General features: G+C 42.3%; 1 protein-coding gene across 1 annotated transcript; it reads right to left on the bottom strand.

Moving 5' to 3' along the window:
* Positions 1-27,283: 27,283 nt before the first annotated feature.
* On the bottom strand, positions 27,284-65,772 carry FNDC1 (fibronectin type III domain containing 1). Its single transcript, XM_033512772.1, has 19 exons — positions 65,554-65,772; positions 65,078-65,176; positions 63,122-63,236; positions 61,838-62,025; positions 61,087-61,194; positions 58,702-58,890; positions 55,551-57,917; positions 53,697-53,812; positions 51,854-51,965; positions 50,539-50,919; positions 45,792-45,857; positions 43,756-43,917; positions 41,539-41,769; positions 41,079-41,187; positions 34,788-34,867; positions 33,100-33,129; positions 31,261-31,422; positions 30,458-30,580; positions 27,284-29,014 (listed from the first exon to the last, which is right to left on the bottom strand). Exons 1-19 carry the CDS (start codon positions 65,753-65,755, stop codon positions 28,899-28,901), a joined length of 4,956 nt encoding a protein of 1,651 aa, XP_033368663.1. The 5' UTR covers positions 65,756-65,772; the 3' UTR covers positions 27,284-28,898.
* Between the last annotated feature and the right edge of the window lie 6,317 nt (positions 65,773-72,089).

Below are 72,089 nucleotides of genomic sequence, written 5' to 3'. Positions count from 1 at the left end.
ATCTCAAAGGCTCCAGAGCAACCTCCTTGCTCTTAAACTGTGGGAGCTTATAATGCAAAAGTCAAACCCTACAGGGATATTTTCGTTACACTGTTATTGTACAGAAGGCCCAGAAGGAAAAATAAAAATTAGGCACCTGCACAAACCTAGTTTAGCCTGGTAGACAGGCTGGAAGTCTCGGAAGATCTGTGTCAAGCAGTGCATTTGCAATCATTACGGTGCAGTTCAGTGTACCTGAGCAAAGAAACCATCAACAGGTCTCAGCACTGAGACTGCCAGGGCCTGATTGAACAAAGAAATTTGCAGAGTTCCTTAAAATGTTGTCTTGCCCAGTAAATTACAGCACTAGGCCATTGGGATGGAAGCAGAAAGCCGCATGTCCCAAAATGCAACCAGCAACATGACTGTTGCCCTAAAAACTAAAGCCTTCTGATAATGTTTCCATAGTTTTAGTTACTTTCCTATGAAAGTTCTATAAACATGGGTTGTTTATCACATTCCTTCTAAGAAACATCTTTTGATGGACATTTCACATGAACAGTGTGCTTGGGAAGGTGGTAACTTAATTATCCAATCAATGGTCATTGTCAAGGATCTATAAGTACTGGAGTCAGAGAATAAAGGTTACTTCTTTCCTGTTCTAACTCTGAAAGGTGTTCATTGTGAATCATTTTGTGTCCTTTAGCAACACGTGACCAGTAGCACACCAGCCCACCATAAAAGCTGTGGGTGCTCTGTGGCCTCTGATGGCAGAGGAGACCCCTGTGTTCAGCTCTGCCTACCATGCTGTGCCTCAGCACTGCCCCAGCTGCTTTCCTGATGTCTTTTGATGCAAGGCAACCCCAAACCTGACACAGACCTGCTTCTCACTTTGCCAACCCAGAGCAGAGTTTGGCAGTTGACCCTGCATACGAAATTACCTTTTCTGTTCTGATAACCTGCTTCAAGAAGAATTAAATTCTTCTTTTCTGTGAGGAATTCTCTCTTCTAAAAATCATCTCAGGGCAAGTAAACCCCATGAGGGAATGGGCCTGATATAGAAGCACACTGATATCAACACATAGTCATACATGCCCTTGTAGCTGGCAGCTTTTCTCTAAGACCGTATCCAGAACATCATAAGTTTTGTGAAAGTTGGCTCCATTTTGCTGAGACATCTTTCTTTTCTGTCATGAAGTGGCAGAGTTTGAGGCTCTGACACAGCAGAGCACTTAATCACTTCTCTGACTTGAAGTACCTCTGCAAAGGCTTCACTGAGCTGAAACTCTGTTCTGCACTTGGAAAGGCTCCTGGCCTTCCTTGGGCTGCTGCTTAACAGCACAAGTCCTCTCTGCTGTGGAACTGTGCCTGTGTAATTCAGTCAGATTGAAAAATGGAAGCAATTTAAAAATCCCCTCAGCCTGACATCTCCTGTTTGGCTGGCCTGGCTGTGCAGATGGGGCCATGGGCCGCGGTATGGCCAGGGCCCAGCGCCCACTGCATGCCCTGGGCTGGGGCTGTGCTGCGAGGGCAGTGCCCCAGGCACGGAGGGAGATGGCCTCTGGGACCACTAGGAAAGAGTGTAGGGGAAACTTGGCATTATGGGAGGCAGGGGCAGGGAAAGCCATATGGAGCTCTGCAGGAGGGTGAGGTGGTGCCTGGAGCCAATGAGAAGTAGAAGAAAGTCACAGCTGAGACCCTGTGGGAGAAGAGAGAGTGAGAGGGAGAGGGAGGTCGGTCTGACAGGCAATATAAAGACCTCTTCTTTTCCTATCCAATTACTGGCTGCTTCTACAGTCCAAAATGAACAACCGTAGTCCATAACAATTACAGGCCTCATTAAAGCCAGGGAAGAATGAGCTGTCAGACCGAAGAGCTGTCAAGCCCTTTCGTCTAAGGGAAAGAGTCAGGGGCCCAGGCTGGTGCAAACCACACCACAGACAGCCTCAGCTAACAGGCAGAGATTTTCTCTGGAAACAGGCCTGGAGTGTGTATTGGAAAGGCAAAGCCAGGGGGATTTGTGCCCAATGTGGGTGGCAGCTTGAGTTTGACAAGCTGCCGTGCTAGCAAGTTTGGGAACGGCTGAGTTGGAAGCGCTTCTACTACTCCTGCCTCTTTGGGAAATGGGGTATACTTCCATACTTCCCTATGGGGTCCGTGATGGGGTCATGTTGGATATCCTCCATTTGTATAACTGGTTCTTGCCCTAAGAGAAACTGTCCTCCAAGTGACTTCCTTCAGTCACATCAACTGGACAGTGTCTCTGGCTGGGCCGTGCAATGCAATGCCCTTCAGATATGTTCATTCATTCATTCATTCATTCAGATGTGTTTCAGCCTACAAGAATATAGATGGTACTTACCTTTGGGGTGTGGAGAGGAAGGCAGGACTGCTCACATATGCTATGCCAAGGCTGCCATGTACAAATGCATGGTTCTGCATGCTGGTATGAACACAGTTGCTTCAGAACTCAGCCCCACGGCCTGTGCCTGCCAGATAAGAAGTTAAACAGCGTGTACTCAACACAGTATCTCTGATCACCGTGCAAAGGTCTCCTTGCAACCAGATTGCAAGTCACCAGTTTCATCTCCTCCATCTTCCCAGCATTTGGCCTGTTTATATTTCCTCTTTTCTGGGAGATGGAATGAGATTTGAAGATTATTTAATGCTAAAAAAATCTATGCAGCAGTATGTTACTTAACAGAGAAGTTTTATATGGAAAATGTGTTGTTTTTTCCATTATGTTAACTTCTCACAGCTCTGCCTGCCAGTGGTAGCTCCTCGCTTTCAAGCTACTGATGAGCCTCAGCATCTGTTCTTCTGGGCATCCAGACCATTTGCAGAGTCTTAAAAGCAGAAGCCGTGACATGCTCTTTTTAGAAATGCCTGGGTGTCTTCCAGGGTTGGAATCAATCAGTGAAACAGGCCCTCAATGTATTGCTGATATAATATTGCAAGAAGAGTAGGTTGACAGCTTGTCCACTTACTCTAAGGGTACTAGTTGAAAAAATAGTTCTGAGTAGTGCTGACAGCCTAGATGCTCTCAGACCTGCATATGAACAAGGCCTTCTGACTCAGAAGACAAATCAAACTTAGGCAAAACTGCAAACAAAATCTCTGCATAAAACTTTGATGGCATTTCCTAGCTGATAAAACTAGAACCTTACATTTTATGTCTGGAAAGGAAAGTTTTCTTCTTTCTGTGTGGGAATAAAGCCAAAGTTTTGTGACAAAGATTGTTACTCCTTCACTGTCCAGCCAAGTTTTACCCATGGAGGTTTTTGACAATACTACTTCTAGTAATTTAGTAATTTTTAGTAATATTACTTTTAGTAAATCTCACACAGAAAGAGCACACCTTATCCATTGCTTTAATATCCAGGCAAGCAGTAGAGTCCACAATGAGAGATTGTCTTTTGCTAATCTTCTCCAAATGAGGGCTCAGAATTTCTCCTGGACAGCAGAATTTTACTAAGCAATGCACAGAGCTCTTTGCTGTTGTCATTGCTGAGGTGTTGTTGGACATGTCATTTTTTCATTCTACTTCCAAGTCTGGAAAAGAGACAGTATGATGCCTAAATGTGAGTGAGAAGCAGCTTTCAGTGACTGCAAAGTTTTCACTTCTTTACTTGTAATAGTTTTGACTGCTCATCCTGAGCCATAGTCACTTTAGGGGTACAAGAAACTGGAAACTAGTGTGACAGGAGTGGAGATGTAGCACCAAAATTTATCAGTCTGCTTCCCATCCCTGTCCAGATCCTTCTTGAGAGAGTCAAAGAAAGAGAGAGGGCAAGGCAACATGAGTCTGTAAATCTCATCACTGCTGGTGCAGTGTCAGTGTGCACGTGGTGTAAGCCAGCCAAGCCCTACCTCAATGTGCCTCAAAATGGACAGGAATAAGTCAAAGCACTTCTCAGTGCATGTATTTCTTGGCCTAGATGCAAGTCCATTAATCAGGCTCCTTTTTGATCTTTTTTCGCCCCTTTTCATCAAGCTGGTCTTCCAAAGACATTTTGTCTCTTTCCATTTTCCCCCTTTTAAGCATGCTAACAACAGTGCTAAGATGGATGTGTTTACAGCCTAGGGATGGGCAGGTATCTCAAATTCCTTTGTGCTGCAGACAATTGCATGACTTTACCCACCAGTCACATGGCAGAAGGCCAAGGGGCTGCCAGGCAGCAATGTCCAGCAGTGTGCAGGAGTGGCTGTTCCCAGTTCACTGGCACCTGAAGAGATGAAATGCAGCAAGGGATAGAGAGGCAGCATACCTCTGGCAAGAGGAAAACCAGAGGGAGCAGGTTGGGGATGGACTGTGCCTGTGTGTGACTCCATCCCCTCAGTTCATCCATCTGGGGAGACTGAGCAGGCTGAGATGCACGTGGGTGAATTTGCACCACACCTGGCTAACCACAGTCTGGCACATGTGTGCACTCACAGTGTGTGTCACACCCTGCCCCAGGGCAGTTTAATGTGGAGTTAAGTCTTGCTCCTGTCTCTGCAGGACAGCCCTATCAACTATTTCTGATGTCTGAGGCAAAGAGAGGGTAACAAGCCCCATTCTGAGCAGAGCACTGTGGGGCCAGCTTGGTGAGCATCAGTATCACAGCCTTGCTTTTCCGGGGTTTGACGTTTAAATGCGGCAGCAGGGTAACTCCAGTTGTTTTACAGACTGTTTTGTTGCAACTATGGAGAAAGGTGAAATGCCCATCTTCATTTTAACTTCATAAATTCTCTGCTGTTAAATGGGCTAAGGACATTGACAGTACCTGATCTTGGCTTCTGCTTCCTGAGGCATATGATGAATTTCGGGCTTTACCTGCTGAAGGTCTGAAATTTGCTGTAAGGTGTTGGACAGTACGCTGTGGCTACCAGCACTCGGTGTTTGGGGTCTGCCACCCATCCCAGCACACACAGCCCAGCCCTGGTCACCAGCCAGTCCCAGAGACAGGACCCAGAGGCCCAGCTGTTTCCTCACCCAACACTTGTCCCAGATATACAGCAGAGGTGGGTTTTAGTGTTTCAGAGTCCTTCAGAGATTTAGCAAGGCAAATCAAGTTGACTACTGCCATCCCAGTTTGGGAAAATTAAGACAATTTTATAAAGGGCATAATTTTTCTCCCACATCTTTCTTTAGAAATGTCCTCTAAAACAATTTCACCTTTCAAGTAGTTTAGGAATGCTCAGATTTCATCTCTGTTTTCAGACTCTTTTGCCACACTGAGGGAATATGGTGAAGGGTGGTTTGCAATGAGCCAAACTCAGACAGCTGAGGTGGGGATTTTTGCTGCCTTAGACTTCCCCATCCCAAATTTCCCTGTGGAAATTTCCCTATTTCCAAGCAAATCTTCTCTATGATGCATAATCTTGAGACAGGTGGTTTTTTTGCTTGACTTTTTCCTGGTGATTTTGTGATTAGATATGTGGACTGGTTGTGTGTTTCACCACAGTATTTAGTAGTTCATTTAGTGTGAACTTCCACCTCAGGAGCACACTACTCAGGAGCTGGTCCCATAACTGACTTTCTGGATATTTTTCTCTTTTTCTCTTCCTGAAGCAGAGTTGGAACTCTTGCAGTGCCCATTTCTTAGACAGTCCCAGGCCAAATGCACATTTTAATGGAGGTCACACAAATGCAGAAGGTAAACCATATCATATTATCAAGTGGCTCAATGTGTACTCTTTCCAACACTAGTTCTAATGCTGAATGTGGTGTGTGAAAATATGAAACAACCACAGAGAACAGAAACCAAAGCTCCCTGCAGATGTATGCTAGTAAAGGGGACAAAACTGAGATGCAACTTTGAACACCTTTCTCTCTCAGCTTCTGTTGCAACACTTAACTTCTGTTACCGTACTTTAAATAATAGGAGAAACGCCTGTGATTTCACCTGATAAACTTCATCCTTTGTCCTGAGGATTTAAAGTGGTCACAGCTTGCATGGTAGAAGGATGTTCTAACAGGTATTATGAAAGAGATCTTTCCTACTCTGTTGTTTCCCTACAGGAAAGCTGTTGCAAATGGGTAATAAAGGAAAACTGAAACTTTGCACAAATAGGTGGAAAGGAAGGGAAAGGGGTGCCTGGAGTCAAAGAGCTACAGGGCTACATGGCTTTTCATAGATCTTTCCTCCACTTTAAACTATCACCTCCACCACCCCTGAGGGCAGCTAAAACCGTTTATAAGCCATTTTAGTACTAGGGAACACAGAACTCTCACACAGAAGAGGTCAAATCCCAGCACGAAAATCCTTGATAGCACACTGTGATTAAAGTAAGCATCTATATTAAAATGTGCATAATTCCAAATTGTTGTACATGTCAACAAATTATAGACACCCTGCTGATAATGTCTCTCCAATGCCCCCGTAACAAATTGTAATTTGTAATTCAAAAGAACACTGTCATTTCCAATCTGATCTCCTCCAAGTTTTCTTTTCATATCCAGAGCATAAAATGAGAATAATTTAAATCTGGGAGAGATGAGGGTCTTTTCTTTTCTTTTTTTTTTTTGTGTGCTTTATCATCTTTGCTTTAGATACCCAAATCATAGCTGCTTTCCAAATTGAGCTTTTTGCATCATTAAAATAAGTGGGACCCATAACACAGTGAGCTAAACAATGCTGTTTCTATTGGGAATGCCACAAAAAAATGAGAGGTGATGATCAGTATTTTAAGGTTCAGATGTGCTAGGCAAAACAACAATCCCAGCAGCAAAGAACTTCACTGCTGAGTTTGCATCCTGTAATTACAACCTTCCCAGGGACCTTTGCACAGAAAAGTCTGGTGTCCACACCTCAGCCTCTGCTTTTGGGGAAGGGGCTGATGGGACTGAAGTGGAGTATGTTTGCACCAGAGCTCATGGGGAAGGGGGAGACAGCCACCTTCACCTCAGCTGAGCCAGGCATCTCCAAAGCAATTGATGGCAACCTTTTCTGCAGTGGCTGCCCTGTTTCTGGTATTCAGGTCACCTTGCTCAAGGTAATCTTTTGTATCTCTGTACTTACTCTGTTATAGAATCATTATTCAATCACAGCATGCCCAAAGTTGGAAGGGACCCACAAGGAACACTAATTGAGTCCAGCTCCTGGCCTGCACAGGACAACCCCAGGAATCACACCATGTTCCTGACAGCTTCTTGAAAAGCTTCTTGAGCTCTGTCAGGTTTGGTGCTATAACCATATCCCCAGGGAGCCTATTCAGTGCCAAAGCACCTTCTGGGTGAAGAACCTTTTCCTAACCCTGACAGAGTTTCGTATCATTCCCTCAGGTCTTACAGCTGGTGGCTGGAGAGAAGGAGACCTACCCCCTCTTCCCCTTGTGAGGAAGCTGTAGACTGGTATGAGTTTTCCCCTTAATCTTCTCTTCTCTAGGCTGAATAAACCAAGGTCTATGTAGTTATTCTCATGGAAATCTAATTTCCTGACTTAGTAGAACAAAAATGGAAGCCAGAATTAAACTTTTGTGAAATTTACTCCCTCCTGAATTAGCTTTGCAAATGCTCATCTGAATCTGCAATTACACTCCATGACCCCTCCAAGGAAAAGAAACCAAACCAGAAAAACTATCCTTTGAAATTTCTTCCTCCTTCAAGGGTTTGGCAGGGCTAGGTCTTGCTTGTGAAATGTACCAGTCTCCCAGTGCAGGACCACTCATTTGTTACCACCTTCTCCTCTAGGACTGTGAAAGGTTTAAAAAGATCAGGGAAGTCCATCAATATAACTTTTTCTCCCCATCATTAACTTCCTCTTCTCTTTTCATGTGAAAAGTTAGCTAAACAAAGGACAGTGAATGATTTGTGTGCCTTTCCACATTATTGTGGAAAATATAATCAGATCAGAAGCTATTCAGGGTGGATTAATACCAAGCAAAAACTAAGGTTTACTGTGGAGAGCATCCAATAGAAATTTCCTTCTTCTCACCACAATTTTATATGGGATTAAAATCATATTCATCAGCACTTTTGCATATATTTTTCACTGACATTGCAACTGATGTTTTCTCTTACTATTTTAAACAGCTTAATCAATTACCAAGCACAGTAAGTTCCCAGTAATTCCATCTGTGTTATAAGAAGGAAGGTGTTTTACTAAGGTTTGGACATTTCTGTTTACCACAGACATATGTTCAACACAGCCCTTCCAAGAGTTTTGGAGCCACAGTCGTTCATTTTCTTCTTCCTTGGAAGGATGCCTGGTCATAACTGAGGTTCTTTTGCTTGTTGTAGCATTGTTGCATGTGAGAACGAACACTTCTTGTATAGATTTTTGAAAAATTAAAGTTTGGAAAGGAATGGGAGGAGAGTGAGGTGGCGAGCAGGAGCAGGGTATCCACTGCAAGGAAAGGGAGAAAGCTCAGCTGCTTTTTTAATGCAAAAATGTTCTGGTCCTTCCCCTGTAGAGCTTGTTTCTAAGCATCTGAAGTCATCTCTCTGGAACTGTTGCTTCTCAGTGGCCACATGGATAAAATGTGAAAGCAAGTGACATTATTTCCACTTACCAGCAGCAGCAGCAAATGCCTGGTTTCACTTCAGCTGTTCAGAGGGAGAAGTGGGAGCCAGTTTTGCCCTCCACTTCTGTGCACCAGACTGCCTGGTAAGGCAGACAGTTACACTGGGCATCTGAAGGTGTCACACCGTGCTCCTGTCTTCTAGCCTGTGTGAGATGATACAGTTGGGTCAGGCTTCAGGACAACTTCACTTTGAGACTGTGAAGCTTCTGGCTTCCCTCCACATTCTCCTGGATGTTGAAATATTTATGGGGAAAACAATCTTATGAGTTGAAAGAAAGAGATAATAAGCTACAAAACTGCTGATTGCTATAAGTACTCATCCTCCTTTGCTGGACTTGAGTTTCTCCTGCTTACTTGCAGAGATAAGCTTTCTGGAATGGAAATTACTGTAGTCCAGTATTTCACTTGTTTGATGAAATGGAAATAAACACCTCACAGCCAGTAGCTCTTTCCAAGATTCATTCTGTCATTATTGTCCTTTCCAGTTCAGAAAGGTGAAGTATTGTGACATAAACTGGGTGAGATTTTCCTTAAATCTCCAATCTATGCTTGCTTTCCAAGTCACAATACTTTCCAAATTTTACTGTTATCCCCTATTTTTTACCTTTTATATTCCCTTTTCATCTTCTTTTTTTCTTTCCCTTTTCCATTTCTCTTTTTTCCTTTTCTTTTTCTTTTTTTTCACAATAGCAGTAAAATATTCCTTTGATTGATAGCAGAACTCAGACTCCATCAAGTTTCAAGCCACAAATTCCCTGTGGCAGCCAAAACCACTAAGTAAGGGAGCCCAACTTGGAAGGATTTAGGGGAGAGCAGTTCTGGGAACTCAGATTTGGGATGCCTGGAAGATGCTGGGAATGCGATGCAACTCAGTTTAGGGCTTTCAAGATGTCATGAATTGTACTTCAGCGGAGGCAAGCTGGAGAGCCATTGATTCTGGTAGGCAGGTGGATAAAAACAATGAAATTGTTCTACGTATCTTTCTGAGATGCAATCCTAAAGCTAAGAAATCCCATTCTAGGATCAGTTCAGAAAGTCTTTCATATCATTAAAACCCTTCAGGTGGGTACTTTTCCCTAAGAACCAAGAATATTTCCCTGGCAGCTTTACATGGTTCTGCTGGCTGCCAGACCATTCTGCCCCAATTTTCTCTGAAATTCTACAGTGGCAGCCAGTGTGAACAGAGAAACTCCCATCCCTACAGTGAGTGAACGTGTGGGTTGTGTCTGAAAAGAACAGGATGTAACACCTGTCTTTTAAGAGGGGTTGATGTGGTCAGAAGCAAACTGGAACAAAATGGGGCTGTTGAAGACTGTGTCTCCAGCTGTCCTTGCTGACACAGCTGCTGGAAGGAAGACAAAACCTTACAGCTTTAAGGCAAAACCTCACTCACACATACCTTCTGCATGGAGTGGGAGGCCACATGGGTGGTGGGTAACGGTCCTTTTGAATCTGGCCTGTGTGGGAGCAGCCCACACCAGCCTGGCCACCAAAGCCATGCCATGGGCAAACCCCTGTCTCTGCCTTCCCCACATCTTGACAGGGAGCTGCCACTGCACAGAGTCCTCACACCCCTGTACGGCTCAGTGCGAAAAGACAAGTTGGGGGATAGTTAGAACATTTGGATTCTCTGGCATCCCAAGGATTTCCTTTCTAAAATTTGAAATGGCATTCCCTTTTGAAAGATTTGTTATTTGAAAAGAAAAAAAAACATTTGGAAACATTTTTAAAAGGTCAAAATCAAAATAAAGATTTGGAAAATAGAGAACCCAGTCACTCAGTGTGAAATGTTCATTTCCTTTGGAATTGTTATGTATAATTTTTCTTTTTTCCCAGGACTTCTACATTTCTTATTTTCTAGCCAGAAAAGAATGTCAGATCCTGACAATCCTTATGGGGCTGGAGGAGCCTCTTCCACCCAGCCCTTGTGTGCACACATCATTCATATCAGGGACGAGCCCTTCAACCATAAACCACTTGAGCAATTTGCTTCCAAAAGGAAACCACCACCAGAGTAGAAAAATATGCTGAGAACAAAAGTTATTGTTTAATGTCTTAAAGAAAATCAGTGTTGAAAACAGTTTCCACTGTATTCCATTTTCCACAGGTTTGTCATTCAAGAGCAAAGATTCTACTCTCTCTTCCACAGGCTTGATCTAAAGCTTATCTTTCTCTCAGTTACATGTCACCTGAATTCCATCAATTCTACACTCCCTCTCTGCTTTCTTGGGGCCACAGAGCAGGGACACATTTGTTATCCACTTTGCAAAGCACAGCAGGCTACTGCTCCCTGATGCAGGCACTATACCAGTACAGATAATAAACAAAGGGGAACATGCCAAACCATACAAGAGCTAGAACTTTGAAGTTTTCTCTCTCTGTTTTTCTCATTGCAATTTTTATGGAGTTATTTAGAACCTAATATATTTCACCCTTGCTGCTCACTAAATATCCTTGACTCAGCAGAGAGGTAGAGCTGCTGAACACGCTTAAAGTGAGGAGAAATTGATTGCCAAACAGATGCAGAACATTATTACTAATTTCTTGGTTTTCATCATTTCTCTCCAGTCAAGAAAAAAAATCAAATCGCTTAAGCCTGAAACTGGTAAAAAACCTTATGGCATTTGGATTCTGAAATAAAAGAGAAAGTCTGTGTCTGCAATCATGCAGCAATTTGTCCTTTAGCCTAAATGCCTTTGTTGTCCTTGGCATTAATTTTAAGACATCTCTATTTCAAAAGTGATCCTCTGACAAGTGGGGATTGGTGATGCCCTCTCTCTGACCCTGTGGACTCAACAGTCTGGGATATCTCTTGGTTTCACTGACCAGGCTATTGGCAAATACAGGCTTAATTACCCTGCCTTTATTCTCACTTTGCATCTGATACACCGCACGTGATAAAGCCACGACAAATATTTTGGTCCTACCATAGTGCAGGTTTCACAGTGATGCTCCCTGAGTGTTAGGGGTGCTGCCAGAAAGAATTTTGGCTTTGCAGACCCCATGCATTCACCTTCACTCCCTTGCCTTAATATAGGTGCCTAAGGATGGGCAGCCTGTGGGGCTGGGGGGTAAAACACCAGACCTACAGGTGACCCACAGCTTCCCATGATCATGTCTAGGGACCACACAAGATAAACTACTGCACCTTAGGGAGAGGCCTGTGTTTGTGTCTGAGTCCTACCTCTAGGAAAAAGCAGTCACCAAAACTCAGGCATTTGCCTAGAGCTACATCCCTCCCCCACTTCAGAGTGAGATGAGTCTTTCCATAAAACCTGTCAATTTTTTTCTTTGACTGCACATGAAACCCACCCAGCTGTGCTGCAGGTGCTGGAGACCCTCTGTCCAGGAATATGCTGTGACCACCACCACCACCACACAGGTGAACATGGAGGGGTTCTTCATGTCTGTGTGGCAAAATTCTTTGGAAGTATTGACTCCCTTCCAAAGAAATGTTTTAGCCATTTAAGGTGTGGAGAACAGACCAAAATGATTTTGTTTGTTCTAAAATAAATATCAGATTGACAAATTTCTTTAACACCGACTAGCATGCATTTCTTTCCCATTTTAGTTTTGAAGTCTGCTAAAAACTTTGTGCCTGTACTTTCATTCCTCACAGTGAGGTTAAAGGCAAGCAGAGCTGCAGGCTGAAACCTCATCCAGCCAAAAAATGGTGAAAAGTCTCCTATGAACATCAGTAAGGGCAAGATTTTACCTCTAATTTTTGTGGTCAAAATATTTCCATGGTCTCTAATTCTCCAGTGTATGATTGTTAGCTGGACTAGATCAGGCACCACAATGAAAATTCAGACAAGTTTATCTGAGATCTTAAAGTGGGGCAGAAATACCCTCAAAGATCACATGCTTGCACAGGGATGCTACAAGGAGATTTTAAAGCAGTAGAGGAATAAAAGGCTGCAGGAGACTTTCAGGAGTAGAAGTGGCTCTGGAGGAGGTCAGAGGAGGGCAAGGTGAAGACATTTCTCTGAACTGCATGAGACTGCAGTTTGAAACTCGGTGAAAGTTCAGGGCTGTGCTGCCTTTATCCAAACCAGATTTCCCAGATTCACTCTCTGTGTGCAGGATTATTTTTCAGTTATTATTTCCTAGCTTTCCTGCTTCTGTATGTAATTTGCTCTGAGGAATGCTCAGCCATCTTCAAAACTCTGTTCTTACTGACCAAGGTGGATTTTTGAGGTGGCCATGACTTTGTCTGCACCACCATGCACACCACCATGTAGCACAGTTGGAATAGGTATGGGAGTGGGTCAGTGCTAAGGACCCACCTCACATCACTCAGCTCTCCTGGCTCAGATGCCCATGAATATGTGGCACATCCTACAATGACTCCCAGGGACCCTTCTCAGCCTCATTTCACCTGCCAGTCTGAGTTCCCTGAGTCTGCAGTACAAATCTTTGCAGGTTGTGCCTGGGGAAGGCAGATTCCTCAAAAACACACTCTGCTGCAGCTGGGTGTTGGTGCCAGCACAGCCCCAGGTTTCTGTAATGCAGGGGCAGCAGAGTAACTTCCCTCTTTGCCCCCATTACAGCAGGCATTTCCACAGTGCTCCTAGGCACAGCCACACTGCTCAGGAAGTGTCAGTGGCACCAGAATTGAAATGAGCCTGCAGGGCTGGACATGGCTGCTATTAGGATGCTAACTATATTCAGCTCCAACTATTTTTTCCACAAGCCACAGCAAACCATGCAAAACATCTGTGAGTACAAAAATTAGGAAGTGGTTAACAATTAGTTAAACATTAAGCTGTCATTGTGAAGAAAGGGAGAGAACTCCTTTCCGGAAACCTCTCGCAGCTCAGTGCTAACAAGCTGAGCTAAAACAGCAACAGCTCAGCTTGCACTCAGGTGCTGAGAGATACCTGGTGGGATGTGAGTAACACCTGCCAGGATGCTTGCAGTTCATCCAGCCTGTAAAAACATAAATCACCTAATCTCTGGACTGAGCTCGAAGGGAGTCAGTAGTTCAGGCTCGTTTTAATTGTGATTTATATGACTATTCCTGCTCAGAGGATCAGGCACCGAAGAGGGAACGCACTGCAGCCTTGTCCTTTCTGTGATGACTGACCCATCTCTACCCCTACAGGGATGACAGATGCAGTTAGTTCAGTGGAAGATGGAGCTGTCATGCAAGGGCACAGAACTGTCAGCTCTTAGGGACAAGTTTGCCATCTTTGAGGGCAATTCTTGCAGTGCTTGGTGTTCTGCTTGCCCTCTAACTTCTGAAATCAAAGTAGCAGAAGTGTATCAGAGGTATTCTATTTTCTTGAGCCCAGCTTTTGCAATCTCATGGGAAGAATTGTGAGAGCAAAATGCTCCAGTTCAAGAATGTAAATGAAGAGAACTCTAAATTTGTTGTTTAAAAAAATGTTTAATTTACACAACTATCTTTGGGGTGAGAAGTAGACTAACACTTAGTGATTTTGTGTGAGTTGCAACATTTAAATAGCACACTCTAAGGCTAAGGTCTAGCTAAGCTCTTCTCTCTTTCCAATCTCTCCTCTAAATTAAGTCAGTACTTCATATGTGCTTGTGGTCTCCTTGTCCAGGAATGGATTCTCATCCCTGAAAAGAGTTCAGAATCTTTATCTGGAATAACCTGAAACATTTTCCAGGATCCATAAAGATATAGCTCCTTCATTTAAGTTGGAAATTTGTTAAATACAAATGTTTAATGTTCTGATCCTGCAAATGCCCATAAGTAAATAAATCATAGAATCACTGGAAATGCTGAGTTGGAAGGGACCCATCAGGATCACCGAGTCCAACTCCTGGCCCTGTACAGGAGGGCACACCATGTGCCTGAGAGCATTGTCCGAACACTTCTTGAACTCTGTCAGGCTTGGTGCTGTCACCACTGCCCTGGGGAGCCTGTTCCAGTGCCCAGCCACCCTCTGAGTGAGAAGCTTCTTCCTGATACCTGTACTAAACCTCCTCTGGCTCAGCTTCATGCTGTTTCCTCAAGTCCTCTCACTGGTCACAAGAGTGAAGAGATCGGTACCTGCCCTTCTGCTTCCCCTCCTGAGGATGTTGAAGACCACAATGGGGTCTGTCCTCAGTCTCCTCCAAGCTGAACAAACCAAGTGACCTCAGCCCCTCCTCATAAGGCTTCCTCCTTCTTTCCCTTCTTAAAAACTGGGACAATGTTCACCAACTTCCAGTCAGCTGGAACCTCTCCAGATTCCCAAGACCACTCAGAAATCACCTGTGGAAATTGCTCTTGTGTGTAAGTGTTTCAGATGATTTATCTACCTAAAAGGATATTTTCAGCAATGGTCAGCAAAATGCTGGTTGTATTTGCATAAACCTTGTGGATTGACAATGCTTGGCTGCAAATACAAGCAATAAGAAAGTGGAAAGAATTGTAACATTTCTGCTATTAGTCAGACCCCTGAAGAGCAAAGAGAATCATGAAGAAGAAAAAAACACTGGAAAATAAATTAACCAAACTTTGCTGAAATTGCAGTCTGTAGTTGCAGATGGAAAGAATATGATGCATTACCAGAAATGGCCAACCTTTCCAGGTTCATTGCCATCAACCCTTCAGCAGATTTGTAACTTCAGTCTTCTTGTTTTCTGAAATGCAGCAGATCATAGCTCCAGGCTTCTGATCAGAGTAATGCCACTGTCCTGCTGGCTGGTGGCATCAGTCCTCCTAGGCCCCCAGGATCCTGTAGGCAGCTGACCTTAAGCCCATGCAAGTGTTCCCAAGCAGCACCATGACCATAAGTGCAAAGGTGAAGAATTTCTGAATCTCTCTTAATTTCTGTATCAATTCCTTGTCTTGCAATGCTGGATACAGCTCCTCTATAAGCAGGAACTCAGTACAATCATGCAGCTCAGTATATGACACACTTGCAAGGGAGCATGGGGGCCTCACAAGACAGAGCTTTGAGGGAAACACAGCGGGGTGGTGCAGGTCTCTTAAGTCCCAGAAAACTCATTGCTAGTGTTTTGTGCACCAGTCACATGGATGTGTAGGAAAAATGGGTGAGCAGTTAAAGATTCAGGCTGACAGCGCCATAGACCTTGGTCTTGTGCTAGACAGGGAGGAGGTGCCTGCCCAGAAAGGTTTTGGTGTAGGGCTAGGACATGAATTTAGCTGTGTGAATCAGATAAACAGCAGTTTCCTCTACATTCATCCCTCAAAGTTTTAGTAGCTAGCAGTTTACAGATTCATTGGGTTTTGTGGTTCAAGGTATTTTGGCTCTTTTTTTTAAAATTGGTTTCTGCAACCTCCTGTTTCTCTTCTCCTTAGCTCATGATGAGAGACAAAGCCCAAGTACTGAGGCTGAAAGCTGTTTACTCTGATCCAAATTCTGCTCTCAGGCCTGCCAGAATAAAATTAATGACTAATTTAAGCATGAGCAAAATCAGGACTGTTCTCCTGTCCTTTCTGTCCAAAGGCAGCTGAGAAGGCCAGCAGCTCCCTGGGCTGTGTGAGCAGAAGCACAGCCAGCAGATCAAGGGAAGTGTCTGCTTTTTCCACTCAGCACTGAGCAGACCATGTGCAGAATACCACATGGAATTCTGAAATTCCCAATACTAGCAATGCATCAATAAGCTGGAGAAATTTCAGCGGAAGGCCACCAGAATGGTCAAGACTAAAGCACTTGCCTTGTGAGTAGAAGCTGAGGGAGCTGGGTTTGCTCAGCCTGCAGAAGAGAGTTTCAGTGAGACCTGAGAGCAGCCCCCCATACCTTCTGGCCTAATTTGTGAAGGAAGGTGTGGCTGACCAGGTTGGCTGGGGAGCAGCTGTGATCAGTGACATCAGTCTCATGGTGCCCAGCCATCTGACTTCCCTCCATCCTCATGACATTCCATCCCTGGACATCATTAAGGGACCCAGCCTGCCAGAGTGCTTGGGTCTACTTGGCTCTCAGCAAGGAACACCTTCCTCACCCCTGTTCTGGAGGAAACATCACATTTCAAAAGTGTTCAAATAGATCAGCATTCCCTTGACAGGAGATGCTAAATTCTGAACAAGTCTTTGTAAACACTGGATTTGTAGTGAGACTTAATAGAGATGGGAACACTGGGGCTCTTTTGGTGATTGCTGCACTCCACAAATTTTTAAGGGGCTTGTTATAGTACCTCGAAGTGCCAAACAGGGTATTTAACATGGATCTGCATTTCAATAGCATTCTAGTTTCAACATTGTATTTATAAAATGGCAACTGAGCTACAGTTGTAAAAACTACTTATTACAGCAAACTTACCTGTGACTTGCAGGAGGCAAGGGAGGCCTGGACCTGGAATAGGATGTCTCAGTCACAGAAGAAAGTGATTTGGCTTGAAAAGCACAGCATTAGAGCTGCCCCATACCACCACTCTGTGCTGTACTGGCAGTACAGAGCAGACACAAACTCATCCTGGCCAGCCATGGTCTGGCTGTAACATAGATACCCACCTTAGAATGTTCTAGTTCTCTTAGGGCTTTGCACTTTCCATTCCTGGCCCTTTCTCCTACTTCATATATTTGGGAGGACTATTTAAAATATGGGTGAGGGAGTAGTGTTCTGGCAGTGGCATTAGCAGGAGCTGTGTACTTTGGAATGCCTTCTCGGCACAGGCTAAACAGTGCAACCACTGAAACCCCAAACCATGCTGATGACTTTTCATTTCTTGAGGGATTTTTATCCCTGTCCCCAACATCTTGGAAATGGTAAGGAATGTAAAATTATTTTTCAGTGTAAAATATTAAGGACTTTTGTAATGTTCTTTAGGAAAAATTTCCGATGCTTCAGTGCTTTGAAACGTTTATTAGTGGGGGACGGGGTGGAAAGAGCAAATATCAGCATATGAATAATGTATGGATTACAAAAAGGGGAAATATAAATTGGATTAAATACTTTTTCTTATCTCTAGATCACTGCACTTTTGTGCTCTTTCCAGCTCAGCAGGACTTTTAGCTAGCTCAGATGTTGCCTCAGAGACCCATAAAAGTTCTACAGCCCAGAAAAAGCCCCATAAAATAAGTAAAACCTCCCAGTGTGAAGTTCTGCCTCCCTCCCACTCAGCAATTAACTCTTCTTCCTCCCACTTTCATAGAAGTTGGTTTTTCACACACTGGATGCCAAGTTTTCTGTTATTTCTTTTTCACACCAACCTCAAGAGAAAGACAGCTGAATTTTAACCATCCTGTCCTTGGACTGTGCTGTGTTCTTCTCATCTCCAAATCTTTCCTGGGACAGCTGCAGTCTGCTATGGGCCTGTCCCAATTTTATTGGCCATTGAAAGACACTCAAATCTTGCTTTCAACTGTTTCACCAGGGGGAATATGTCTTAACCATACCTAAATATCTTCCTCTTTTTTACTACCATCTGTGCTACCAGCTTAGAGATACACTCTGGCCACAGGAAGCAAAGTTCTGGTGAAGGTCTTGGCATTTGGCAGCTCTTTTGCCTTGTGTCAGGCACATAGAGATGTTATGGTAAAACAAAGTCCATTGGTCTCAGGTAACTCCCACATCTCCCTGTGACACAACCCCATCACTGCCCTAGCTCATATCTCTCCTTCTTTGTTAGTGGCAGACCTCCAAAAGGTCTCTTTTAACACCCACATTCACATTCTTAATTTGTTTTGTTCCCCTTTTATTTTCTGGAGGATGAGAAAGCATTTTTACCCTCAATTTCCTTTTCCTGCAGCTCTAGATTATAGTTACTTACTGTCTGAGCATGTTTGCTCAGAAACCCTGGAAGCACAGTACAGTTTGTTTCAAAGACCATTTGCAAGTGGAAAATACCAAATGTTGGTAGTGGTGCCAACACTTATTATATGGAGTTTCCCCTGTAGCTGGTTCATATGTAGTATTCGTCATACAGCACTGAAAAAATCATGTGATTGATTGACTGGCTGTTTTCAGGAACAGTAGGGTCTGTTCTGTAGCTGGCTCCCAGCCCCTCAACAGCTGGTTAGCTTCTGCTAGCTTCATAGGGACAAACTGGATAAGCAAATTCATGTGTCTGAATGTGGCTACTTCAGCTCTGTACAAAAAGTTGACAGCTCTGGAATACAAGTCTAAGCAAACAGGGCATACTCAGATGTGGCTGCACCATTGCTTGAGTGTTTCCTGAAATTCAAGAGCAGGTTAAGCTGTCCATGTCAACACAGACATCAATAAGACCATCCGCACATCAAGGGAGCCAAATGTAAACCTGGCATTGCTCTGTTGGCGTCTCTGTGTGTCCATTTCCTACCCAAGTGCAAGAACTGCAATTCCTCTGAGGGTTGACAGGTTCTGTCAAACCATGCCTGTATGTTCTGGCATGCATTTCTCATTAGATCTATTCAGATACCATCAGATATCCAGTTCAACATCATGAAACACAAAGGAACGTAACAGTAGCCGAATAAACATTTCTCATAAAACAGGGAAACACAGCAATTGTATGCATGTAGAGAAAGCCACATGAGCTGTGTGACTAAAATTCTAGGCATCAGTCAGGAAGGGAGGAAATGGCAAACAGACCCTTATGTGGAACTGGATATTATTTATAAAATATTAATTTATCTTTAGTTACTTTTGGCCTCAAAGTAATGACCCTCTCAGGTGAAGCTCAACAGAGGCATCTCTGCTGACCCACAGCATGAGTTTGTAGTCACAGCTGCTCTGCTCTCCGGCCAGCACATGGGGGCAGAAACTACAACGTGAGACCAAACAAAAGCATTCAATTTATTGCATCTGTAAACAGTTAGTTGTCCAATTTTATGTACAAATTTAAAGATATACCAAAGATCTCTAAGTGTTCTTCTGTGGAGGCTGGCAACTGCAATGTAACTACAACTTGTCCCTAGTCCAGTACTGAGTCAACTAACTGCTGATTAATGCCCCTTTTTTTTATAGGAAACCTCAGCTTTTCAGAAGGAAGATTTTATATTTTCAAGAAGTGAGAAGGTCTTCTACTACAATATATGGAAGGAGGTGAGAATTAATCATCTGGTCTGAAGCCTCCAGCTCCAGGCTGTCTCCTTGCAGCTGTTGGCAGCTGGCTAACCCACACCCTGATGACCCAAATGAAGGAGGAAGTTGCAATTCCAGCTGTTAGTTGAGATCCTGAAAAGGACTACAGATCCATCTGTGTGAAATGTGTGGAGTCTGTACCAAAGTGTCTTTTTACAAAGTTTTTTCAGGCTTAGTGACAACAACAGAAACAAAAGCTTGTGGAAAAGATGCAAGATTGAAAACAAGACCCCATACCGAGGGTCTTTTCCTATCTGGGCTTCCTAAACAATGCACAAGTCTCTATGGAGCAGTGAAACTTAGAGAAACCCATGACCAAATTTTGTCCCATGCTGAGAGATGCTGAAGATATCTGAAGTCCAGTCCTGTGAAGTATCAGGAGTAAGTGAGTATTCCAGAGAGTCCTTTTTATACTTCCGTAATTGCATGAAGCAACATTAAGACAAGGATAATATTTATCAGGGGATTTTCCTGTAGAGGAAAACCCTCAGAGACCTTTCCACTGACACTCTTGCAATCTCCTTTCCTGTTTTTCTTTGGCAGAGTGAGAATCGAGAGGATCAAATCAGCATCGGTTTGTTGTACTGCTATTGAATGAAATGCAATGTGTTTAACCTAAGGAGACCTTGGGTTTAGTTCCATGCAAGGGATGAACAGGGGAGACGTGGCAATGTTAGCAAGACCCCAGAGAGCACCAGGCCATCATACTGATTCTTGCCTCTTTTTCTGTTTGGAAAACAAATGTGTTGGTTTTGATGTGGCTGATGGAAGATAACAACTATAGAAAAGTGAATGCCCACCATGTAGAAGCACACTCACCTCCACAATAATTGGAGCCAACAACCAAAGCCTTGAATGGAGAGAGGCAAATTAGGAAATCTCACTTGTTTTACACAACAGCTCTAAAAAAATCTCAACATTCTACATGGTGCAGATATTAATCCACACCACAACATTTTTACCTCCCAAGTGACACATTACAGGATTATTTCAAGAATTTTTTTTTCACAAGGCAGAAGCTCTTCTTCAGATCTGTGACCTCTCAGGTGAACGGAATGTTTGTAAAAATGAAAATTTGGATGACGAGAAAGGAAATCTGCAGTTATACACCAAGATGACAGGAACACCCCCCAAGCACAGGGAAACTAGACACTTGTCTTCAGCAGCTTGCTTTTGCTACACAGCAAAGATCCCTGAACCAAGAAAGTTTCCATTAGCAGACTGTGGTCTGTCTCTTTTTGTAAAGGAAGCCAAGGCCTGGGAATCTCAGAAGGTTGAGGGATCACGAAAAGTACATCATATTTTGATCACTCAGCTTAATTAACCCCAAGCTGTTTGGAGTAACTGGCAGTGCCAAGGGACATTCAGCCTCTTGAGAGTGCTGTAAAAGATGAACCAGTGAAAGTTTCCCAAATGTTTTCAGAATTTTCGAAGTCATAAGCATCATAATTCTTCTAATACCTACTTAATCCATTTGTTAGAAATATCAGCATATCTCTAGAACTCACTAAAAGTTTGTTATGTACTGTGTGTTGTTCATATTATATCCTTCAGTGCCATACATTTTTCTCCTCAAATGCAACTCAAATAACCCTTATAAAGCACTTTGTCCCTGTATCTCATATGCTGTCTTTTTGAAGCAATTCTGTTTTCAGTACAGGTCACTCAAATGTCTTGTGATATATTCATTGATGTATAAAATATTATAATATACTAATAATTAGCATAAGAATTCACTAACTGTATGAATAATGGCATGTCAGTTACTCTGGGCAACACAGGGTTTTTTTCTGATTTCTGAACCTTTGTTGTTTTAAGGAAAAACAGTCCAAGCGGATTTCTCAGCACTTGATTCCAGATATTCAGAAGAAAATTTCAAAAGGAAGAAACTAGAGCAAAGTTGGGGTTTTTTTGTGATAAAAGATCCTAAAGCATATTTCTAGTAGGGGAGTTGAAAATCCAGAAAAAGAATATAACTTTAAAATGTAAAATAAGAGCTGCAGCAGCAGTAAAGGTAACTGGGAAATGGTTGGTCAGTCCTCACCTAACCTAGACCATTTCTGTGCAAAAAGCAAGCAGTATAACTAGGAATCACCAGCCTTCCCATCAGAGGAAGATTCCCCATCTTGAAAGTCATTCCATGTTTGTTGGCAAGACCAGTTTTGAGCCTTTGCAGGCTGAGTTCCAGCAGAACTCAGGAGAGAACTCAGGAGAGCAAAGGGGCTGCAGCATCACCACGGATGATCTGTAAAGGAGCCAGCCTGATGCAGCACAGTGGACAAGGACATCAGTGTGCAATTTTGCAAGGTAAAGTTTCAGAGCAGGACAGTACCAAAAAATGAAGAGTAGATGTAATAATAGCCCATAATGCTACTTGGAATGAATGGGCAAGTCCTCATTCTGGTTGGTTAATTCTCTGTTTTGTTTAGGTTGCACTCTCTAAAGCTGTTGTTGACAATACTGTTCATTTTGTAGGTTTTGTTTTTTATCACATTTAGGGAGAGGAAATTGTAATATACTCAGAGCTTGGAACAATTTTTTCTTGTTTATTCACTGGTGATTATCAGCAAAAGCTAAACAGACCTGATCTGACTTGTATTTACATACTCTGCTGTTTCAGTAGAGAACAAAAGATACACAGTGTATCTGCTCTGGGCAGCCTCTCCTGTGTGTGCTCTTGCCTTTGGGCAGTTCTGTCTGTATGGGTCACCATGGCACAGGTTTGGGCTCCCACCCTGCCCTTCCCTGGGGGAAGGGACTCCCAGTATCTGCCCACAGATGTCTATCGGGGTGACAGGTGCAGATGGCCTCTGCTTTTCTCAAGGTTGCCCCAGCCAAAGAGCAGGGCTGCTGCAACACTCTGGGGAGCCATTTCGAGCAGCCCCTTCCCTCCTTTTCAAAGCTGATCCATGAATGCTGACCTTCCAAGGCTGCCCAAAGTGATCCTCATCACCCAGTGTGGTGGCATGTGTAGTCTGGGAAAAGGTGACTCACTGGTGACAGACTCACCAAGCTCCTGAGCTTGCCACAAGCAAGACCTGCAATGCAGGCACTCCAAGCACAAGAAGGGCTCACATAGGAGAGGTTTTGCAGCCTGGACCAGGCAAGACAAGGGCCAGCATGAAGATAAAGATGCTGGATGAGGTAGAGGAGCAGGGAAGATCTGAACCCAGGCCCTCTGCAGTGTTTTATTGCCTCCGTTTTATTCCCTCATGACTTTGCTGCTCCTGAACAAAAACTGTGCCTTCATTAAAAGAATTTTCTCACAATGTGTGTGAAGTGATGAATGCACACAGAACAGAATCACAGAATATGCTGAGTTTGAAGGGGTCCATCAGGATCATCAAATCTAACTCCTGGCCCTGCACAGGACACCCGAGGAGTCACACCATGTGCCTGAGAGCATTGTCCAAACACTTCTTGAACTCTGTCAGGCTTGGTGCTGTCACCACTGCCCTGGGGAGCCTGTTCCAGTGCCCAACCACACTCTGAGTGAAAAATATTTTCCCTGATATCCAGCCTAGACTTCCATTCCTCAGCATGGGCCTGCTCTAAGGCCTGGCCAAACAGTATCTCCTGCAATCTAGAGGCTTTCTGCAAAGCCATGAGGGTATTGCCCCCAGTCCTGTGACCTGATCCTCAGGCTCAGTTGAGAGCTTCCACAAGTCACATCTGGAAAGCATGTGCAGGAACTTCTCACAATAGGAAACCAGGGTCAGAAATTCTTCATGGGAGACTAGGAGACTACACTTCTTCCCTGCTTTTGCCCTCAGAGCTTCCCTCACTTCCTCACAAATGATCATGTATTATCTGGAAGCCAGCTTGAATTTAGGGAAAAAAAAACCTTTTTTTTTTTCTCTTTTTTCTTTTTTTCTTCTTTTTTGTGTTCAATTACAGGTTTTCCAGTACAAGACAGATATGAACATAATGGAGAAAACCCAATGAATGACCATGAAGGGAATGAGGGAACAGGAGCACTTCTGATACAAGGAAAGGCTGAGAGACCTGTGACTTTTCAGTCTGAAGAAGGAAAGCACAGTGGAATCCTATCCCTGATGTGATAGAGCCGGGATCTTCTCAGTGGTATTCAGTTGCAGACAGAAAACAATGGGCATAAACTCAAATGCAGGAAAATCCATTTAAACAAAACTAAAATATTTTTTTATTATGGGATGGTAGTTAAACACTGAGCCAGGTAGCAGAGAAACTGTGGAGTTTACATCATTAGAGATCTTTAAAATGCAAGAGAACATGGTCTTGCTATAGCTAACCTGGCTTTCAGCAGGTTTGGACTAGATGTTTCTCAATGGTCTCTTCCCACCTTAGCCATTCTGTGAACTTATGATTATTTTTGTCCAATAAATAAGTCCATTGTGGAAAATGTGTGGAGATTGAACTTTGTTTTTTGTGAATTTTGGTTCTGGTTTTGTCTTCCTGCATAATATGGTGGTTGGCATCATTCATACACTTAAATTCTCCAGGTTGGAGGAAGCTTTGAAAATCAGATCCAACACACTTGAACTTCAAAGCAAGGCCAGCATCAAAACTAGATCGGGTTACTCATGGACCTGTCCAGGCCAGTTATAAGCACCTTCAGGGATGAAGTTTTCCCTGCCTTTCTGGGCTGCTGTCCCTGTATTTGATAAGTTCGATGATACACATATTTTCATAATATTTCTTGGAATTCCTCGTGTTGCAGTCTGTGTCCATTGCCCTTCAGCCTTTCAGTGTACTGCTCACAAAAGTGTGGGTTTGTCTTCTTTATGATTCCAGTAGCCCATCTGAGATAATCAAACCAAGCCTTCCCTTCCCAAGTCTGAACAAACACAGTACTCAGCCTTTCCCTGTATGTCCTCTGCACCAGTCCCCTAACCATCATGGTCATCCTCTCATTGATGTTCTCCAACTGGCCCTGTACAGAAGGGCAGAAGATTCTCTGTGCAGGCTCTCCTCTACTGAAGAGAGAAGTACATCCCTGAGCCCACTGACGGTGTCCTTGCTCATGCACCTCAGTCTGTGGCTCAGCTTCACTAACACAAAATATGTGCTTCTTTGCCATATGACCAGTGTAGGTTCTCCAGCTCTTCTACTAGTCAGGCCGTGTTTGAAGCTGAGTGACACTGGCACTGGTGACACAACTGGCCCTGAGAAACTATGGCAACTGAGGTTGGTACCTGAGGACCTGGCCCCCAAGCTGCTGCCTTTGACACTTGACTTGCCAGTGCTGACACCAGGATTTTTGCACTCAGACACAATTCCAGTGTTTTTCTCTCCGAGTGCTCATTCTCACCAGGGTTATACATTTCACTGACTGTTGTGATGCAGTTGGCAGGGTGATGTGGCAGAAGTCCTGTGGGAGTGCTTCCTCCTTAATGGGACACACAAGCGTGATGAGAAAGGGAGCAGCAGTACAAGGCATGGCTTTGTTTTCAAATGTTACCAGCTAGGGGCCCTCAGGCAGGCTGGCAGGGCTCTGTGGGTGGGACTTTAAACATCCATGGATGCCAGTTTTGCCTTAGGAAGCAGAGCTGGGCTACTGCCACATTGACCTCATTCCCTTCTGCATTTACCTCCCTCTCTTCTGCCAGAGGAAGACAGCTCTTCACTCGAATAACATCTATCTGCCTGGTAGGAAAGGAGGGCACGGGTTCTGCAGACAGAAAACTGTATAGTTCCTCATAGAGAGGAACTGCAAGGATCATTTCACATTGCTCAGAGGATTGGGTCACCTCCCACAAAGGCCTTCTATCATCTTTCCAAGTGACACTCAGTGCTTCCTTCATCACCAAAGAGTTCCTCTGTTCACATGCTGGGTCCACATGCAGGGCTTTGGCTGCCCCTGAGAACCCTTGGCATTTGTCACATGTTGGCAATTGTTCCTGCTGCCTTTGAGGCACTAATCCAAATTCTCACAAAAATATGGAACAGTGATCAGAGATTAGCATCTGGAACTGACCAGGCCAGACAATGCTTGAAGCAGCTTGCTTGTCTTTTCCTCCCCACCCCTTCCTCTGTTGTGTTTTTATCCTTTTCTTTTTCAACTCTACAATTCCCCACTAGGCAGGACCCTGGCATCCCTCCACCCCTGAGAGACTTGGACCGGAGGCGATGCAGACCCAAGCTGTGTGAATTTTCTCTCTGTGGGGATCCGCCTTCTCCTCCATCCTGTTCCCTCAAGGTCACTTAGACAAGAAAGCAAGGGTGGTGCAACACCCCTCAGAGCCTCTGAAAGGACATGGCATTCTCTGAGCTGGCGCCAAGAGCTTGAAAACCAGATGCAGATGTGGTGTTGCCATTAAGAAGGGCATGGGAGGAGAGCTGAGAGAGGAAAAGACCCATTCCTCTCCCATTAGCACTACTCAAAATTGTATGATACTCCCTGATATGCAGGGCAGGGAAAAAGCTGTACAGCTACTTCAATTGAGAGGCAGTTTAGCTCCTAAACGGGTGTGCTGCTTCTCTATGCTGCCATGGCAGGACCAGCATGTCATGGGGACAGCAGGGAAGTAGGGAAGGAAAGGGGAGGGTTGCCTGTTGTTCAGGACACTGGCAGAGCCTTGGAGAGAGGATCTGGATTGGGACATGGCTTTCCTGACCCACACGGCTTTTAGTCAGCTCTGGAATCCCACCACCTCTTAGATGAACAGAGAGCAAGATCAGCATCATCTCTTCAAGAAACTACCTTGTATCACAATAATATATTTACCTTACACACAGAGAAAAGGATGCAAATGTGTCAACCAAATCACCTCGTACAGTACACAGAGGACTTATCCAGACCTCAAAGTGAAGGCAACAGACTGCATACCATTGTACTTCACATGTTTCCATGCTGTACCCTACTGCTGACTCTGCCCTGGTTGGTTTAGCCTCAGAGAGTCACACTGGAGGGGAAGAGGGCACAATGCCCTCCACCTCTACCCCAGCACTGCTCAGTTCCTCCTCAGCTGAGGCTGCAGAAAAAACAGCTGTTTCAGATCTTTATCTCTAGTGACATCTCTGAATGGGACTGTCCCACCCCAAAGGTATTTCCAGCAGGAAATGAAGGAACCATGTCTCCTCAGATGAACAAATCAGAATTTATCTGAAGGTATAATGCAGCTCTTCTGCAGGGCTGCTCTCTGGACAGTCATCCCAGCCTGTATTGCCACAAGGACCAACATATGGGACTTTTCACGTCCCTTTGCCAAACTTCATGAGTTTCCTGACATCTCATTTCTCCAGCCCATAGAAATCCCTCTTTTGAGGAGCTCTCAGCACATAAACCACTCCCCAGCCCCAGTTTAGTATCAGTAGCATGTTTGCTGATGGTGCACTCCATCCATGCACTCCATCCCACTGTCCAGATCATCAGACCATACTGCACCCAGTACTTGCCTCTGAGGATGGTGCTTGCAACCAGCTGTCATTTGGACTTTGTGCTATTTTTGATCACAACATTTTGAGCCTCACAACACAGTTAATTTCAGATCCACCTTAAAGACCAACTCCCCAAGCCATATTCCACTAGTTTCACTATAAGCAGACAGTGGGAGGCCATGCCAAGTGCCTTATGGAGGCCAGTGACATTCCCTTTTCTCCCCAGTGCACAGCAGCAGTCATTTCAACGAAGACAATGATCAGGCTGGTCAGACATGATTTGCCCTTGGTAACTCCACACTAGCTGCTAACCATCTTTGAAAGAGAGCAACACATTCACATGCTTTCAGTCTCCTACAAAAAGTTGACACTTAGTCCTGTCCCAAGGGAGACTTTCAGAAAGCTGACTGTGTGTCACTTAGATTACTTGACACAGATGACCAGAAAGGATGAAATAGGAATTGAACCATGTATCATAGGTTTATTAGGGAAAAAAGTTATACTTCAAGACCATATATTTGGCACTGTCCTGAAGCAAAAATATGTGAGAAAAATGAAAATGTTAAAACCCAAATCTCCATAAAAAAGAAAACGCTTATTTAATTACTTTAATTCCCTTTTTTGGCCCCATACAATTTAAAATAACTACAGGAAGAAACTCAAGAAGTGTTAGACCTACACTACATGTAAGCTGGAACAAGAGTGAAAGATGGTCCAGAGACTGGATCTGTCCTCCAGGTTACTGCTACTCCCCCAGACTGCCAGAAAAGATGAGTCTTACTAACATGAGCAAAGGCTGTTGAGGTGTTACCATGAAACATTATTGCAAGCTTCCAAATGCCTTCTGAAAAAATGATCACTACATTTTTCATTCATGTCACTTTCTGCTTTCTCGGCTGCTTGGAAGAGATGTTGGTAGTATTTAAAAAGAAGTGTATCCCAGTTTGTCCCCCTGGTAAAACAAGCTTCCTGCTAGTTGATTCATGTATTGGTGGCTTGGGCTTCTTTTTGGAGAGCAAATAAGTTAAAAGCAGTTTCTAATACCCAAATTACTCATCCTATGCCTCTGCACATTAACATGAAAGATACTGACAAGGAATAAATAACATACAAAATAAGATGAGAATGGATTGAAGGAAGTTGCACTAAAACTTTTAAATAGTAAAGGATAGAAAGCTTAACTGATGCTGATGAGCTGCTGTGTATGTGTTTTTGCTGGACTATACACTGCCACTCTAACATGGATAGAGGGGTAGAATCCCATTGAATGTCCACACCAAAGGTTGCCAAGGAAGTGGGACACAGTTCTTGATCAATAATTCAAATGTTACATCAACAGTACTCACAAGAAGAATACAGCTCTTTCCTCGGTTAATATATTGTGCATAGCAATATTTCAAAGAATTAACAGCACCTTTTACATAAAAATTCCAAACATATTTATCTAATGAACAAGAAGATCTCAGCATCTCTAAGAAGTATTTCTGCAGATGTACAGTACCGTATTTATATAGATATAGATACAGATATATCTCAAAGTGAATTTACACTGTGGCCTGGTGATTAGTCCAGCTGTGGGTGAACCCACAGGGTAAGTCTTCAGGAGAATATACTGCCTTTGGTGGGTGGCCAGTTACATGGCATGATTGCATAGGGGAGCCCCATTGGGCAGCAAAAGACAGTTTAGCATCCCATTAAGCAAGCACAGCATGCTTAGGTCGTTCCTCTAAGATATAATAAACTTCCAAATTTTCATAGCTAATACAGTTCTAATTTTCACAGGTTGCACACATTGCAACCTTCTCTTTGTGCCTTAAAGACACAGAAGAGGAAGGCAGGACGTCAAACTTATATCCTACCCCTGCTTCCAAGCAGAAATCAAGTAGCACCACAGATTTAGGCTGGTGAAAGGTGTCCATGTTTGTCTTCAAGAGGGTTTCTTGAGCAGCTGGTCTTCACTGGTTTTCCCCATTTATCTTTTTTTTTTTCCTCTTCCAAATCAGTTGCTCACAGTCCTCTGGCAGAAATGATTTGAAAAGCATGGTCTACCGAAGACAGGAAAGCAGGCTGCTACCATTTCCCTGGGATGGGCACACCACACTCATACCAGCCCACATAGTAGTAGGGTGTTGTGTATCCAATGCGCCCAAACGATACAGGCTCCTGGCGGTACTGGCGGTAATACCCTGTCAGGAGAAAAACACCCATTTGTATTCCAGAACACAGACACAACAATTTAACTAAAGTAGCAGGTGCAGTGAGAGTCAACCTCACAGTGCAAATGCAAATTTATAAACTGTCTGGCAGGGAGTTGTATCAAAGAGGGTATTGGCTAGCCCTGGTATTTGGCCGAGATCTTTCTTGAATGATCTAACTATGGTCCTTCATATTTCTTGTAGTTTTGATTGGTTTTACTGCTCAAAATCTCTTTTAGTATTGTGTAATCCTGTGGTCTGCCAAACAGCTTCTGCATTTCAACCCAAAAGGTGGGCATATTTCAGCTGTGTTTATGAAGTTTCTAAGTCAGTTTAAATATATTAAGGACTCTGGGGCAAAAAAATACCATCAAATCACATTATCTCATAGGGCTTAAGAGACTACCAGCAAAAGTCAGCTTTTCACAAAACAGAAAGGTATCATTTCATGCAGTAAATACTGAGTTAAGCCCTCCCTTCCCCTTTTAATTCATCTGCAAAAAGAATGTGACTGCTTAAAGCATTAGAAGAGGTGCAGCATTCTTGTCCGCATAGCTCGTGCATTGGAACATCTGAAACACCCATGGCTTGTGCCAATAATAAAACTTCTGTGTGCTCTCTATCTCTGTCTTCTAGACCTAGTATACATACATCTGGATTAATCATCTGTCTTCTGAGCTACAAAATGCAGTACTTCACAATGATACATAACTATCAGTTACGATTTCAGTTTCTTCCTGGTAACGCCACTATGCAAAGAATATCAACACATAATCTAACGTGGAAACCACTAAAGTTAACGGAATAATTTAAACCAATAGACTTACTGAAAAGATTGCCTGACTTCCATGATTGGTTTCATTTTGTGAAGCAACCTGTCTTCTACCTGGTTATGTGAGGTGAGAAACTTGCTCAGAGGAATTCCTTCAAGGTATGAATTTCCCCTCTGAGACAGGCATCTACCAGGCCAGAATAAAAGTACTGACCTTAAGTCACTAGACGTATTCCCTTGTGTTTTGCACTGAATGAACTAATAGAAGCCATTCACAGAAGCTATATTTGTAAAAATGTAGCTGGTCCCTTTAGGCACATGGGTTTTGCACGTTGATTCAATGAAGCAGGTCTTATCAATAAGAGAAAGGTTTCATAGACCTCCACAGTTATTTCTTTTGTTTTCTTTTTGCATTTTGTTGCTGCAAGTATTTGCATCATATGCCCCTCTCTTTCTGTCTGTCTCTCTCTCTCTTTGCACCCACAAGTCCTCTGGGACTTGCATAATGTGTTCTCAGCTACTGCATCAGCTGGATTCCTCGGAGAGCTGTCAGCAGCTGTGGACAGAGCTGCACTCTGTGCTCTGCTCCTAACCCCTTAATCCTACAGATGGGATAACAGGCTCCTCCTGGCCAGCATCCCACTCCCCCCCCATTGCTGTACCTCGGATCGTGGGCAGGGCTTCAATGTACGACTGAGGTCCTGTTCTTCCATCCAGGTGTGAATCCACAAATTGGCAGTGGTCCTCACCCCTTCCCCAGCTATCCCCAATGCTGTAGAAGGTATCTGAAGAGAGATACAGACAGATTACTTAACTCGGCAAAACTTATGTTTGGGATACTCTTTACCACCAGGAAAGTAGGTGTGGAAGAAAGCAGGAAGAACATTGCAGTGACACACACAGTCTTACCAATGAACAAACAGTGACCAGAAAGAGGGAGAATGGTACCTTCACAGTATGGAAGCAGAAATAATGGAAAATAAATGGGTTACAGCTCAGTAAGGAGTAGTCTCCACTTTGCAAGTCCATGGGCTGTGCATCACAGGAGACAGGTGAAGAGAATTTCAACTGGATTAGTAGAAATATATAATGTGAAAGTAAAAATCTCTCAATATGTGAATACCCTTAGTTTGACTTCAGTCTCAAACGAAAATTAAAAACTGTGGATTTCTCTTTTTCAAACAGACAGGGCTTTTTGGCTCTTATTATTCAAACACGGTATTGAAACTATACCAAGGCACTACAATAGTCATTAGCACAGTCTGAAAGGCCATTGAGATGATCCCATTACCCCAGCTCAACAATATGGAAAGTTTTTTTCACTATCTCTCAGGCAATGGACCTGTGCAAGAGCTACTGCTAATCCTTCTTGAGAAGGACTCTCACATAATGGTCACACAATTCTGACACATATGAAATGAAGAAAACCAGATGAAGAGACAAGTAGCAGGAAATTAATGCCTACCTTTCAGGTCATCACTGAGGTAAATTTTGTACCTTAAGGAGTTGCAAAGAACCACTCCTACAAACTTGCGGTACCAAGTTCGTTTCACGTACTGCTTGCCAGTGCAGTCTGAGTAGGTGGGGTCATATTTAAAAGTGAATGGGATCCAGATAGGCTCACCACCTTGGAGAAAAAAATAAATTCCACATTAGGGACATACTTTAACATATCAGTCCAAGTTCTGCAGAGTTTAACATCTAATAATATGTTTCACAAGACATGCTGCAACAGATTAATGCATGACTTTTTTATATTTGTAAGTAATACTTCAAGAAAAAATATTATAAAAAATAAAGTTTGAGACTTTATTAAATCCCTCCTATGCAGTAGACAAAAATAACTGTCAAAATGATTAAAATATGATATCATGTACTGAACCACAGATTTAAGTAAACAGTCTTAATTGTTTCAGTAAGACTTCTTCTCTACCTAGTATTACACAGCTTCTATTAACAAAGCCTGATATTAGGTCTGAGACTGACTTGCATTTTAAGACTATAAAACATAACCCTTATTCACAAGAACAGATGTTAAGAACTCTGTGGTGAGCAACAGCCTGTGAAGTCTCTTCTTGCTATTTTGTTTAAGAGATCATATCACAAATGTACATTTCTTTTTTGTTTTCCCACATTACATCAAAACAGATAAGTTTCCAATAATAGACAAGTAAGACCTTTCCTGGGGAACTCTGTTCTGAGCATTGCTGCAGACAAGACTACTTAATTGTATTGCAAAAGAATAAATATTCCTACTAGTTTACCTAAATATTTGATTTGTACTACCAAGACAATATAATTGATTTTGAAATTGCTGTTGTATTAATGTATACAGAATGATACAAAAAACTTCCAATGTGACAATTGGTATTTTTCTCTCTAGCTAGACCCCAAAGCCGTGTTTTTACCCTGCTATTTCAAGGTGGTTTACAAATGAGATTGGAAATTTCTTGTTAGTCATTCTTCCTCTCACTAGTCACAGGGACCAAATCCTGCAAACGCTTGCATGTGAGAAGCAGTCACTGATCAGCAATCCCCAGAGGCCTCCCAGAACACAAAGACACCAGACTAGCAAGCACAATAAAATTGAGAAGGAAGGGATAAACTGGACACTGTTTTCATGAAAAGTGTAGCAAAAAATCCAGAGCCAACCATTTTAACTCCTTAGGAAAGCTGATGGAGTGCAATAACCATGAGGTCTTTTTTCCTGCATCTCTTCTAGAGCACATACTGCCTGGGGTTACACTACCAATGCTCATGTCAGCAAGGTTAGTCCCAGCACCAGGAAATCAGATCTTCTGATTATGGGCTGAACTAGCTTATTGCAAATTTGGAAATACAAAGCAAGCTAAACAGCTTTGTGGCTTATTATTCAGGTCAGTAACAAATCCTTGAATTTTTTAGCATTTATTAGGGCATGATGATTTGTACAGATGAGCACCAGAACTAGAGAGAGAGAAACCTGATCCTGCTATTCAAGCTATGCTTAGGCAACTGAAGGACACAGATACTGAAGTAACATAGTTTACTGCTTTTTTACCAAGCAATTAAAGCTGTTGTAGCAGGGAAAAAGAAAGGCCAAAATCAAGTGCTTATCTGAATATATCTTTACAAGATTTCTTTTCAGAAAATAGAATAAGGGGTCCTAAGACAAAAAATGTTTTATGAATTAGTCTCATTAATTATTACCTGTTCCTACTTAAAACTGTACCTAAAACTGCATGTGTAAATGTTTCTAATTCCTATATTCTGTTTTGCACAGGCTTTATGCATTTCATGAATGAAAAAACAGACAAAGACTTACCAGGTGGCCTGACAATGAGGAGAGGATTGTCTAGAAGAAAAAAAACACATAGAAAATTTAGTATTTTGTTCCAAACCTTGTTTTATAACGTGAAACATAGGGAGTCGCTGATTGAACATTTTCAATAATGTGCTTCATCCTATGATAGCATTCTTTATTGAATATTCCCAGCAGGTCAAACCTTACACTTGCACTAGAAGAGCACTCTGAATTACCAATTTCTTTCTCATAAAGTTTTCACTGTAACTATACCACCTGGCCTTGCATTTAGCAACTGGTTTTTATACTTGTGCCAGCTGTAAAGACACCTTTGGTCATGACAAATGAAAGATCAGTGCTGCAAACAAAGCTTTAAATTTGCTGTATTTAACAGGTTAAATAAAGCTCACAAATGGGATGATTTTGGATGGGAAAACTAGGCATTCAGGCCCATATGCTGGCAGCAGGAAAACAATCTGCAAGAGACAGCACAGAATCATGGAATTGTTTAGGTTGGAAAAAGGTCTTTAAGATCAGTGAGTCCACTGTCAACCCAGCATTGCCAAGTCCTCCACTAAACCATGTCCCTCAGTGCCACATCTACACACCTTTAAATACCTTCAGGGATGGAGACTCCACTTCCCTGGGCAGCCTGTTCCTTGACAGCTGTTCTCTAGACACGTTACAGAATCTCAAAGCCTTCCTTGTAATGAGGGGCCCAAAACTGAACAAAGGACGTAAGGTGAGGCCTCACCAGTGCCCAGTACAGGGGCACAGTCACTGCCCTGCTCCTGCTGGCCACACCACTGCTGATACAGGCCAAGATGCCATTGGTTTTCTTGACCAGCGGGGCAATGTTGAACACTATGTTTGGATTAATACTTGAGCGTCCTATTCGTTTAATGAAAATCTGAATATGTTATCCAGAACCATTGACTGATCTCGCATTTCTGTCTCCTTTCTGTGATGATTTACTTCAGTGCTTCTTAGTGGAGCTTCCGAAGGGAGCACTACACAGTGAAGTCAAATGAGAAAGGGCAGAGAAACCCCATGCCATTGAAAGGGCAAAATTTGCAAGAAACAAGACCTTTCACTCAAAGTAAAGACTGAAAAATTTGTTCTTTACTATTTAGTGGAGTCATTAGCCTCTGGCTCCATGGAAGTAGAAGAAGAAACAGGCAAAAAATAGTTCCTTTGACCTACTATTTTTAGAAGGGGGTGTTGCTCTTGAATGTACTATTAGCCCTGTGAAAGAGCAGCATGCCTTGTCAAAAGAAAAAAAGAACAGAGAACTTTGCCTGTCTGATGGAACTACTGCATTCTGCATTTCTTCCAGAGACAACTGCTTCCAACTGTTTAGCTGTTCACAATTAGGAAACCAATTTACTAAATGTTTGGTCAATCTATCAAAGACTGTAAAGTTCCATTGCTTCTGTATTGTTGAATATCAGTAGCCCCTTGTATTTGAAATTCAGCTTCCTGTTCCCCTGGAGGTGATTTTAACATCACTTACATTTTCATAGTGGCATTAGGAGTGTGTATTATTTTCCTAGCTTAACTGAAAACAAATAATTAAAGTTTAAAAACCCAGCATAATATGAAAGCAGCAAGTCCAGAATAACCACTGTTATTGCCATGCTGGTTACAGTCATTGCCCTGCCACATCTGTTATTACAAGTTTTGAGATGAAAATAAAAAGAAAACTATACCAGATTCTGTGATAAATGAAACTGAAGAGCTAACAGGTCCATAACCAAAGGGATTCTTTGCTTGGACTTTAAAATAATACCTGAAACAAGAAGAGAGGGGAAATAATATTGAAACAGATTCCACAGCAACAGCTAAATTATAAATAATACTAAAGCAGGGTAAGAATCAAAGCAGAAGAATTCCACTGAGTATACTTTGCATTAAATGGAGTTGGATACTGAGCCAGAGTATGAGCTGGCTGTTACAGACAAATGTCTCCTTTTTGCAATTGCTCCCATATATATTTTTGGAACACGTATTTATATATCATCTCCCTTCCAAAAAACCACATACAACAACATCCACTTTCTACGAAACAACTAAAAGACTAAAAGAAAAAGTTGCAAGAAAATCAAATTCTGATCTCAGGAGCAGCTTTAAACCAGATTAACTCCTGGGGAAGCAGTGTTGCAAACTGCAAACTGAAACTGCATCAGATTTATATGAGATCAGAAGCTAAGCTTTTGACCTTTCTGTAAAAACTCCAGCAGCATTAAGATCACAATACTTGGGTAAAAGAAGAAAGCATCACATGATATCTTATTTATTCCTCCAAAGTATTTAAATCACATGCTTAACTCAAAGCACATGAATCACTACTAGAACTCCATTCTTTGTTCAATAGAAGCAAATTTATCCTCACCCTTAGAGAATACATGTAAGTATTTTAGTTCATTTTTTAGTTCATTTCCAAATACAATGACTTTTAGTTGATGCCTACCCTGAATTTTTTCTTCAGATGAATGTTTTCTTCTTTTTCTTTTATATTTGTATGAGTCCAACAGAAACAAACTAGAATGGAAGATTACTTAAAAATTTCCAGCACAGCAATTTTTAAATTCTTGAGTTTAGGTTTTCCTTTCTTGCCTGCTTGCTCAATTTTATTCTTGTAAATAAATTAATTAAAAAAAAAAATAATTATTGTGGCTCTGTAATATCCACATAGCATTTGGATCTTGATTTAGCCTCTCATCCAAAACCAGATATGTCCAAAAGCTCTACACACTTAACAGGACAAGTGCTTACTTGCATGGTTGCCACCAAGCCCTGATTCCCTCACCTGACAGTGTCCCACCTGAATGGCAGGCCTGATACATCACAGCTGATGAAAGGGAGTCTACTCCATCAAAAACATCAGGCTGCCCTTCCTGGTGAAGGTCTCTCCATCCTGCACAAAAGCCTGCCAGTGCTGCTTCATTTGCACAGGCCACACTGGGCTGAAACACGATGCTCATGCTTTGCCAGGCAGCTGGGAAACTCAACACAATCCTGTTGCAAGGACTTGGGTGGTTTTAGTCTGCCACTCGGTATTTACCATGTGCACTGTCCTGTACCATCAGCTGCATCTGCTCCTTTCAGACTTAACCACATAGCAGGGCTGGGGGGCTCCTGGAAGGCTCCTCTCTGGCCTATGCACAGCTAAGCACACATGAAAGTATTCACAGTGATAAACCAGAGGGGACAAGGTCTGAACTGTCCCTTTAGAAAAACTGGGTTTTTTTCATTAAAAAGAATATCTTTTGTCAAGTCAGGTGAACTGCTTTGCCTTAAAATGAAACTGATCTTTTTGAAAAGGTAGGAAAGATGTACAAATCCTTCTTCTTTGGCCAAACATTGGGTTTTGCCAAGAAGCAAGGTGGTTATCTCCAGGGTATGTGCCAGGCCATCTTGTTTATTCCTTAAAAATTACAGGTAGGTTATCTAGGTGAAATCAATGTGGAAGCTACTAGAATTGAAATATTCTTCATCCATAGCACCAAATTTACCTGGTATCTGTGTTGGACCTGGAGCACATGCATTGTCAGACCCTCTGTGGTCTGTGGGACACCTTCCCATGTCTACATGAGGGGCATGTCTCCTGTCCCTGCTGTGTCCTGCAGCTGATACCAGAAAACTACTCCACTATTTGCTTTCTGCAGACAGTTCTGCCTTCAGTTAATGAGTACATGATGCTCACAAATAACTCACAATTTTTTAAAAAAAGATACATATGCTGTGGCAAAAAGAAAACATGATAAATAACAGAATTCAGGAAGGCTGGGGTTTTTGCTCATGCCCAGCACGGTCTTTTTGCTGGCAGAAAAAATTGCCCCTGTTTTTAACTGCTGACTAGACTTTTTGTATAAAAGAGCATTTAGCATGTCTGGGGAAAGAGAAGAGGGAAGGCAAAAAGCCTCCCCTGTGCTTCTCCACTCTGGCCACCCAAGCAGAGCATGTCAGCCTGAGCCCTGCTTTAATCCCAAATTGCCAATGCTCTCATGGGGCACCTGCATTCCTCCACACCTCCTTCACTAGCACTTCTGTCACCTGGATTGGGACAGGGGTGAGCAGCACAAGCCTGTCCACTGCACCAAGCTTAACTGACTTAGCTCAATGTTTGATGTGACTGCTTCAGAAGAGCAGGAGAAAAATGCTTTCCAGCCCACTACTTTCCCATACTGCTTCAAAGCATAGTGGAAAGTATGGATGCCTGACTTCCCACTGCCTCCAAAGAAGTATGATCAGATACCACCTTTCAACACAGTGGCACTGTCTGAGTAACCCTTTAAATACACTTAAGACATGTGTATTCCTGGTAGCCTCAAAGCATTCCCACCAGACATATGAGTGCCATAATCCCCCTCAAAACAGGAGAGCCAGCAGCCCAAGAACCTTGTGCAACTCTTTAAGTTGGGAAAACCATGCAGATTTGTATCCAATGCATAATGCAGGAACTGATTACCTATGCAACCAGGACAACTGTGCATTCAGCTGTCCTGTTACACACACAGAAGTTCATCTAGGGCATATAATAGTTCATGTTGCCTGCCTGACTGTCTAATAAAAAACCCAGAGTGATGAAGTCATGAGTACATTTTTCTTCACTCAACTGGAAAAATTATTCCTTAGCCTTTATACACACAAGAAGGCTCTAGTAGTACCAGAAAGAGAGCCAGATCTCATGACTTGCTGACCTGTGATATAAACATAGATAATGCTATGACTGCTGTATTAAGAACATCAATAAAATAATGCAGTTGGGATATATTTCTTTCTTAGACATGACAAATAAAAAAAAGAAATTGCCAAAGCCATTCTAGGTCCAGGAATCTGACATTTTCATTAGTCAGAATCTTTCAGTTGATGAATTTGCCAGGAAATCTCAAATCAGTGTAACTCAATTGGTTTTCATCACATAAATACATGAACAAAATTTTCAATATATACTTTAATTTACACTTTGCTTAGGCAGAACTGTATAAATTGTTACCATGAGGCACAGAAGAAACACAACAGATGCAGCACCATTCGTTGTTCATTTTCAATACAAACAAGAAAAAGGCTTTTCCTCCTAAGAATTAACTTTCTTTGAGATTTTATATACCAATTCTAGTGATATGTCAAGAAAGGACGTGGTGAAATGTAGTGGCATTCAATATATAACGTTTTTTCATTTAGACTACATGAGTAATTGTTCGACATACCTGTCATTTGGAGTAAAATTATTCTTTGACTTAATTCAAGGTGTCTCCCTTCTGTTGGAATCAAATAGCTGGCACTCCCAGTGCAAAGTGAGATAATCACTCAGCATGATAATTAGGGAAGCAGCTTTAAAAAAAAATAAATTAGCAAGCTGCAAATTCTTTTTTCCAGACTTTCCAAAAGCATGCCTGCATGGATCCTTAGCCCTGCACTCTGTTCAGCGGCAGGCTGAGATGGCAGCAAGGGCTAAAGTCCTCTTCCTACAACTACACCATTCCCCCATAAGAAAAATGTGTGAATCAGTGCCTGCAGGTTCCCAGGCTAAGTGTCTGCCTCCATCTAAAGCGTCCCACCACTACATCCCTCGTCAATATTTATAACTAATTTTATAATAAGACATTAAAGCCAAGCTGGCAGAGGAGCTTCCTATAGAGCTGGTGTGAGGCAGGTATGTGCCACACAGGTATACCATTGCACAGGACAACGATTTCATGGGCATCTCAGATCTTCTGTGTGGCCCTGGTGGCACAAAGCAGCCACCTGTGGTTGATGCTGTTTGTTGGCCATACTGTGGCTTTGTTTTAATGGAGATATAGAAAAGAAATAGAAATTTTTGGTGCATCTGCCCCCCTGAAACAGAAGATCCAAGCTCTGTTTGCAGTTGTAAGCCCTAAGTAAATGTTTAAGAACCTCCTATGAAATACTCTGTACAACACTGGAATCGGTAGCAGGCACTGTGGGATCAAAATATCCCCAGATGGAACAAAGCCCAAGTGAACAGAGAAAGATTTCAGGAGACACAGAGATATGAGGGTGAAGGAGATGTTGTAAATCATGAGACTCATGAGACTATCTAGCTATTCCCATCAGACACTGACACAGCTTTCCTGAAAACAGCAGGAAAAAGCCTAACCATGCTCAGGAAGGGGACTGAAATGTTTATGGCAAGGATTATAATGTTTCTGGCTGCAGAAGACTGGATTTGGTGGTTGAGCAGATTCTGTCCAGCCCTTTGCATCATCTTTTGTGACAGATGAGAATTAAAGTTAGGGAAGGGATCTTGTCAAAACTACTGGTTTAAAGATTTAATATGTTTTAAAGTAATTTTAGTGTTTACAATCACACGTCACAAGGAAGCAGCTCCTATGCCCACTGAAGCTGAGCAGAGTTTCACTAATGGAAAAACTTCCACTTCTCACATGGAGGTCAGACCAGGCCTCAGAAGAAAATTTATGACACGGATTAAACGTAGATTTCTGTTTTGTTTGTAAAACCTAAATAACAGGCAGATGTTTTCCAGGATATATTAACAGCTTGAAATCTTCTCTGGTGCTAACTTCAGCCAAGATGCCAACCTGCTTCTCATACACTGCACATGCTGCAAGGCTGCACCACCCATAGCCCCTTGTGGGACGCCCAGTAGCCAACAGTGTCTGCTTACAGTAAATGACTTAGACATTTCTCACAAAATGAACTAACAAGGCAGAAACAAAATTTTTAGACTAACTTCAGCTTTCCTGCTGTATTTTCTTAGGCATGGTATCTTTTTCTAGTGGTTAGGGAGTTATTTTTATAACAAAAGGTATGCAATCAATTCCGTCTGTGGGTCTGAAGAATGTAAATGAGAATGGCTGATACATACAATTTCTCTGTTATAAAGATCCTTCGTTCTCCACCACAGACCCCACATGAAGCCTTTATTGCCTTGACAGAGCATACAATAGGGGCCAGTGGATTATACTATCTTCAGGAAGACGCTGGTAAAACAGTACACTTATATAAATAGCACTTGCTTGAACCTCTCTATTATGAAGCAGAACCTTAATTCTACAAGACAGTCACCAGGTTCATGGAGATGCATGACACTGTTTCTTTCTGCTGTGTTGTCCTAGCACAAACCCTATGTGCCTCTCCAAGCAGTCAATCCTCAGATCTGCAGCACACCATCAAGTAAGGCATGTTAATTCCAGCCCACATTCCCAGTGAATCTCTGAACTGTGTGAGCAACACCTTCCACCAGTGCCTAAAAGACTGCAGACAGCAGCATGTGAAGGGCCTATCCCAAGGGAGCACCAAAAGAATTTTGGGCTCAGGATTTGAGAGACAAGTATGTGAGACACTGAGTATCTCTCTGAAGGAGTAATTTGAATGCGGTCCCTCTGTAGCTGCTTACTTTCCCCCCAGTCGCCACAAATTATTCCAGTATCATGTGAAGCATGCATTCTTGTTCTACCACTTCAGTCAGATTTTTTGTAAGATAAAAACCTAAAGCTCCACAGCCTCACTTTATACCACCAAGCCTTCTCTTCCAGCCCTATTCATGTGAACAGAAAGCAAAAACAGACCAGTGGGCAGCACTTCCCCAGCAGCCTTTAGGCATCAAATCTTGGCCACATATATGTTAGAATAGCCCACATAACATCAAAAAACATCATGGGTATATTTTAGTGTATTTTTTAAATTTTGTGTACTTTACCCCCCAACATTTGATTCAGTTATGCAAAAGACTAGAAAATGCATTTTAGAACAAGATTTTCTTTGTTACTGATACGTGTTTTCATACACGCAAGCATATATACATGTACACACTGCCATCTGCTCCAGAGTTAATATGGTAAATAAATATGTTGTTGTTGTACAGTTTATAGAACAATTTGCTGTCCAACAGAATGAGTAAAATCTAAATCAGATGTAAACATTTATACTAAGACCAAGAAAAACAACTGATAATTCTCAAAATTTCTTTTATTTCCTTAACAGAGCTGAAAAGGAGGGGATCAAATCCTTACCGTGTGTTTGGCTTCAGGTTCTCAATTGGCAAGTGAGTAGACCCTGCAGTCCTGGTTGACCACTTATTCTTTAAAAAGTCATCATAGGATGCACTATAAACCAGATAGCCTGTAAACAGAAGTAGTTGTGAGGATTATAATTAAATTTTAAATCAATGGTATCTTTTAATGGTAAATTTTAAGGATTAAAAGGAGCTGAAACATCTTTTAATATGAAAGTGATTCCATGCCTAACTCTCCTGGAAAATCCTGGCCTATAAGAATTTCCTACCATTAGCTAATAAGGATGGAGCATTACATCAGAGGCACCCAGTTGTGAACTGAAAAAGATGACAGGGGTAACCTGTCATTCTCTGTTTTAAGTGATAATTGACTGTGTAGACACTAGTACAAATGGTCATTCAGGAAAAACTTCCCCTTCTCCACTCTCCCATCAGGAGAGAAACCCTCAGGAACGTACCTGTTACCATGTCTCCTTGAGCAGGTTTGGCCCAGTCCACAATGACAAAGGAGTGACAGCCTTCAACTGCCACAACTGTGATGTTGTGAGGGGCTTTCAGGGGACGCTGATCTTTCTCTCTGAAGTCATTGGGAATGATTTCATCAAGGCTCTCCACTTGGAAATGCTCCAGGGCCTCTGTCAAGGAGCAGGGGGCTGCTGGATCCTTATTGAGATAGGTCACATAAGGAGCTGGAAAAGACAGGGAAGAGCAGCGTTTAATTAGCAGTTTGAGGTATCCCAGAGTAGCACACAGACGGGCAATTTCCTAAAGAGAGTCAAGATTTGTGGTGCATTTTAATATTCCTCACTGTCCAGTCCAGAGACCACTGCCAACAAAGCATGGCATACAGCCAATTTGATTGATGAGCAGGTGGAATGTGATGCCAGCATTCAGGTTTGCCTACCCCACACTCCCAACTGTACCAAATTATGCAAAGATGGAAGGACTTTCTTTGCTACAAGAGGCAGATGAGAGCAGTCTGACTGCAGCACCCTCTGCATGCTACCTCCAGCTGCTCTGGAAGGTGGGATGAAATGCCACCCAAATTCTGCCTTTTCAGCATGGGAACAGATCCCTGCCAGGGCTTTCAATCATCTAAGACTTTACAGGTCTAAGTGGTTGGTTCTTACACAAACATCCTGGAGCTGGATCAAAACAAGAAAAGAAACATGAAGAGTAATTCCAAGGTGAAGTCCAGCCAGTTTAAAGGGATTGTTGTGGTCCCCTGGGTACTAAGGGACCAGGAGCCATGAGTCCCTACCTTCCAGGCATTCCAGGCTCCCAACCTGCAAGTCTATTTTTAAAAGCTTTATACTGACTGGAATTTCACTTCAGTTCAGGAAAAGATTAAACCATCTTTTTATTACCTTAAAAGTCACCGTAACATTCAAAGTAAGGACTATAAAACTTGCTTTGGAAATGTTTATTCAGTTGCAATAATACAATTCATTGAAATGGTAATATGATTTCCCTAGTGCCTTGAAATGTTCATAAACCAACATTTCTTGGTTTATCTTACTGGATTTCATGCCCTAAAGGAATTTTTTCCAGATCTTGCAATGAAGTTAATTTTAGCCTCTCCAGCTAAATGAATCAAGAAGCACTGTCAGCGAGAGAGCCGAATAGAAATATCATGAAATTGTTTGGACAGGGAAACTGAAGATGCACTGGAAAAAGTTTTGGCATATATAAAAACAAATCTTTTACTCCAGCAGCAGAGAGTTCCACTCTAAGCCACATGAAGCTTGTGGATATTGGAAGGGAAGCCAAGACATGTCAAAGATGATTCTCCATCCCCTGAACTCTTTTCTGAAATTCCAGGTGAGTCAGCAGCTGACCTGACCTCAGGTCAAGTGCCAGAAATATGTAAAGGGCTGCAGGGGGTGTCACCAGTCTGGGGTGGAGGCTGGAATGTGCTGCCCTACAATCTCCAAATCCCTCTGTTCTGACCCCCAACTGCTTCTCTGACAAAGAAGCAGAGCAACTCTGAAGTCAGTGCTGCAACACCAACCTATACACTTGAATGGCTCATGTACACAGGAGACATGGCTCCTGTAATGGGGGTTCCTTCACCAAATGCCTTCTACCAAGAAAACATTCAAATACCAAAATCATATTTATCTCTACTGGATTTATTGTTTGGAAAGTTCATGTCCAAAATACCATTCATTCCTTGACTTTGAAGCACCCTTTTGACATACATGCTTGTGCAAAGTGGATGAAATCACTGGGTTTAACAGATCAGTGTAAAAGAATCAGGTACCCCAGAGGAAGACTCACACCCAGGTGGAGACTTGCCCTGCTGGAACTATTGGTGTGAGGTTAGATGCAGTTAAGCTGAATTGAGCACTGGTGTAGACACTCTTGCTCTCTTACTAACTTCAGCTAGACCACACAAAATGCAGAACACAGAGCAGAGCACTTACAAAAAAGAGTATGAAGAGGTTTTTACTGGTTCAACAAAATTATTGTGGGCCCACACATAGACATGTAAGCACAGAAGCAAGGAAAAAAGTACTCCTGTTCGTGTTTCCAAGGTGGCAATCCTTAAAAGGACCACATACACATCTACTGGATGTGTTTGTGCAATGCTCTGAGCTTAAGGGCTGACCTTGCTGGAAAAGAATTCTTTGTAGCACAAGTAGTAAGCTACATAAACCAAAGGACATCCTTACCCGTGAAGCGTTTCTTCCCAGCAATATCATATTCTGACACAGGTCCAGTGCCAACAACACTGGTTTCTGGATAGATGACCTCCAATTCTGTTGTCGTAGGAGCAGTGGTAGTGGTGACAGTGGTGGTGGTCGGCGGCAAAGTGCTCTCAAAAAACTCGTAGTCTTCAGAGGAAACATAAGATGAAAATGTTAGCATGCTTCATCTAATTTTGGCTTAACTATGAGAAGGGAAACAATTCTTCAGCAGCCACAGTCCCAAAGAAGTGCAACACAGCCTGCCCTGGCCACTGCACACTCCTTACTGAACTCTAGGCCAAGGTTGGTCACACTTCAGCCTTGGAATGGTTTCTACCAAGCTGGTGGATAGGGAAAACATCTTTGTCCCAGAATACTCATGTCACTGCTGATTTAGACCTCACTCACGCAGTTAAACAGAATGAAAGTTAACAAATGTATTTGTACAGAAATATCCTGAATGTGCATCTGCCACCTCCTCTCACAAAACCCAAGAGAAGATGGCACAGTAATTGAATCCCTGGCCAAAGCCCTCAGATGCTGAAGGAATTAGAGAAGGGAGAGAAAAAAATGGCTAAGAAAACTCTGTGTTGCAATTTTAAATCCCTAGAGATGGTTCATACTGCTCTCAAACCCTCTTGTGACTGGAGGTGTAGAGCCCAGTACTCCCCATTTGTGGTCCCTACTGGGACATGAAGGAAGGCAAACTGTCCCCCATGAATCTCATAATGTTCAGCCCTATTAAATTCAGTGCTCTTTCAAAAGCTACTGTGTTACCTGATAGGCACACAAAATGAAGGGAAAGTAGCATTTGGCATCCCTGCCATGAGTTCATGCAGCCTGGGGAACTCAGCTCCTGTCTTTGAGTGTTTTGTGCTTAAACTGCTACAGCGTGTATTTTCTGCAGGTGAGCTGTGCCTAAGGGGAGACCTGGCAAAAGACCTGTGCACTGATGATCTTCTGCATCCATGGAGATGTAAGGAATATGGGATGTATGTCTTGTGCTGTTTCTAGTTCATCCCCTCCTCCCACATTCTAAATGTCAGTTTCAGTATGAAGTGATTGGAATTAAAAGTACAAATCTCTATATCTTTCTCTCTGCTGCTTTTTAAATGTTTTTCTGTTGTTGGTTAGACTTAATATCCCATAACTACAACCACAAATTAAAAAAAAAATAATTACATTGTTCTAGAGCCACAAATCCTACTAAAAAACTTTTTGTTTCACTGAGGTCTTACTTATGCACTTCCATATGTGAGAGCAGAAGTGGGAATTTGAGGACTAAAAGAGATAGAACATCAGATGTCACTGATGGCAGAAAGTGAATTTCAGTTCCAGTAATTGAGAATTTGCATTCGCTGTGCAAACTTACAATTAAATGCTGTGATTTGACACTTCCTCTTCAGCTAAGTTTTGTATGTCCTTTCTTATAATACCAACATGGCATGAACATAACCCTGAAAAAAATATTTCCCTCTTTTCCTTTCATCTGATTTCAAATCTCTTTGATTTGAATTACACATTAATTAAGCAGATTAATTACTTTACATGCAGGTGATCTCATTCAGTATGAGCATGCTTAATTGTCTAAATGCAGACTACACATTAAAGAAAGAACTTGCTAAGGTATTTCAAAATGTTCAGGGCTTGAATGTTATTTGGGTTTTGTATTTTAGAGAAGGTAATTGACTTTGACTGGGCAGGAGTTAGAAGTTGCACCAGAGAAAGTGAATCTGGGATCAAAGCAATGTCTGTATGACACAGCTCTGAAAAGTAATTTATTTCCTCAATAGGAAATTCCTGATAGATTGCAAGACAGATAGAAAGGGATTTTTATGTTCAGAAACAGATGGTTTTGGACCCCTTTTTGTCACATGGGATGCAGCTCACCATTTTCCAGCTCACCACCACTTGCTTAAGCTCCCATTTACCAATCTGCCTCCTTGAAAAAAGGAGTTCCAAAGAAAAAAGAGAAAAAAGCAACATGCCACTTGCAATAGACCTCTACAGTTAAACCATACCATCATCATATATCACATATGCTTCTGGAGTTGCTGTCACATCTGAATCCAGTCCTGAGAATGTATCTATTGACAGAGAAAGAAAAAGATGCTATAAGAATTCAATAAAAGAATTTTGGAATAAATTTTTAAATAAAAATATTTAGCCAGTTGAATTGTAAAGAAAACAGGTAACTTCCTGGTTTCCAAATAATGCAGTGACAGTCCACTCTGCACACTGGGAATAACAGATGAGAAGCTAAGTACAGTAGTCAGGAGTTTTTCTGGGGGAAAATGGGTTTAGGGCTGCTACACAAAATTAAGAGTAATCACCTTCCAGAAGCTCTGCCCCAGGCCCCAGCTGCTCTGGTGAAAGATAGGGCTGACAGCAACTACCTAATGATCACATCTGGATTTGACAATATTTTATAGTCTCAGAAGCAGCAGATGTGAAAACATATGCCAAAGAAACCAACCAAACAATTAAATATTTTTACCCAAATATTTTTGTGGAGGTATAAAAACAAACAGCCCACAGAGCCATGACATTTATAAACCATGTCAATGGTTTTGCAAGGAATGCAGCCTAAAAGGAATGGATTAGTAGAATGAAGTAATTAGGGCTGGACTTTCTGGGTTTTACTCTGCACTAGCTCTACCCTGATCCTATGGAATGGCTGCCCATCACAGGTTGGGCCACATAGGTGAAGCACTGTTTCTGCATTAGTTTCATCCAACATGAATTCAGTTCAGGAAATCAGAGTGAGATTGCTCCAGGATGCAAATGAAAGCACAGCAAGGACAGATGATTATAAGGTGCACATGAGAAACACTCTGCTGATCCACCCCAAGATCCAATGCAGCTGCACCAATAGACCTCCCAGCTGACTATTCCTTTATATTATCTCATTATCTCTGCAGGACATGACTCCAGTACCAGATACATCAGCCATCAAGTACATCTGATGAATCCCAAAGTCTTTCCTACACACTCTGAGGAAAGCATTTCTCCAAGTTATTCAGGGAAGCCAAAGACTACACAAAGCTCAGCACAGTCACAAAAAGCCATGCAAACAAAGCAAAAGCACTTTGGTGTAACCTGTGCTGTAGGTACCATCAGAAGTCTCCAGTGCCATGCTGGGGCTGGGGAATTGCCAGCATGTGAACAAAGACAAGAGAAAGACAGCTTTGACCTCAGGACACTTCACATACATTGGTTACATTCCTCTAACACTCCATATGGAAGCAATAGTGTTATTTTTACTAAACCAGAACTGCAAACAGTGCAAAGTTTCAACTGCCAGTGTTAAACAGTTCACAAATATAATCTGAATGATACATTTTTATTTTTGCTGATTTTTTTTTAGAACCAACAATTACTGTATAACTGCTTTTTTCTAATAAAATAATTTTCTTTTAATACACTGTGTGATTTTAATGCCAAAATAAGCTTTAAAACACAGGAAATGAGTTTATTCTTGTCAGACTTTTGTATATTAGAATCTGACATTTCCTCATGGTAGACTTCTGCAGCCAGTCTTCAGGAGATGATCCCCTTGGAAGTCACTTAACTTCTCTGAGGTTAGTCAGTCACAAAGTAGATTGCTGAATTCTTCAGATCTACCCACAACTGGCCAACATCAACTAACATCTATAATGTATGCACTTACCTTTGACTGCCTACATCCAAGTAATCAAGAGGATCAGATATGCAGAAATTTGAAATCTTTCATGGGCAGATTTCAACTCATCCATGCTTATTAGCTAGTAAGTCTTTGGCCTACCTACAGTGCAGCAAAGCCAAATTTCTATTTTTCTATTTTTGTACTCAATTTCAGTGTCTGTTCTTGTTTAGCTCTAGCTCTGTCATGGTGATGATAAGAGTACTCCCCAACAGACCTCTCATTTTATTATTTTCTGTACAGCAGCAGTTCTTCACCTTGCTCCATCACCCTTTGCTGAAGCTCTTGAGTAAACCCTGCCTGTAACAAATGGGGCCAAATCTTCCTATGACCACTTGCCACAAACTTTTGGCATCTATCAGGACAGTCTTGTTTTCTTACTTGTCTAACAAAATCCATCACTTGATTTTATCACATGTAATGAGTGCTTAAGTCTCCACCTGTTCTTTCCTTTGTGAGTTCATGAATAAAGTTTAGTTGATTTCACTGACAAATCACGCCTGTGTGGCCAAACTCCTCCTTGAAAGTTAAAGACTGCTGAATCTTGGGAAAAGCTGACAATAAATTCTGCTGGATCAAGAAAAAATCCTGCCAGAGATAAAAGAATTTGCCAAGGCTGAAGAAGAACATTTGGAGCTGGGTTTTGGCACTTGCAGCCCCTGTCTGTTTGTGAGTAAAGTACTTAGCAACAAATATCAAGCTTTGGCAGAAAAAGTATTTCACTAAACAGTGTGGAATATTTTCTAGACTCAGATTAAAGGGAAAGACAAGATAAAATATAATTTAATATAATTTGGAAATGATCAAATGAAAATTGTATTGTTTTGATAACTCAAGTAAAAGTTGATTACTCCCCTTAAAATATACACTTCCCTTGTTAAACAATAATAGCCATCATTAAATAAATACCAAAAAGATCTTTTCAAGCAAATTCCTTTGTGAAACAGGCAGGCTGTTTTGCTATGTTTATCTAAAACTGAAGCAGGTAACTAGGATTTAAAAAAAAACTTTAGAAAGACTCTTTAGAGAAGCTTTCAAAATTCCCAGGTAGGGACTAATATTGCTCAAGCTGTAAGGTAAGAAGCCTTAAGAATCAGGTAAGAAGCATAAATCCAGCACCATCTTGTCCTTTCAGTCTGCCACTGTGAGGCATTTGCAGATATACTGTCAAAATGCCAGGCAGCTTATGAGTTACTTTAAATGCATTCTCATTGAACACACAGCCTGAATATAAACTTAGTTTTCATTCGTGCCTCTATCAAGTTCAAAGATTCAGCAAGCCCATCTGGCAGAAGGCAAAAAACCCAAGCAGAATTTTTTATGTGTTCAGAAAATCACATGAAAATTCCCCAGCCCACAACTCTGCTAAACGTAACACCACAAAGGATTATATTGCTCAGCTTCTGGAGCCTACTTTCAGTTTCATCCCAGATAAAACGTCATGAACTTCTACTGTTCTTACAAGGTGTATTCTCAGAAGAGGTCCTCCAGGTACCAAACAGCACAGGGCAAATAAGAGGAAACATTACAGGATATAATCAACTTTTAAGATAAGCAAAAGGAGCTGGGGGTGTGTGGGAGGGATTCTAGCTACCAAAAATCATGGTTCTCTTTAGGCAACTTTGAAAGTAGGAGAGTGACTACATCTAACAATATTTGTAACACTTCTGTAAGTAGAATTAGTAACTATGAACTTTCCATAGGGAAAAGCAAAACTCTTCATATTAATATTTAATGATGATATGATTTTTACATACCTATGTTTGTGTGTGTACACATCTGTGCATATCTACACATGCAAGCACACTTCTATAACTGCACACTGTCAAATGTGGCTAATTGTTAATAAATACTAACACTATAACTCATTGTAATTTCACCTGCACAAGGAACTGATATCTCTGACTCATTAGTTACCTAGGGCCACTGGTAAGGGAATTTTGTTTTCTGCTACTGAGATCTTCTCCCAAGATGCCATCCTTAGACTCACTGTGAGTTGCTGAAGCTACACCTTTCTATATCACTGCCCTTTTTCAAAGTGATAGCTCAGCTTCCTAGGCCGCGGTTACGTGACCTACGTGTAAATCTACTCTGACTTAAAAGATACAGGTGTATGGGAGAAAGGTAAAGGCTTCATTACCCATTGAAACTGGCTGCTGCAGTTGTCAGATGTCTGACTGCCAACATGCTGGTAAAGTTATGGCTGTGCTGCTATTGCCCATTAGTAGACTGAGTTGAGGATTACCTACAAATGGGAAGGGTAAGGGCTACCATGGTGGTCCCTGATCTGGTTTGGCAAAATAAGCAGCTAATTCACTTGCAATGCAACATCCAGGTGCTGAAAGCATAAAACATGATAGGGAACAGGCTCAATAATACCCAAAGACTCTAGAGTCTTATATGTGTTTACTTTGGATTTCAGTTTGACACGACAACCTAAGCTTATATAACTGCAACAGGAAAAAATGACACACACTGACACTGGTTCATATCTTCAGATATTAAAGAAATCAGTGTACAACTCTCTGCCTTATCTGTGCAGAACCTGGGTTGCCTTTCACCAGCTTCATCTGTACTGTGCTGCATTCCTGCTAGACAATCTATCTCCAAAAGCTGGCAAGAGAACAAGAATCGCACTTTGCAAATGCTGTTTCTGCCATGGCTCAAAAGAGAGACTTTTCAGAATTCATTGTGATAAGTGAACACAAAACAGACAAAATATATAGCTCCTCTGGGTCCTACTCTGGCCTGAAACAGAATGATAAAAACTTATATGTAAGTGCTTTGACCACAAAGCTACTGCCTATACTTGTACCCATGAGTGAACATATGCAATAAAAATGGATCCAACATAATGTAAGAAATTTGTTGAAAACAACACAACTCCATAAAAAACTTCAGCTTTGGTGAAAGTTGGCATTTTCCAGTGAAAGTCCATTTAACACCCAAACCCCTCTTCATATGCTGTATTCTCAGCTCCTACCTTATCGAAAGGACCAAAATATTCAGAGGCAGGTTCTCCACCATTCCACATCTGTTACAAACAGCACAGCCATGGAAACTCTAACAGCACAAAAGGAAATTACCTTCTGCATTGCACTCTGGCAGGCCATCAAACCCCAGGAGCAAGTTGCCTTCATCATCATACTGCCCATAGGTGCCTGGAGGACAGGTTGGTGCGGGTTTCTCGGTGGGTGGGTCAGTGGTGGTCGGCTCAGGAGTGGTGGTGGTGGTGGTTGTAGCAACAGTTGTTGTAGTGGTTGTGGTAGTTGTGGTAGTTGTTGTTGGTATTGTTGTAGTAGTAGTTGAGGGAGTGGTTGTTTTCTTAATCATTTCAAGACCAATCAGAGGCTTTCCTCCAAGGCTTATTATTGGCTTGTCTTGTGCACTCGCTACAGGTTTATTAAATCTGCTATGTCCAAACAAAGGCAGTCCATCAGGACTCACCACTGGAGCACCCTTTTCATCTAAGAGAGAAGAGCAAAACCAAAAAATCTCACCATTAATATAAGCCACTTCAGGATTACAGCACTAAGCATTACTGTGTTTTATCACATTAGATGCCACAAAAACACTGGATACAGTGAATACAGCCTCCTGTAACTAAACTGACAGAGGAGGAAAGAGCCATGGCTAAGGAAGCTGGAAAACGGTTCAGAGGAACCTCAGAGAAACCACAGTGGTGTTCACATTTTTCAGCTGTTTGATAAACACTGCAGGGAGGTTTCATTGCAGAATCACTATGTGCAATGAAGGCATTTCATCTAAATAACTCTCATAACTGTTGATGAAATGTATGATGAATCCATGTTCTGCTCCTCAATGTAAAACATGTGCAAGGAAAAACTGGGATGAGCTGACAAGATGCTGCCACTGTAGATAAACTTACTGCCAAATTCTTGGCCAGCTTAACAATAGGCACTGAATTTGTATTTGAGAGATCTGTACAGATGGACTGACATGCAAACAGCAGTGTCTTCAGAGAACACAAACAGGGTTTCTTACTATTTGTGGTCGTTTTTAGAAGAAAGAAATGGCATAAACACATCCATATGGCTGATACAGTGCTAGCAGTGGGGATTAATTATTTCTATGTATACAAAGCTATAAGTAATCATCAATCCTTATTCTATCATCAGCCTTTGTTCTGGCTCAGTTCTGCAGTCCTTTCTAATGCTGATACAAGTGATATGGACTTGAGTGATTCTTGTTGCCTCATACTCTGGAGTCCCAAAGGGTGACTCAAAGCCTCCCCACATCCCACAATGTGCTTGAGGTACAAGCAACTCCAAATGGCTTGCATGGGACCTGGGGAATGCCTGAAGCATTCAACAGCTCAAAGATTTGTAAATGTACAAAAACTGTAGAGCTTTTTTCTGTAAGAAGGAAGTTGTAACTTACCAACAATTGTACGTCCATCCCCTCCTAATTTCACTCGGAGAGGGTTGCCTTGGGAGTCTTGAAGGTATTTTCCTTCAGCATTTAACACTAGCCCTCGGTCAAGATCTACAATCTAAAAGCAATAGATGGACTCAGGTTTAGCTAACCCAAGAGGAGGTGAAATTATATTTCACAACAACAGGAATCCTGGGGAAATTCAGACAGTAAGTGTGATGTTCAGGAATAGCTACAACACACCTGAACTTTTAAAACTAACTAAGTGTATAGTAATCACTGAGATATTGCTGAAGAGAGCAGACTCCCAGGAACTGGGCTCCAGAGCTGCACAGCCAAATTCATATCACCTACTGTAGCTCTCATGTGCAAATGAGCAAATCCCTTGATTTTCTTGGGCTGTGCGATTGCTAAGGTGAATTCCTGTAATACTGATTTCACTATGATGAGCTGAGTCATTTTGAAGAGGGGATTTAGAATTATGTCTAACTAAAAAAAAAAAACCCTAAATATTAGACTAGTTACTTTATATTGAAACGGCAGTGAAAACAAAGTAGCTAAGATTTTAATTGGGGTAGGAGACTGAAGAAAAGCCTCTGTCACATAAAGCAAATATGTCTGAGAGCTTGGACTGAATTCCAGAGCTAAGTGCAATTAAAATTCAGTCCTTGTTGCTATTTCAACCCCAAACAGCTGAACTGTATGCTGTTTTAACCTGAGGTAACAGACACTGAGTCAAAAACCAGCAAAAGGGGCAGAAGCATCAATTCCAGGTTGGCAAGACAGACTTACATCTGGTGCTACGGAAGACGGCAGCAGGAAAGACAGCAGATGATGAGATCAGTCTATGAAGCCCTTCAGGCCCCAGATTTGGCATAGATCCTCTTTCTTTACAAGGTGTTCATCCTGCTTGCAGCAATGCCTTCCCCTCGAGAGGCAGAGAAATGCCCCACGGCATTCCAAGGACCTTTCTAGCCCACTTTCTGGAGTCCATTTGAAGGACTTTGGGCAGGCTTTTCAAAATGCCTCCCTTGAATGTGACACACCTAATGCACCATTCAATGTTCCTCTAATGAAAATGGTACCATTGAAGAGGCCATGAAATAAATGTCATTATGTGTCATGCCATGTGCAAGCAGCTCTACTGCTGCCAGGGAGGCTGATCACAGACTCCTACTGCTCAGCACTTGGGAAAACATGCAGGAAGCACCAGGTCCTTCCCTTACTTTTCTTGGTTAAAAACTCAATGTAAAGGATTTCAAAAGACAAGGTGTGAACATATATGCAGCTTGTGGGGCTGTCCTATCAATGGCATCTGAGCTCTTCTGCATATACCTCTGGAAACACGTATGTAAGAGTGGCAAAAACTACATAAGTGCATTTAAAGCATCGTGACAGTTATGGAGTCACTTTTTGTTCAGAAGTCTTGCTCGGGAGCTTCTACCTGGAGCACGAGTCTGGGAGAAGCATTGCTGAACACATCCTTCACAGCACCTATCCCAGGCAGTCTCCACTCACTCTGCACAGCAGACAAGAGCCCACTGTGTCAAGAGTCTCTGAGTCACTGGGGAGCACAAATCTCACTGACTCTGACGATAGAATGCTTCTCTAAATTTTACAGGAGAAATGTTATAGTTTAAAATTCAACCCATCAGGCTTTAAATTTAAAATGTTAAAACTCAAATTTTTTCATTAGTTTTCAGTGGAAGAGTGGAAAGTAAACCACTAAGTATAGCTTCCCATTACAGCTGCATTGACTAAGGACACTGATTGCCTGTCTTTTCTTAATAAAAATACAAGTAAAATAAAAGGCCAAAACATCTTGAATTTAAAGAGAAGGTCACCCTACCCACTTTGCTCCTTGAGGGCCATTGATTACTTTCTGTCCGCTTGGTTTTCCATTATTACCGGGGATTACTTTTCCATTTCCATTTTTTGTTGTAAGATTTGGTCTGCCATTATGACCTGAAACAGGGAAGAAAACACTATTCTGAAGAAAGCTGTGCAACCTACAAGCCATATTTTAAATTGCAAGTAAATACATTTCCTGGCTGATCTGAATATAAACAAGAGCAGAAAGAGGCCTCACCATACTCCACAAACCAGGCACTCCATTTCTTCTTGGAGCAACTGCTGTGACACTGTCAGATTTTTGCAGCTGATACAAGAATTTGAAATTGCTTTTTCTGAAGAGGTTAAACACTCATTATTCATCTCTGTCATTTGTTTATTTGGTTTCTCTATTCCCTCTATTTTTTTTTTAAGAAAGCAGGGCAACATTTCTTCATGGCACTACAGTCATTAAAATGTTTGTCATCTTTGTAAGCATTTCAGAAATGGAATGGAGGAAGAAACCATTATTAAACACAATCCTTGTGCAATCCTATCCTTATACAAAGCTGTAGTGACAAACTGAAAGGAGAGAGCATGGGAGTTTTCTCTACACCTATTTTTCTTAACCTGGAAAAGGAAGGAATCTCCTTCTCTAGCTGAAAAACCACTGCTAAACAGAAGCACACTCAGGTTGCAAGCGGACAAGCAGTAGCACTGAGCTGTAGGCCCCCCAGCTCTGAAAGGGCAGCAATTTTCATCTTATCTCAGAGATATGCTTTTAGAAAAATACAATGGGAAAAAATATAGACTGGAAAAAAATTAACTGAATACTTGTGAGCTATAACTTTACAATTGCATTGCTAGTAGTAACCTTAAATAACCTCCATACAGAAATCTGTTATTTTTTTCATGCCATACATCTCATCCCCCATGGTATTATTCAAGGTCTACTCCCATCATAAAGCTCTTTAATCTGGTGAACCTCTACACAACACAGAGTCTGACTAAAGCATATCAGATGCAACAACCCAGCTGCACAGTCCTCATTGTGTAACAGTGAGGCCACTTAAAACAAAACATTACTATCTACAGATAACACAGAAGGTATTTACTAAAACACTCAGGTCACTAAATACTATTTTGAATGTCCATGCATTGGAGGGAGAAAAGGTATTTCTACCTAGCCAAGTCACTGAGGCTGTCAGGGATTTTCCATAGGTGACATGAGGAATCAATACCTTGATGTGTAGTGGACCTTCTATTCTACTACCCAGGTCCACAGATATTCTGTCAGAAAGCAAGTCTCTAACTTTTGGGGTAAATCACAGCCATAAAGGTATTAGATGGCCTGGCTGTGATGGGTACAGTCCTCAACAGGTATGGGCAACCCCGAGCTGTCACTTAGAAAAAAGAGGAAAGTGGCTTAAAAACTCATCAAAGAAAACATGGAATGCCAGGGCATCATGAAGAAACGCCTCACTAGGCATGGGCAGCTTTGGAACCTACAAAGGCCTTTCTGCAATGCACGATGAAGAGCTACATACCTGAGAGGTTGTCATATTCTGAGTCCAAAAGGGCTTTCAATGATCATTTTGTGAAGTCATTTCTTGATAAGGAACTTTTCCAATTTAGCACCTAACTCTGTCACCCTCTCTGTGATCCCATGCAGATCAGACTACAGGAGAAAGGGCTTGGGGCACCACCAAACAGGCAATGTCCTCAAGGACTGGGCTTCCCAGAAACCACCAAAATAAAGAGCAACACATTATACTAAGTAACTGAACCTGCATCCTGCTGGAGGACTTTTCATCTAACTGCTGATCTTGGGAAGAACACAATTAATGATATTAGTACAATAAAGGCAGGATACCTGATCTATAAGGAGGTCTAACAAATTGCCGCTGAGAAGGGCTTCCTAGCCTGGAGTTCAGTAGTCGCTGACGAGGAGATAAAGTGGAAGAAATTGCTGGAGAAATGGTGTGTGTGGTGGTAGATGCAGAAGAACGTGGCCAGACAAAGTTTGGTTTAGATGGGGTATGTTTGTTTGAGGACTGGGTAATCTGTGATGCTACGTCAGAGTTTCTTGGTGATTCTGGAGAAGACAGTTTTAATATAGAAGGTTTTCCCATCTCTTCTTCTTCAGAACTTACTTTGTGAAGTAGAAGAGTGTCCATAGATTTTCTTTTATTGTTAGCAGTGTCTTCATATACATTTTTGCTACCTCTAGAAACAGAAGGGGACCGTTTTGCTGCCAAAGATGTGGGTTTCTCTTCCATTTCTTTCTGGTCATATTCACTGTAATAATCATCTTCTTCATTAGAAACTGACTGATGAGATTTAGATGAAGAGGGGGAAGGAACTTTTTGAGGAAGTTCAGTGTTAGACAGTTTTGAGGGTAACAGGCCGTATTTTTTCTCTGTTTGAGATGCTGTTCTTGTAGTAGCTCCTGAGCGAGCAGGTAGTGAAGGACGAGCTTGTCTCGAAGTGGGTGACAACCTTTGATTATAGTGGTTGCCTTTTGCTGTATCACTGGCAGAACTGGAGTCTGGCCCAGTATGTTTTGGTTTGTTGGAATGTACCTGAGAACCTGGATGCTGTTGCTTTGATTGAGATGAACTTGAGCTTCCCTGAGAGAAAGATGCAGATAATCCCCTAGAAGAGGACACCTCTTTGAGAAACACAGAGCGCCTGCTTGCTCTGTCACTGCCCTCTGTTCCATCCTCATCATCATCTTCCTGTAACTCTTCATTACTTTGGGATGAGACGTGAGATGGGAGGCGCCGGCCCCTTGAATGCAGTATGGAAGGACTGGTTTGTGCTCTCTGTGGAGGCTCTGAGTGGGAGGTCTTCTCCACTGGAAGATGAGAAGATAATGTCTTTCTAGGCAAAAATTCTCTTGGTTTTGAGTGAGCAAGCGTTTCTTTTACCTCTCGATTGCCCTGCTCTTCAGGTTTGTATTTGGAAAGAGAAGACTGCAAAAGAGAATGCTTTTCTGGAGCAGCTGTTTGACTTTGTTGTTCTTCTGAGTCAGAGTGGGGTGATTTTTCACCATGTGTGTCTCTGGGGTGAGAATTGGAATTGACCTGAGGATTTCTTCTCTTGGAATAGATTGCTGAAGAAGACTGCCTGGAAGAAGGCAAAGAAGGAAATAAGGGGTTTTCATCTTGTGAGTCTTCCCTATAATTCTTATCAACATCCTTTCCCTTGGATTTGGCATTGGTGGAGGAGCGAGAGTGAGGTGAAGTGTAACCAGGAACAGCAGACCTTGATGAGACTGCCACCGCAGCTGATTTTGAATCCTTCCATGTGTGGGAACTGGAGCCTGAGGATAGCCTTGTTTGCTGTGACCTAGAACTGGGCTGTCTAGCTCTGTCCTCTGCTTCTTCACTGTCAAACTCATTATGGGTGTCATGAGCATGGGAATCTGCTGATTTGGAAGCAGCTTGACGTGAATGACCTAGAGAGCCTGACCTACTGCGGTGGCCCAAGACACCCTCGTGAGAGACAGCAGACTGTCGATTTGATGGCAAGGCCTGGTGACCAGGCTCTGAAGTTTTAGAAGATACTTTCACCAGCATGGGGTCAGGCTTCTCTTCCACATTACTCGCAAGGCCATTATTTCTGGAGGGCAGAGGATGGGAAGAGGTCTTAGAAGGCACATTGGTGTTGCTTTGCCTTAATTGCTTTGTTTCATTATCTGTGTATCTGGGAACAGACGATGCAGAAGACTGTTGTGCTGATGATGGTAACAGTGCTGGTGGCTCACGTTTCTCTGTGCTCGTCTGGCTTGACATCTCAGATGTGTGGGTTCGAACAGATGTCCTCCCTGAGGCAAGGACAGGATGGACTGGCCGACTGGGGGACAAGGGTTTAACATTCCTCCTCTGGTCCTGGGCTTTTGGCGGTGACGCTGTAGCTTCCTGGGAGGAATCGCTATCATCTGTCACCTCAGTGGATTGGAGGTCAGGTTCCAGCTCTCCTGTCCTTCTAGAAGGTAACTGGGATTTACTTAGGACTCCTCGAGTCAAGATTTTATTCTTATATTCAGAAAGAAGATTCTTTTTATCACTAACAGCAGGTGAATGAACAGACAGCTGCTTAGAAGAAGGTGACAGCTGGGCTTTTGAAGAAACAGAAGAACTTTGAGGAGGAGATAAGCCAGCATTCCCAGTCTTTTTAGCCTCTGAATTCTCTTGAATATTTGTCTTTTGCTGAGCGACTGAATCCTCCTGAGCAGCTAGGGGTAAAAAGAAAAGTGTTTATTTACAACAATAGAAGATTCACAAAAACTGACCAAAAGCAGAAACCAGCCAGGTAGCAATAACACAACAACTTATGAGAACATGAGACAATAATTATTTCTGTATTAACGAGGCTGTGGAGTCCAGCCAAGATAAGTTTTGGGTTGTAGGAAGGTATCTATGTGGAATTACTGTATCTTGGATAAAACTTAGACCAATTAATATCAAATATCTAAAATCAGGGACTGCAATACCCTTTCAAGGGAACCAAATCTTCAAAGCAAAATTTAGTCATGTTGGTGGTATGGTGCTGTATTATCCCATGTAAGGCTGTGTCCCACCTTTTTAGCTAACCCAGCAAATATTCTAACCCAACAAGAGTAACTTTTCGGCAAGAGCCAAACACAAGGAGTAGTATCCAAGTAAGACACTAAGTGACGTTCAAGAGTGAGAGCTGTCAGGAGCAGAGCAGCAAAAGACCCAAAGCATTACATTTTTTGGCCTTTGGATAATAAGAGCACATAATGTTGTCATAGATTATGGCATGCATTTATTTAAGAGGCTAAAATGTGCATAAAAATGTCCTTTTGCATGCTGCAGAGTGGCAAAGACTTATTTGGACAATATAATGATGAAAAGAGCAAGCAGAAACAATATTAAGGAAGTGAAATCCCATGGGTCAGACAGAGTGCAGAGGAGTTGAGTCAGTAAGAATTGACACAGCTGGGACCAAGGCAGGAGTGAGTGAACTACAGCATTGGTTCATGGCTTGGTGCTCACCTGCTGGGATGGCGACACTGAAGGCTTTTGACTGAGGACCCGGTCCCCTCCTGTTTGCTGCACGAATTTTGAAAATATAGCGCTCCCCGGCCTGCAGACCGTCTATTATGGCTGATGTTGTAGCTCCAGAGTAGGTGATGGACTTTGCTCCAAATGGCTTGAGAGCCGGGGCGTATGAAAGAATGTATTCTGAAATGATTTGGCAGACGGTTGGAAGGAGGAAACTGAAAACAGTCCTGTTTCCAGCGGACAGACTGTATGGGTAGGATGAATTAGAACGTGCATTACTAAAATTAATACACTAGCAATGCACGCCGAGTCAACAGCTGGAGTATAAAGACATGAGAGAGAGATACATGTATATATGTAGGTTAAGTTGAATATTTGTTCTTATTTAGAAGAGATACTTCTACCAGATAATATCAGCACTGGAGATTTGCCAAATGGTAGCAACATCACGTCTGTCCAACAAAATCAAAATATGACACACTGTGCTTAACCAGAGCTACGGCCAAACACCACAGCAGACAGAGCAAAGCAAGGTCTGGTCACCACTTTGAAGCTCACCCTGTTCTCACCTTTGAGTTTTGAATTACTGTGATACCTGTGCTCTGCCTTAGCTTTCTGCATTGAGAGAAATTTTACCCCTATAGGAACAATTCTGGGCACAAAGAGAAATCTTTCCATTATACTCCCAAGGAGTGTAGATGAGAACTCAGACACGTGCAAGCTGTTTTCTTTTCAAATCCTCTGTAAGAGGCACAGGTATCAGACAAAACAGGGTTTTGATAATAAATTTTATGGGCTTCCATCTTTCTCTCTACACAAAACCCCACAACAATACCTGAGGAGCCACAGTGCCACAATGAGAAAACTCTAAAACATAATGGCATGGGTTTTTTTTCTTGAAAGTGAGCCCATATTCATTGTGTTATGAAATAAGCCATGCACAGTTCATCAAAATCAAGGAAAAAATCATCAATATTTTATATGCAAATGCATTTAATGCTTCATTGAAAAACAAATCAAGGTATCAGAAGGCATGAATTTTTTTTGTTTGAAACTTCTTTCCTTTTTTTTTTTACACAGGAGTTGCTTTCATGGCAGAGACACTGGTGCAGCTTCTGATAACTATCAAATGGCTACTGGAGAACATTTTCCCCCATTATTTTTATACATGGTATAAATACATAAAAGGACAGGGTGAAAAACAAAAGGATCAAAAGACAAAAATTCCTGATTACCACAAGCTATCAAAATGACCACAAAATGCTAAATCCGTGATTTTAGTTAGCCAATAAAAATATCTTGCCATTTATTTCGTTTAAAAATAAGACCTCTCCTGTAACACTTCATACTCAAACAATGATATGTTAGATGTGTGTAAGCATTCAGCCCTTGAATATTAGGTATCTTTAAAATGATTGCCTTGGATGAATCATCTAATAACAATGCAGACAAAACTGCACAAAGTGCTACAGATTGGTCAAAATTAGGAGCAGACTTGAAATATAAGATAATGTCCTTGCATGACCCTTCTTACAGAAATAATGATTCTTGGATACAACTGCAGCTACATTGAAGCAATTGGCATGACTTCTACTGACTTCAAAAAAAGAAGGAATTCCACCACTGCCCTAAAGAATACATAAAGTAGGTCTTCCAGACATGGTGTACCTCCCTCCAGGCCAACGATTTTTCAAGTCCTGAGATGCTGTAGTGGTGATAAGTGACCTCCAAAAACTTGTGTAATTTGAGAACACAATCCTATTAACCACTGAAGAACAAGAGGATAAAAAATCAGCCTCGTTTTCAGAGGGAAACAGGGGGAAAAAAATCCCAGAAAGAGCTTTTTCTTTTTCTTTAATTCTATGCAAAACTTAGCCAACTGGCAAATTATGTTTATGACTGTGTACAATAACACTATAGTACACAAGATTTATGCATGATGTCTGCTGAAATCAGATTTGTGCTTGCTTCTTAAGCTGAGGATTTCCTTCCATGACAAACTAGAAATAAAACACAACATAAACCCACTCACTTTCTTGGCAATTACCCAACATTTTTTCCTCTTCAACTAATTCTTAAAAATCTTTCTGGAAACTTCCTTCTCAAGCCTCATTTTTGACCTGTCTATTAATGGAAGAAGAGATAAAGTGTGCATGCATGATAACCCAGGAACCTCTGTGATATCCCAGGCAGACAGTGATGGTGGCTTCTTGGTGGCACTGTAGAGACACTGGGCTGGAAATGTGAAGATCTTGCTTGGGTTTAATCAAGTGAAAGAATCCTGGCACAGCCAAGTTCCAGCTTACTGCAGGGCAGCAGCTGCCTTTGAGACCACCAGCTCCTTGAGGGAGTTAGAAACCAACAGTGAAGACTCACCTTTGACTTTTCCTTCGCTCTCTGGAAGAGCATCCCAGGATGCTGCTACAGAGGTTGGTTTCCCCTTTAATGGCCAAACATCCAAATTTTCAGGTGCACTGGCAGGAGCTGGGAAGCAGTCATACGCAAAAGGAGCAAGTCAGAACAACAGCCTACACCTTTTGCTCCATAGCAGAGATTCCTATACAGCTACTTCCAAGATAAACATGAAGAGTACACATGGCTCAGGTCCATGCTTGTTTCTGTCACATCTCTCTCTCAGACTGCCATAGTGAAATTTTATTCCATATTTTTAAGAACAGGAGGTCTGCACAAGACTGCTATTGTGGCTTAGCTGGAATGACACAGTAATTTGGTTGTTATGGACCACTTCCCTGTACCAAAGGGGCTTGACAGCTTCTCCATGGAGGAGGGAGGATTTAAATTTGCTCTCCACAGAAAGGAATGGAAGCCAGGTTACTCTTCTCAAAGGAAGGGACACATCTAGCTGTAGGGGTCGGAGAACTCATCCCACAAAAATACCTAAGCCACCTCCCCTTGCTTTCCTTGTACCACATGAGCACTTGGGTGTGTTCCCCTGGTGTGCTTCACCACCACAGGGATGCTGGCAGCAGCACTGAGGCCTTTCCCATACTCTCAACCCTCTGCTGCCCCAATCAATCACTTGGCTCTTTCTGGCCTTAAGTCAGCCCTATTCCACAGCTCAAACCCTACAACTTTGTGTTACCCCAATGACCCTTTGAATGCATACCTGCCTCTGGGGTCCGCTGGTAAACAGACACACTCCATTTGCCTTCCTTTTCTCCCTCCAAGATTTGGATGGCAAACTCGTACATAGTGTCTGGCATGAGGTTCTCCACCAGTGCCCGCCGGTTGGACACCTGCTTGTAATCCCACCTTGCCGATTCCCCCTTTTCCCGATAGCGAACATTATACTGCCTGGCATCAGAAACACAGGAAAATAAAAGTTCACATGTGAAAGCTTAGCATTAGCAGAACCAGAGTGGGACAGGGATGCTTTGACCTCAAGTAGCCTTGTGGGGCTTAGGGAGGAACCTATTGAAATGCAAACAACAAAGTACCAACAACAAAACCCACTGTATTTTTTCCTTCCTCTAATGAAGTATGACTGTTTTCATCCCAAAGGATGGACCGCTCTTTCAAGACTCAAAACACCCTCTTCCCTGGGGGAAAGCTGCAGGATTTTGTGAACTGAGGCAGGCATCCTTGGGGTTCCACACCACCATCTCACTGCCTTGTGGCCATGAGCATGGCTGGATTGATGGCAGGCCCTTGCTCCCACAACAGCATCAGTGGCTCAGTTCCCACCTGTCTGCCTAGATAACTGCTTCCACAAAGAAATATAGAACATTTAAAACTGCAAGCTTTCCTGCTCTGACTCTCAGGGTATTTCAGCGCCAGTTTGCACAGCTCTTCAGCGTTCCCAGGCTCAGCAACACAACCCAGTACTTTCAGATCTTTGGCAGTTTCCAGCCTATTTCCTTGTTTGTTTTGGTCTCCAACTGCTATAGCATGCTGCCACAAGCCAAGTTCTCACTCACAGGAGCCCCAGCCTGTTCAGCCTCAGCTGCATGGAGCTTCTAGGAGGTCAGAGGATGCAGGGTGCAATGATGGGTGTCTTTCCTACTGCAGTGACGGTTCCTCCACCCACAGTATGGTCATCTCAAAGCTTAGTCTGTTTTGACAACTCAACTCAACACCTCACCTCCGTGGGCTCTGCTGTGTTCCCCACTCCTTCTTTCCCCATGCATCTTTGGGGATTTGCTGGTTGTGGTGGCATACCAACACTGGAACAGCCAAATACCCGAGCTGGTTCTGGCATCATTTCAGAAGAGATGTAAACCCCTGTAGTACAACACTCATACAGATCTCTAAATGCTAATGAGCAGGGCACTAGGAGGCAAGCTAAATTATTCTCATGACCAACAGCAATTAAATAAATGCAAAAGCATTCAGTAGAGCATTGGCAGCAGTTCCCCTCCAACACCCATTTAAATAACCCAGGACGAAGTACCTATTTGCTGCAACCTTCCTCTTTTCATACAGTGGGTCTGTCCAAGTAACAAGCACAGACTGAGAGGACATAACTCGAACAGTTATGTCTTGTGCCACCTCCACCTCCTCCTCCTCTGAAATGGCAAAACAGAACAGCACATCACTAACAACATTGGAGTTCTCATAAAAAACAGCAAATATCTTCAACTGACACTATGAAATTCACACATCACAGTTGATTTAGAAATACAGGTGGGAGTGGAAAACTAATTACATTGATTACTGATGGTATTTCATGGAAAGATAATGCCTTTTGTTAGCTGTGTGCCTGCAAGACCACAGTACTAATACATTCTCCGGTCCTTCAAAATTCTACTAACCCCCAAACTGTTACTCACAGCAAATGTTATATTAACACACTAATATTCATCATCTCTGGTGAATGTGCTGCTAGAGGTACCTGGAGAGCAGAATTTTTGTCTCAAAGAAAATTCTGAGATTTTAAAAACAGGTTTCATTTTGAAGGGCAATAAAACCTTCAAAAAAAATTTTACAAGGGAAAATTAGTATATATTTTATGTTTTTGAGTGCTTCAAAGAGGTTGTTTGAATTCAGCTTTAATTTTTTTATGGTATACAAGAAAAAAAGAAAAGAAAAAATCATTGAAGTGAGCTGTTTTGACATATCAGAGTACCTTCTGAAAATAATTTACAAAATTCTAAAATTAAGTGAAACTAATTTGATGTTTTGAATTTTTGAATTTTTATAAGGTTCCCTTTTCTATTTGTCAATCAGCGTTGTTTTAGTCTAGTCCATCTACTAGCCAATGAAAGATTTATTGCTTTTCCTTACTACTATAATAATAACTATTTCCAAGTTTCCCAAAGGCACAGAATGTACAAGGCATGACCTTCCAGACAGAGCTTTATAGACAAGTAACATTGGAAAAAATATTGATGTCTCAGGAAAGGAAAGGAGCCAGTAAACTCTGGAGGATGATCTCATTCTCTAGGGATCTTACTCATATATGACTGATATTCAGGGAGAGATTGCCCTTCTCTTCAGCAAGTGCCACATTAGCCCAAAACCCAGCACTGCCAGCACAGATGGCAGGCAGCAGGGAGGCACATTTCCCCTCTTCCAAACAGGTTTCTAACACAGAGGGTTTTCAGACAGTTCCAGTCTTTCCAAGCCAAACAGCTACCATACAATAATGGCCAAGAGGACCCATCTACTACCCACAAGTAGGTTAGGGGGCCTATTTACAAAGTTTTGCAATGGGAAGAAATCTGGAGAAAGAAAGTGAGCATGAGAAATGGATGAGCATCAACTTTCCAGAAAAGGTGTTAAATGGGATGTCAACACAGTTCAACCACAATTCTCAGTTCTGGCACAGGTGTTCATCAACATCAAAATCTCCTAAACACTTTGCCATTCCCATGCCATTCACATCACAATATGAAGGGGTAAAAAAGCACACTGGCATGGAGATGACTCAGAATCTCACTCATCATTTTCAACTTTGTCAACAGCATGTAATAACTTCTTTCCAAAAGAAAGTGAAAACTTTTGCTGACCAGGTTGACGCTTCTGGTAATCAACCCTTCAGAAAACAGGTTATAGATCTGGGAAAAAGAAGGCATATCATTTTGGGGGTCCTGGCTTTGATTTAGTCAAGTCTTCTCAAGCAGGTACTGAAATGCATTACATTTGTCAGTAGATAGAGAGGAAGAGATTAAAGAAAAAACCAACCAAACAAACGAGACCTCAGAAACTCAACCAACCATGTTACAAAGTTGTATTACTTTATTAATCCTGCTTGAATTAGAGAATTAGAGACATCCATCAAGCTCTTTACCACACAATGAAATACCTAGTAGCTCCAGCACCAAAAGACTTCCAGTGCAAAAATCACAAAGCTATCTCTGCATCCAATTATCTCCACTCATTGACAGTAGATGTGAAAGAAACGTACCTGTGACTTTTCTTTTAGTTAAAGATGACCTATAGACAGGTTGGCTCCGTCCCTGTGAGCTCCTTGATGGCAGTGAAACCACGTGAACTGATTCAGAGGCTGTGCATGCAGGGAAAAACAGAAGGTTTCCTGTAACCTTTTTCATTTAAAAGAAGGAATGGATTTCAGAGTGGTCCCACCACATGCAGGCAGAATCTGAGCTATGGCTCTTCTCTCCACCCTTTCCGTCTGCTGTTAATATGACAAACTTGCACATGGTGTCTCTTTGACATCAAGTTCTCCTACTATTTCCTATTCTCTGTGTAATGCCCTCCCTCTGCTAAGATACAGAACACAATTATAACAAGTATTTTAATTTATAGGAAGAAGGGGTTTTGATAGCTAGGACAGCATGTGACATGTGCACACCTAGCAGCCACAGGGGACTACAGAAGTGTGCTAGCTCAGCCAGGTGCTATCAGGGAAATTTGACTCACCTAGTTTTCTTGCTTCCTGGTTTTGTCGCTCTTGTGGCATCGGGGCATAGCTCATCCTTCGGCTGCTTTCTCCATATCCACGGGGATAACCTTGGGATCTGCTGCGTGGACCTCTGAAGCCTGCTCCATAAGGCGGTTTCCACCGAAAAGGTAACTTGCCATCTGGAGACTGGGCTCGCACTCTCAGAGGTCTGCTTGGCATGTCTTATGCCAAAGACACACAAAATAAACAAACACACACAAACCCCATGACAGTTACTATGAAGCACATGACACGCACATCAGTCCACATATGTCTGTTGCAAGCACATCTGTAAAGATCAGAATAAAGGGCATGATTTTATAGCTTTTTTCTTTTTTCCTGTAAAACCAAATTGGAGTAACAACAAGCTTTCCGAGCAGGATGTACAATACTCAACAAGTGTCTTTTCCCAGGCCCTTCAGACAGACTGGTGCAAGACCTTGAGAGTGAAAACATATCGTAATACAAGGACTCCTGCCAGAAACTGGGGATGTCTTGTAGCTTTCCTTTCCTTTTCCTTCTTTAAACCCCCTTTCACTTGTTCAGGCACACCAGTACATTACTTTTGGGGAAGAGCTAAAGTTAAGTGTAAAATGAAGCACAGAACAGTTTTACTCTTTAAACCAGGTTCTTTTCTCCTAAACCCATGGAGAAATGGGTTTCCCCAAGAGTTCTGCTCCCAAACAGACTCATACCTAAAATGTCTGCTCTGCCTCAACTCCTGACTTCCCAAACTCCCATTATATGATCCCTTGGGCACTGTAAAAGGTACTTAATGCAAGTTGGGTATTTTTTATCATTTGCTGACAAGTTAGCAGCATTTTTCTAAGAAGTGACACTGATGCAAGTCTTGAAAGATCTTTCAGTGAATAAAAAATCCCTAGTATCCAATCTAAACCTCTTGGGCAACTTGAGACCATTTCCTTTTGTTCTGTCACCTGAAAGATGGGAGAAGAGACTGACTCCCACCATGCTACAACCTTCTTTCAAGCAGTTGTAGAGATTAACAAGGTGTCCCCTGAGACCTTTTCTCCAGGCTGACAACAACTCCTGTTCCGACAACGTTCTTTTCTAAGACCTGTGCTCCAGATCCTTCCCAGCCTTGTTGCCTTTCTCTGGACTTCCTCTGGCATCTCAATATCTTTTTTGTAGTGAGGGGCCCAAAACTGGAAGTATCACCAGTCAAAGTACAGGATCCCTTTCCTGGTCCTGCTGGCCACACTATTTCTCATACATTTTCCTCATGTCCAACCCAAACCTCCCAAAGAGCTACCTGCAGCTTCTGCACAGTGTTACAGCAGTACATGTGCCTTGCTCCCACCAAAAAGCGACTCTCTTGCAGCCTCCCTACAAGGAGCAACTGGCTGCTGAGAGATGTTTCCCTGTCCTCCTGTTTGTCAGACTTGGCCAGCCCCACTCCCTTAGGCTCTCTCTGGAGCCCATGTGCCATTGGTAGCCTCTACATGCCCAGATCTCAACACTTCTCCTGAGTGTCCCAGCCCTGGCTGAGGGGAATAACATCTCCCCTCAACCAGCCACGCTCTCCCAGGTGCCTGCAGTTTTCTAGGCTGCAGTGCAAGCACACTGTGCTGGATTTCTCTCAGCACCCCTGTATGTTCTGGGAAGAACACTGCAGCCCAACAGCTCTGCTTCCCCAGTCAAAGCTGCAGCTTTCATCTGCAATTAAAATAGAGAGTTGCAAGGGATGAAGGATACAAAAGGAACCAGCTCAGCCAGAGAGCCATATGGAAAGTATTCAACCTAAAACAAATGTGGTTTTAGGCAAAGAGAATTGTATTGACCCTAAGGCTGAATGCAGGGATCAGCTGAGATTTTAAAACCAGGGCTTTCCAAGGCTTTAATTTCCTCATGGTAGCACCACACTCTACTACCCATTGTTCCCATTTCACTAGTTAGTTCCAGTTTCTATTTATCATTCCTCATCTCAGTTTGACCGGCAGGAATCTGAAGGCACCCAAGATGGAGTTATCACCAATGCTTAAGATGGAGTTATCAGCAGTGGTTAAAATGGCATTGCTGATAACTGCTGATCCGTCAAAACCAGCATTTTTGTCTGAAGCCTGTGCCAGGCTTTACAAGAAAGGGACTTCTCATTAAAAATGAAGAGCAGGAGCTTACCACAGCCCAGGAGCCATCAGTCTGGTCTGGGATAAAGCTGAAGGCCCTGACTTCAGCCTCACAGAGGAAGATAAAGCTGGGTTCACACCTCCCCAAAGAAGTATCTACCAAGTTGTTGTCCCACCAGGTTTAACCATGCCAAAGGGTGGGCACTTCCCAATCAGGAGGACATTTCATGCTCCTTAAGACCCCAAGAGCCACTGTCTTCTGCAGTCACAGCCCCTGTACCTCAGCATCCCCTCGTCCTGGTCTCCTGCTCTCATCTTGGCTCTGGGAAAAAAAATCTGAATTCCACAGAGAGGATAACCCTAGGACTGTAGACAGTGATCAACAAGAAAAACTCATTGTATCCTAAAGACCAGAGTTTTGTCCTTCTGGCCAGGCTCATTCATGTTCAAAAAAATCCCTCAGAACCACCACCAACAACAAAAATCACACCAAAAAAAATATAGAACTGTCCTAAACAAGCTACACTCACTAGAGAAGGGATGGGAGGAGGAAGTAATAAATTCCTTGCATCATTTAAGTCATTCAAATCCCAGTGTAGTCCCTTCCTGTAGGGATACTGAATTCCCCAGGAACAGTAGTTTTAAACAGTCTTAAAAGAATTAGCTGTCAAGTACTTGACTGATTTTAAGGTTGAGTCTTCCTCATCTTCCCATTATTTACCCTTGTAAGCATCTCTAAGTATTTTTTGTCTTTTGTTCCAAAACTGATTTAACAGCTTTCTGGACTTCCACTCTGGTCAAATTTAATCAACTGGTAATCATCTTCAGAAATAATCTAAAGAGCTACCTGCAATTACATTTAAATAAAATGCTTTTCTAAATTCTGGAAAACGAGAAAGAGTCATCTCAAAAGTACTCCCTTGTACTCTCTTCAGTCTAGAAATCCAACATTACTTAGAACTGCAGGAATCTGTGTACAGTATCTTGACCCCAAAAATTCAGGGCTGATTATAGCCTTGGTACTGACTTCACAGATGAAACGTCCACTAGTGCTGCCAAAATTTCTCTCTCTGTCAGTACTGGAGGAAAGCATTTTACAAATTATGTAAGCCCAAAGCACAAGGTCTAAGCTGAGGGTAAAACATCCTCTGAACAACCACACAAGAAGGCAGCTTGCTCTTGCCAAATCATACAGATTTCTTCAGAGGGTCTCATCAATTATCTAGCAAAGGAAAACACAAAATAGTTCCAGAAGAAAAGGGAAGTACTGACCCCTAGCAATCAATCTATAACTGCAGGGAAAAACATATCAAACAAATCAAACTTATTAAGATACAAGCACAAAAAATAGTTGAAATTTGAGGTCACAAAAAATCAGGCACTTCAATATACCACTACAGGTCTAGGTACACATTTTTCTTTTTGCCTTCCATACTCAACAAAAACTTCTTTACACTTTGTGTGCCATAACTTCAGGACTGGAAAACAGGACCTATAAAATGGCTTCTGCTGCAGAGATGACACATAACTTGGCACAGTCAGTAGACAACATCCATATAGTCTATAAGCAACTATCAATCTCTCTTTTCACTTCAGGCAGAAGTCTGGGAGACTGAGTACAGTGACCCAGCCACGGCCAAAGTAACAGCTTAGAGGCAGAAATTGTAGCTGCTAGGAGATAAAGTCATCAGAAAAGACCAAAAATGGTAGCTGGTAAATGAAATCCTGAAATGGGCAACTTTCAATTTTCTGATGACCAAAAATCATCAGAATCTGCACTGCAATAGCAAACTGGTGGGATTTTTGCAGGGTTTTTTAAGGGGAAAGGTGGTGTTTCGGTTTTTATTATTATTTTAAATTAAGTTCCAGGCATCAAATGAGACTTATTGATTCCGAACCCTGTACTTGAGACCACTGCTGCTTTACCAGACAAAACAGTATGAAATGTTAAAGAAAAAGTACTGAACTGCTCAGTTCAATCATCCTTCTCAAAAAGTAGATTCCTGTCTTAAGAAGTCTTTAACTGCTCTCTAAGCTCACTCAACCAATTTTCCTCTGAGGTAAGAACCTTGCGCCACAGACAATCTGCAATCCAGTTTCAGAGCTGAGAAACTCAGTTTACAAATACCCTGCACTTTTCCACTCAAAACCACTACCAGGACTAGAAAAGTACCTCAGCCAGAGGTGGTTCCTAGATCTCTGAAAAAGAAAGCAGAAATGAAAGCAGAGCTTTACCAGCAACGCCAGGCATCTGTAGTCCTTTGTGCAACTTAAGGCTTTCAACCTTTGTTGATTATTCATTAACAGGAAAAGAAAAATGTCATTTTACCATAACTGAAAAGCATAGGGGAAAGAAAACATCTCACATTTCTCATCCAGCAATCCACACAGGTGGCTGGTCTCCTCCTCAGCGTCACATACTCAGACTGCTACCTGTCATCAAACAGCTATCCCCAAGCCACATCAGCAGGAAAGAAGAAAGAGGAAAAACACAGTATTACAGGAAGATAGTTGCTTTCCACCCAAAAATTAATGTCCCGTGTCACTTTGGCTAAGTGTTAACTAGATTTTTTTTGGAAGTTGATGGTTTGACCCAATCTTGGTTAAGAAAATGTGAGCAATTCCACCAGCTTTGATGAGGGCTGGATTGGAGCCATCCCAAGAAGAGTTCACTCTGCAAAGGTATTTCCAGCAGTGGGTGAGCCAGCTTAAACAGTGCTGATGTGGCCCTCCAAACTGCGATGTGCTGACTGCTCCAAATGCACAAGACTCTGGGCTCAGTGATTTCCCTCAGACCTGCCTTGGCACAGAGCAGAACACAAGCTTTAGTTGGGATCTTCAGAGTACTGCAGCAGTTAACACGTGTAAGAGCCTAAGTATATGACCAGAGAAAGCAGGACTGAAATGGAAAAACAAATCCACCCTGAGGCTTACTGGCTCGGTAGGTCTCCTAGTATCTTAAAATGCACTGTTAAACTTTTCTCTGTGTGGGCTGATCAACTTGTAATGCCACTAATTTATACACTCAACATCAGATCTCCTCCTGGAAATTATCAGTTAAAGCAGTAGAGGCAAACAACATAAAAATCCTTTGTTTCTTGCAGGAAAAAAAAAATTTAAAAAATCATTTAGCACATTTCCACACACTTCTGCTTGGCACAGAAAGCAGGGACTGGAACGCTTTAGCTCCTGCAAAGCACAATGGAATCTGTGCCATAATTCATTGGGCTCTGGTCAGGAGTTTTGGGCAGAGGACCAGTATCCAACTGTAATGTCTGATTTAAGGAAAGCGATTCATTATACATCTGTAGAGGAGTTACCTGGCATCTGGAGGACATTCTTTAAATTGACAGCATCAACAGAAGTTTCCAGTGCTCCCTTTGAAGAGCCTCTGAATGCTAAGCACAGTAGACCAGGACATTTTTCAAACTCAGGAATGTAATTCTACACGATTAACACGTGTATTACGACTTAGGAAAAAACAACAGTGAGTTATTGAAGGCTTCACGTCCTCCCATTGACATCAATGCACAGGCTTCCTTCTGCATCAGTGACCTTTGAAGGGAGCCCACTGAGGCTGGGCTACGTCTGTCTCACACCTACTGGCTTTGGGCACCTCACAGCTGGGCTTCTCCAGTGATCAAACCACTGTGCAAAGGCCCCCAGGAACCTCACAAAGGCTGTCAGAGAACACTGCAGCCATGGCCCTGGTCTGCAAGTGCCCATCCAGGGCCTTGTCCAACACCTGACTGTTCACTGAGTTGGAGGAAAGGCAGTACTGGAGTGACAACAGCTTTGGGGGTTCCTTATGAGGACAGAGCAGGTGAAACCAGTTGGCAAAGGTACAGAGTTGCCCTCACCATTACTGGCTTCACCCACAGGCTGAGCTGGGGGACTCCTTTCCATTAACTTACTGGGCTATAATTGTCTGTTCTCCCTGAAGACTGCACCCTTGATATCTTGCCCTAGTCATGATGTTGCTCATCTTCATCTGCTAGCATATTTATACAGCCAAAACCTTTAAACTTCAAGACACCATCAGTGACCATATCGCTCACCAGGCAGGTATGGGCACTACAAAGAACTCCAGCATCAAAACAGATGAAGTGCACAGTCACTGCAACCACATGTGAGGTATGGACAACAGGTATGTGGTTGTGCACTCTCCTTGGCAGGACATCCTCCTCTTGTCAGACACCCTAAGGAGAGAGCTGCCTTCTAACCCTGCTGCCTTGTAGGTGTGACTGGTTGGCTTGAACAGGCATCTCAGGTGATAGAAAAGCATCGTTTGTATCAGTGCAACCATCCACAGCATATACCTGGGAAAGGGTCTGTCAGTCAAGACTTCCAGAGAAAACAAACAATGTGCCACATAGAGAAATGCAGGGATGGATTAAGGCCCACCTGTGGTTCCTTCTAAAATGTCG

The sequence above is a fragment of the Parus major genome, chromosome 3 (assembly GCF_001522545.3).
Source record: "Parus major isolate Abel chromosome 3, Parus_major1.1, whole genome shotgun sequence".
Taxonomy (NCBI): domain Eukaryota; kingdom Metazoa; phylum Chordata; class Aves; order Passeriformes; family Paridae; genus Parus; species Parus major.
Note: the sequence above shows the minus strand (reverse complement) of the source record. Positions and strands in the feature narration are given on the sequence as shown.

Bases quoted from the DNA above. Each gene is read 5' to 3' on its own strand.
- FNDC1 (XM_033512772.1), bottom strand. From the start codon at position 65,755: ATGCCAAGCAGACCTCTGAGAGTGCGAGCCCAGTCTCCAGATGGCAAG. The intron at 61,195-61,837 runs GTATGCATTCAA...ACTGCTTCCCAG, and splicing joins CCAGCGGACCCCAGAGGCAG to CTCCTGCCAGTGCACCTGAA. The intron at 58,891-61,086 runs GTGAGTCTTCAC...AAATCATTTCAG, and splicing joins GAGCGAAGGAAAAGTCAAAG to AATACATTCTTTCATACGCC.